Source organism: Aplidium turbinatum, chromosome 6 (genome assembly GCF_918807975.1).
Source record: "Aplidium turbinatum chromosome 6, kaAplTurb1.1, whole genome shotgun sequence".
NCBI classification, from domain to species: Eukaryota; Metazoa; Chordata; class Ascidiacea; order Aplousobranchia; family Polyclinidae; genus Aplidium; species Aplidium turbinatum.
Window position 1 is genome coordinate 28,188,688 of NC_137477.1, and position 72,089 is coordinate 28,260,776.

Consider the following 72,089-nt stretch of genomic DNA (forward strand, 5'->3'; position numbering starts at 1 on the left):
CTTAATGCAGTGTCAAGAAAGGTTCAAGTTCACCAATCATCTTGAAGCAAGCACTTTATTTAATTTGAAAAATGCTTCACAATATGCAAGACAGTTTCCAGAAAAAGCTTTAGAAAAATGTTGTGAAGCATACCCTATGTTAATCAAAGACAAGCTCAAACCGGAGCTGTCTGTTCTCTATTCTAGAAATGACATGCATTCAGTGAGTGGACTTGTGCAGCTGCTTTCGTTGCTAAACCTGGAAGGAATGCAATCAACTTTTTCTGAAGTAATAAAGCTAGCTAAAATTCTACTTACCACTCCAATGTCAACAGCAGAACCAGAACGTTGCTTTTCATCACTGAAAAGGATTAAAACCTTTTCCCGCAGCACCATGTGTACTGAAAGACTTTCTGCATTAGCCATGGTGTCAATAGAAAATCGCTTAATAACTGAAACCAAAGATTTCAACGAGAGGGTAATTGACCATTTTGCCATGGCAAAAAGTCGCCGAATGGAATTCATCTGTAAATAAAGGTCCGCTGTCCTTTATATGTGATGCTCAGTAATGTGTAGCAAAGAGTAAATGTGGCACCTATGGCTTGAGCGAGATCAATGGTTATAATTACAATATGTGTGTGTGTATTTGTTTGTTTTTGTAATGTTAGGTTCAGTCGTGTTCTCATTGCTTTAAGAATTGGCGCTCCAATTGTTTCTGGAATGAGGAGGCGACTGATTCTTAACTAATTCATCTACTTGTTTTAAAGTGTCAGGTTTGGTGGCCGTGCTTAACTATATTTATCGATGCATATACCGCAATATTAGATCCTTTCATGCACGTCTTAAACCATTAAGGTTTTGCCACCTTTTCCTTTTGTTGGTTTTGTTACTGTATTTCTTTTTTACAATATCATTTCTTTTGCATTCTGTCAAAGAAAAATAATTTGAATTGAACTGAATTATACTTGCCATCCAGTGGGCATTTATACTTGTGATAGAATTGAGATTTTGTCTTTGTCCTTCTGTATTGTGATACATGCAGGGTTGCTAGCTGGCTTCAGCTGGCAAAAGATAATTTTTGTAGGAAAGAATAAAAAATGTTAACTTCCAAGCATTTTTAGTTCTGGAGCAGTGGGTGCATACATGCAGGGTGCTCCAAAAAAGATGTAGCTACGGTTATACTACATGTATACTGCAATATACTGTGTGTGTGCGAAGATTATGTACTTTGTAATGAGATCGTTTTTAACTGCAAAAAGTCGTTTGCTATGTATTTTCTAACTAATCACTTAAAGTTAAATTTAAATCCAATTTCACGGCTCAACGGAAGTCAAATCAAATCTGTAGATAGCGTCAGATACTTGGGTGTATTTCTTGACACGGCAATGTGTGATGACAAGGATATAAACCGACAAGTACGATCATTATACTGTTTTACCAATAAATTAAAATTTTACAAGAGCTCCAGTGAAGTTAAAAATGTTCTCTTCCGTTCATATTGTACCCCAATGTATGCATGTCACCATGGGAAAATTATCACCAACGTGAATTAATCGCTTGCGTGTTGCATTCAATAATGCATTTAGAATTATTCACCATTTGCCCAAACATTATAGCGTAGGCTACGTGAACATCAAGTCTTGTGTAACATTGTATGTCATATAACATTTGATGCATTACAACGGAAAAGGGCCTTTTTTTTGTTGGGTAATGTGAATCATCGTCAAACTCTATTGTTGATTCCCTGATAAGGTATGACTGCTATCGTAACTCAAACTACCTCCTTCATTATAATACCACTATGTAGGCTATGCCGTTACCTAGCCTTGATGGCTGCTATGGCACAGCAGTGATATCAACATTCATCGATTGATAAAGTTTAAATTTCTTTTTATAGTTGGGTGTTTGAACAGATTAAGTATGATATTTCATTTTGAATATTGATTTTTGTTTCGCATGTTTAATTTGTGTGATATGGATCGCATGATCTGAAATGGACGATTGATTAATAAATTTATTGCTTACTTCAGCGTCATTCCTGTGAATGTACTTCTGTTTGTCTTTTGTTTCTGTGTATTTTTTTGTGTGGATCGTATGTGGACAATCGTGTCCGATGCCGGCGATCGACAATAAATATTTGCAGACAACAAACTGAGCGAACTATTGAGAAAACGACGAAGTGCATAGAACATAGTTTGATTTGTATTTAGCACTGATTTTGAATATAAAAATTTGAAATATTAGTATTTTTCAAGCTCTACAGCAGCATTTTTGACTGTTATTCCACTCCCAAATTTCTTTTGAAAATGCTCTCAAAATGCACCAAATTAAATGTAATTGTAAAAAATTTTCTGGGGGAGGCCCCCCAGACCCCCCGCCGTGGGTGTCGCCTTCGGCGACACGCCCGCAAGGTTCGCCTGATATCGCCCTCCAACAATTCTTGGATATGCTGCCTTGCAGCCCCCCCAATTCAGGAGGCCACCAGCCGCCACTGCACCAGACTATCCTAAACCTCTAACCTTGCATCAATTGCATACTGCCAAGCTAATTTCAAGTGTAAAAGAAAGCAAGTTTCATATTTCAAATCAACCTACTCTAGAAGAAGTCGATCAGATGAAGCATACACTTTTGAATGAATTTCAAGATGTATTTGCTAGCGATGGCGAACTCCGTCAAATGAATGTCAAGCCGATGAAAATCTCTTTGAAGAAAGAAGCACAACCATATGCTGTATCTACGCCTCGTCAAATTCCTTTGGCGTACAGACACCTTCTTAAAGAAGAACTTGAAAAACAAGTTGCAGCTGGTGTTATAGAACCAGTTACAGAAGCAACTGATTGGGTTCATCCTATCGTCGTGGTGCCAAAGCCAAAAGGAGGTATTCGATTATGTGTTGATCTTCAAAAATTAAACCAATACGTTCGACGCTCTTACTATCCATCAAAGACGCCGCATGAAGCCATCACAAATATCCCATCTGAGACAAAATATTTTACTACATTGGATGCGGCAAAAGGATATTGGCAAGTCCCTTTAGCTCCTGAAAGCCAGGACCTCACTACTTTTATTACTCCATACGGAAGATTTAAGTTTCTAAGAGCGCCTATGGGATTAACTTCCTCCCAAGATGAGTACTGTGCCAGAGGTGATGAAGCAATCTACGGCATTGACTTTGTCGAAAAAGTTGTTGATGATATTCTAGTTTACAGCAAAACAGCGCAACAAAGTCTCGACACCGTTGTCGAAGTGCTCAATCGATGCAGAAAGTATGGAATCACACTCAATCCTTGTAAGTTTAACTTCATGTGCACCACCGTTGACTACGTTGGTTATGTGGTGAGTGAGGATGGAATAACAGCAGATCCTAAACAAATACGAGCTATTTCCGATTTTCCCACCCCCAGTAACCTTAAAGGTCTTCGCTCCTTCATGGGTATGGCAAATCAGCTAGGAGGATTCACGTGCAGACTGAGTGAAGTCGCTTCTCCTCTTAGAGATTTGTTGAAACCCAAAAACGCTTTTGTTTGGACCCCAATTCACGATGAAGCATTCAAGGAGACAAAAGCAATCCTTTGCAGTCCTCTCATCCTAGCTTCCTTTGATCCGACGCTACCTACTATGCTTCAAACTGATGCGTCCCGACTCAAGGGATTAGGGTATGCTCTTTTACAGAAGCATAATGACACATGGAAACTCACAAAGGCAGGATCTCGTTTTACGACTGAAACAGAATCCAGGTATGCCATGGTTGAACTAGAATTACTTGCAGTGGTATGGGCAATACATAAATGTCAAATTTACCTGAAAGGTTTGCCTACATTCGACATAGTCGTGGACCATAAGCCATTAGAGTCAATCCTGGACAATCAAACTTTGGATATGGTGGACAATCCCAGAATTCAACGGCTGAAAGAAAAGCTAGGGGGTTACATATTCAAAACTGTCTGGAGAAAAGGCAAAAACCATGAAATCCCTGATGCCCTCTCCCGAGCTCCATGCAGAGACCCAGAAAAAGACGATTTACTTACTGACGAAGTCGTCAGTACGACAATACACAAGGTGTTTGCAATCCTCAGAAATGAAGAAGATGCTATCCGTGCTGATCCTATGTTGGAAGAACTCAAAGAAGCCACTTGCACAGATCAACAAAGTCAAGAGCTTATAGCATCAATCCAAAACAATTTTCAAGACAAGCAGCCGAATTCTGCTTCTCAAGTTTTTAATAAACTAAACGATCAGTTGTCGATCGAAGATGGATTGATTCTCTTGGACAGTCATCGCATCGTTGTGCCTCAGGCTAAAAGAAAAGAAATCCTGACCAAGCTGCATTCTTCTCATCAAGGCATTGACAGAACCAAACGTCGTGCCCGACAAACTGTTTATTGGCCAGCTATCAACAATGACATAAAGACTACAATTGAATCTTGTAGCAAGTGTCAAGAGCACTCATCCAGCCAACAGCAAGAGCCAATGAAGTTTGATCCTCCTCCAGCTCGCCCTTTTGAAGAAGTATCAATGGATCTTTTCAGTTACGCGGGAAAGTGTTATCTCGTGTATGTTGATCGTTTGTCTGGATGGATAAAGATCACAGAGTTTAACCACGATCCAACTTCTCAACAGGTGATCAGTGTTATCAGGAAATACTTTGTAGATACAGGTGTACCAGTCCGCGTAAGAACAGACGGAGGACCTCAGTTCACTTCCAGTAGATTTCGACAGTTTCTAAAAAGATGGGGTGCTACCTCTGTGCGCAGCACACCTCATTATCCTCAGTCGAACGGACACGCTGAAGCCGCTGTTAAGGCTATGAAGAACCTCCTTGCTAAAACGTCTGAAAGAGGCAGCATTGACAGCGAAGAATTTTGTGAAGGCTTTCTAGAATGGCTAAATACTCCAAAAGCTCATGGTTTATCACCCGCTGAAATTTTATATGGATCTCCCATACGATCGATCGTACCGGCCCGGATCCAGTCGTTTAGTGAAGCGTGGAAAAATAAATTTGACAATTGGGATAAAGCTGCAGCAAGCATGAAGAAATATGCAGAACAAAATTATAACAAGCATTCTAAAGTTCTCAATCCCCTTCTCATCGGTCAAAGTGTACGGATACAAAACCCAGTTTCACATAAATGGGATCGTATCGGTCAAGTTGTTGGCATAGGTAAAAACCGTGATTACAACATCAAACTACCCAGTGGTCGAATCTGCTGGCGTAATCGACGATTTTTGCGACCAGAGATAGATGATGCCACCGCGACTCACAAGACAACCAAAGGAGAGGATGAGATACCTTCGCCGAATCGGAAAGTTCGTTTTAATGACAATGTTAGTGTACGACAGATACCTCCACGACGGAGCAGGCGACGTGCCAAAGGACCGTCAAAGTTGAATGACTATGTTTGTACATAAAGCTCCGGACGTTGAGAAACAAACTGTTGCTCACAACTTCCTTGTAGAAAAAGGGGGGTTGTGGTATTCGTGTGTGACGTAACAATGACCCACTGTTGCCGTCTTGTTATCGTATGCGCTATGATCAGTTTAGTATTGTAGTTCTCGCTTAGTGGTTGCTAATTGTAAACTGTTGCTCGATTGTACATAGTATTGCTAAGCTGTAGTTCTTTCACAATTCAGATATACAACATTGGTTAAACGTCCAACTTTACAAACAAAGAAACTGCAAGATCAAGTATTTCGGTTCGACTTAAGGGGCGTGCGTTTGAGAACGCACTTTCAAGAACAATTTCCGTTCATAGCACCTAGCTAGTTGACGAAATAATTCACAGAGGGGTAGGCTACAGACAACGACACTTCAGCAGAAATCGGAAACTTTGCATGAAACATAGCCTTTTTAACCAGCCTACTAACTTTATATTTTTATATTCAACCCTGTTTATACCTCAACGCGTGTGCGTTGACATTTGAGCGAAATGTCACAGCACATAGGCTACTACTGACATGCTAGTGGAATTGCAAGTGTTTATTATACAGTCATTTATGTTTTAATGTCAGTGGCTAAACCCTTTTGATTTACTGAACTAGTGTGCCTGCCTCTGCACACTTGTGTGTATGAATGTGTTAGATTTATTGTTATGAGGTAGTGGCTGATTAGGTAACCAATTAGTATCTTTTGTTTCCCTCTTGATTGCGCCATGACTTTTCGTTGTGATGGTCAAAAAAAAACAAAAAAAACTGAGCCATAGTACACCAACAACTGTAACTTAGCTTACTATGCATTGTTTTACTTTTCTATTAGCCTACTCAGAGTAGCGGCGCCACGGGGGGGACTGGGGTGGACATGTCCACCCCACTTCTATTTATGGTCAATTTTGTAATTCGTCGAGATCCGATGAGAAAGCTTGGGGGGTGTATGCAGGGGGTTAGGGGGGCCTAGTGACTGCGTCATAAATTAATTTCAACTTCTTACTTATGAATTACTGTTGCAGCATTGACATACGAAGAAATAAAGAATCTTCATGGTTATCGCTCTATTGTATTGATTGATTGTAGTCTAATTTTATCATTTTGAGGTGATAGCTTTTATCACAGCTGAGACACAAGCTTTGTAAGACCTAATAGGCAAAGGATTTGATGGGGCCACCAACATGTCAGGCAAGGATGAAGGTGCACAGCAACACCTAATTGCAGCGGGTGCCAAACCGTCGGTATATTTTCATTGTTTTGCACACCGACTAAATCTTGCGCTTGGGCACAGTGTTGAAAACGTAGCGACAGTAAAAACAATTGATAACATCTACAACTTTATGGACTGTTCTCCCAAGATACATTTTTTTGTATAAAGAGCATTTTAAAAAGGATGGAATCACGTCTGGAAAAATTGCATTGCACTCGTTATCTGATAGGCTACTAGATGGTCTCATTGGTCTGCACGTTCAGATGATCTGGATGTTGTTATTAATGTAGCCTATATCCAGCACTGCTGTCAATGTTCCAACAAATGTCAAACGAAGGTAATGGTGTATCTACTGGATGTTTGTTCCGCATCAAGCAAACTGAATTTGTTACTGCTAGTCTAATTCTTCATAAATGCTTTTCGTTAAGTAAACAGGCTTCAGATTATTTAAAAAGTGAAGAAATGGATCTCACCACTGGGGTTGCTGCTATCAACGACTTGACAAGAGCATTTGACTCACTTCGTTCAGAGGAAGATTTTACCAAATTGGTTTTCAACACATCGCTGTTTGCGGATAGAAATCAAATTACCAGTGAAACCACTACGCCGGCTAAGCGATGCCGCTACCCACCAAGCCATTTCCGAGATGGTCAGATATTATTGATAGGTTGCAACAGTCTTCCGTGGAGTGAATCTGAATCCATTACAGAATAGTTAAGACGAGATTTTTCTTTATCCTTTGACAGAATGCTGAATGAACTTTGTTTGTTTGTTTGTTTGTTTGTTTTTCATATCTTTACCCTGCATTGCGGGAAAGCGGACTTGAGCGCTATGCATCGGTGTACGCCTTCCGACGTACATCTGACCCACGCTGCAGCCGACGGCAATGTCTGTTTCCGGTTGTCTACTCTACTTATTACTGAAATTTGGCACTACCCATTACTCGAAATCGATCACTGGGTAGAGGCAATTATCGTAAAGTTTCTTGCCCAGAGAAACAACAGCAAGTGCAGGTGGCTGGAGTCGAACATGCAGGCTCTCGACTGCGAGCCCAACGCGCTAACCACTCGGCAAAGCGTTAGGCTACCGTACTCGGATCAAACATGTGAATTAATGTCAAATGCAGCTGCATTTTATTACACGCACATGTCTCCATCAAATTTGCCTAAAGTTGAATATTTAGTCAAATTCTATAATTTTCATGAAAATCAGGTTGGGCAGCAATAGGATCTTCTTTTATGGGGTCAGCTAATTGTCACAAGTGGAAACTAGAAATTGAAAAGCACCAAAGTGGACCGTGTGGTTGTGTCTGTCTTCACTTTTGAAATTGTGTGGACAAAACAATCTTAAATCATTTGTACAGCGATTTGTTTCAAATTATTGCTACTGTTGCTACTTTGCCCATGACTGTGGCATCTTGTGAACGTATCCACAGCAAAATAAGACAATAAACTATTATCTGCGACCTGCCATCATTACAAAGACTTGAACATCTGGTGCAGATCAGCAGTAAGCGAGACATTGCCGACAACACTGGTCCTCAAAAATGGTGAAAGCTTTTCAACTGACCTGCGAGCGCAAAATAAAACTTTAGTGCAGTGATTCTTAATCAGGGGGAGACTGGGGTAAAGTGTGCAATGGGGTAAGATGAGCAACCTCTGTTTATGGAAAAACGAGTCGGCGGAATTTTTTTATTTTTATTCTGGGTGTATCACTCATAATGCCACTTCATTCAATGTATTTGTTATGTCCACTGAGAATTGCATTTTACAATGGCACGCAATTATATCAGATTATATTGCTTATGTCGAAAATTCAAAATTTGTATTTTTTTGCCAAAAACTGAATAACTTTATTGTTACACTATGTAAATCAAATCTGTTTTTTTTTGTATGGGTAAGCATAAAGTGTGACGATATTCAATAAAACGTTCAGGTTGGTTAGTCTTGTAGTTTTTTAAATATTTGTAATTTTGTCACAAAAATCAGGATGGGGTAAAGTGTGCAATGCTAGTTGAAGTACTGTATGTTGGAGCAGTTGCTCAACTTACCACAAAAGAAATAGCCTTAGCTTATTTAATGTTTGAACTGTTGAATTTGTGTCTTTTTAGGTTCGTATTGGATAAAAAAACAGTGTTGTATTATGAAGCATAATGCCTCGCAATTATACACACAAACTGACAGGGGAATGCTTCAACTTAATCGAATTGCTCAACTTACCCCAGGTCATTGCTCAATTTACCCCAAACAATTTATGCCGGGGTAAGTTGAGCAACACGCGAATAAGTATCAATATAAAAATATATAAAAATTGCAAGGTGATAAAACTCAATCTAAAATGTAGCTGATTCACTAGTGCTTTAAGTTCACCCTATTAAAATTTTCCAAAACAAACCGTTCTTTTGTAAAAGCGACTTAAGCAAAAAGGTGCTCATCTTACCCCACCCTCCCCTAATGTACGCGCATACAAAAAATATTGACGCCGTCAGCGTTAACGCAAACGTTTGAAAAACCATGCGCCGTATGCGTCAACGTAACTTGTAAAAAAAGTTGGCGGCGTCAGCGCATACATTAGCGTAAACTAATTTTGTTTGCTAGGTGCCAAACATTTACACGGTATAAACCACTCGAAACAAACAAATTTTATTTTGAATTTCCACGAAGAAACACAAGCATCTGAAAGTGTTCATCAGACATTTTGCTGTGTTTTGGTTCCAATATGTCTTTGCCCATTGAAAACGTTCTTTCAACTGCAGCGCTGGAAGGTATTGGCGTGTTGTAGCGAAAAAAATACATTAAAAAGTAGCCTATGCGTTGACGCAATGCGCTAAAAAACCGCAAAAACTTTACGGCGTAGCCTCAAGCGCAAACTATCCAAAAAAATGTGGCCGCAAGCGTTAGCGTAAACAAAAAGTCTACGCCGCATACTTGCGGCGTATACGTAGGCTACATCTCTGTTCTTAACCTATGGCAATGGGTATTATTAGGTACCGGTAATAGCCAGGTTTTTTAAAATTCTGTTTAAGGGGCCACCCAATAAATTTTTATGAGGCCGCCTATTATTGCAGCAGCTCCATGACATAAAATAACGACAAGCTTGCTAACATAAAGATCGTAGTTGGCAATTCTATGGACCGCAGAGGAAATGTATGGGAGCGTTTGGCCCCATTCTATTCTTTTGTTCATATTACCTCAAAATATTTTTGTCCACCCCACTCATTTTTGGCTGGCGCCGCCCCTGCCTACTCTGCTTGTTTGTTTATATGTCCGCCCCGATAGTTTAGTTGGTTAGCGCGTCACTTCGTGAGCGAAGAAGCTTCAAGATCAAGCGGCGCTGGTTTAACTCACGTGGTGTGAGCTTGAGCAAAGCATTCTAAGGACTCCTCTCCATTCAGCGGCACCTAATAATTCCCTGGCAACAAAACTTCAACAATCGGAAATTTCACTCTGTCAATCTTGGTAATCGGCCCTGCGTCAAGAGCCTCTACAAATATGCGAAACTACCAGGAATAACCCATCAAGGCTTTGTCAGTCCGAGGATAAAGATTCAACACCAAACCAATATGTGGCGCTATTGAAACAAAATAAATTGACTTGACTTTGCTTCTGGCAACACTATCAAACCGATTGTTTTGCCAAAAGTTTTTCTCCACTCCATTACTCCAAGTTGTTGAATGTTATGTTACGTGCTCGCGTTTTGTGACTTAAATTAAAATTTTTGTTTGCGTTTCGTCATCGAATTACCAAATTGGAAAATTGTGTTTAGCGCAGGAAAATGATAAAGTAATACAATTCTTGAAACCCTCAAATTATTTGAAACATACAACTCGCAGTTTCATTTTTGCTCCATTGATGTTTGACAGTTCTAAATTACAGTCAACATGGCGTTGGAAGCAAAGCTTTGGTTCAGAAGGTACAAAGCCGACAACCGTTGCTACTTTTCCGATGAAGCTTTAATGACGTGAAGTGTTCATCGAGAATAAAGAAGACATTCGTTGAGTTGCAAACTGAGGCTATAGCTGTCTACGTTTAATTATGCTAAAGAGTGTAGGCTCCATTTAGGAGTGACAAAATATGTACATTAGGCATGCAACTGACATGAAATGAAGTTGGTAGGCCTATTAATCAAACTTTTTCTTGAAAATTTAGGGTTAACTAAGGAAGCACTCAATTATTTAAGCTGCAATGTTAACCATGCCATACCTGATTTGAATGAATCCAAGAAGCAACCTTTATTATGAAGCAGCTAGGCTAGTATTTACTAATTTAGATTAAACCAAAGTCAAGATAGAAGCTGAGTAAAATAATATTAATATTTCATAATTTTTTTGTCATTGCTTTCTTTTCAGTAAATGAACGTGATATGTGGTGTTATAATATTTGTTATTAAGCATTCTACCTCAAACACTGATCTTATGCTATAGATGCTTCTTTTTTGCTTAAGCTTTTTATTTGTGTTGACATCAAAACATAGGATATTTGAATATGATGCATCTATAATGAAAGCAATGTTGGGCCCTCATAAGCTGTTATAAAATTATCCAATTAAAATTTTTGTGTTTTATTTACATTGTCTAGGCTACTTAGGAACTACCGGTACGGTACCGAGTATCTTATGATAGAGCTCGACCTATATATCGGTCAGCCAATATTTATCGACCGATATATTGTATCTGCTATTATACACCGATAAACATCAACCAGCAAAAGCACACTCAAAACCAATCATACCGTACAATTTACATGCTTTCAGAAGAAACACAAGTTGCTCAAACGTGCTTGTAAAGAGCGCATTTAAACTCTCTAGTTCGCAGTGTAACTTACACTCTCTTGTTTCAATTGCGTGCACGTGGCTGCACACAATCCATTTTTGCACGCAGCACATATTATGCATGCTTTCGAATGTTTTGTTTTGTGCACGTGGAAGGGCGCTCTTTTAGCTGCCTATTTGATTGGTGCTGCCTGGTTAGAGTTAGCACTCTGATTGCTGTATTTGTGCAAATTTGCTTCTGTTTGGTTTGGCTAGTGGTGGTGACACCGGTTTTTGTTCGAATCCTAGCAGAAACTCATGTCGTTGGTAACAGGAAACATAATAAATGTGTTTCCGGTATCAGAAGTAGGCACAGCACATGGCTATGATTTAGACTGGCTTTGCTGTGAACACCTACTACTTCTGTCCCCAGCAAACACGTGTTCAGCACTGTTGGATTGATTTGCGATGACAAAAGGTTCTCTTTTTGACATGAATCTGAGAAACTATGTTTTATTAACTATATAGCCTACAATTTGAAACCGCTGAACTTTGATTATTGAATTGAACACGAAACAGTATTGTGTTTGGTTGTTTCTTTTTTGTTTGGTGTTTATTTTTGTGATTAGTGTTAAGAATGATTTATCCATACAGCAACCAATCCATAAACTTTCTTGGGCTGGTTTGTTGCTTAATAACTTTGTTGGTAACAAATTTTTTGTAGTTGATATATATAGCCTACATCAGTTGATATATTGGTATCAGCCTGAAAAAGTGATATCCGTCGAGCTCTATCTCATGACGCTGCTTTGTTTAGTTTAATTGATGAATTATTTCATTAATTTTTAAGGCATGTTAAGCATAATATTTTACAAGAAACTTTATTATTTTCACTTACTTTTATACAGAGTTAAAGTTTTGAGTTTAAGAATATCTTTAAAGGCTTAGTTTTCAAGATGACCGATGTTATGGATGAGTCGGTTTCTTGGGAACAAAGACGAGAAATGAGACGAAAGAAGCGGCAGGAATTACTAGCTGAAGCCGATCGGTTAGTTAAAAATGTTTTAGCTTTTGTCTACATATTGCTCAAAACAACATTGGCTCGACTCAGCTTAATAGCACATTGCTGTGCCATGACAAGACATTAAATGGCATGACTAAAGGAGAGCAGCTGATTTAATGACTGTACAGTTTTCTGTTGCTTTCACTTTCAGTTGTCCCTTGTGTTTCATGTATCGTTACATCATATTGTGTGCAATTGTAATCTATGTTCTCGTTGGATATAAAATGCAATGCTTGTTACTTGCTATTATTATTGATGTGATGGGTTGTTTTTTGTGAAATTTAAAGTACCGTAGTTAAATGGTTGTCTCAGACCAGGTGCTGTAATTTTCCATGATGTTGTTTATACTTTTTTTTTCTTTTTTGGTAGCTTAGCTCAAACATCTGATACCTCAGTGACAAGATCCAGCCATGAACAATTGGACGGTGGAGAAGATGATGATTTTGAAAATGAAAGACAAAAACGCAGACGAGACAGAGAGGAACGAAGAAAGAAAGAACAAGAAGAACTAGAGTAAGTCTTCTGTGTTAGCAATACTATTTATGTTTACTTGAAGTTTAGTGTTAGCTTCAAGAAAACTATTTCCAGTTTTTTCTGCTGTGCAGGACTTTGTAATGCTGGTGCCAAGCTCATTACATATACTTTTTCTTCTCAATATATATATACATTTTTGTGTAATACTGAAAAAAGTAGACACATAGTTGAAAACTTCCTTTTTATGGTCACTTTTAAAAAGTGATACCATATGAACACCATGAAAAAATTCTCAAAACTTTCAAATAAATTTGCTTTAAATTTTGCATATGTGATTGATTTGTAGTTGACGTGGTAATGTTAAAGTAGCTGCCGGCTATACACTTTTACTAGTTGTGTGTTACTACTTGCATCATTCTGTGTCATTGCTGAACTATGTGGTGCTAATAACAAGCTTTAACACTTCATGGAATTTAAATTTTAGTTTAGAATCCCATACTTTAACGTTTGTCAACATGGTGTCATTTGTAATGACCTGTTAAAATATAAAAAAAGGTTTATGGCTGAAGTTGTGTTATTATCCAGTCAATCTTCTCTATTGAAAAGATTCTGCTTGCAGCACTTCAGTTTGGTGCTATATTATCTGGAAATAGTAGGACATACTGCAGAGTGAAATTAAGGTTTCCCTTTTCTTGCCTATGACGTTAAATGATTTGTTGTAGTTAATTTAATGTTGTTAAAGCCAGAAAAAATGTTAAAGTGGTAAGTTTGTTGTTTTCAGTGCTACAGTTTAATAAGCAGTTTTTACCTTGACTTTGTGCAATTATATTTGTTTTTTATTGTATGTGAAGGTGAGATGGGGCAGTTTTACTTTCGTATGGATACTTTGTCTTGTACACTTCACTTTTGAATTAAATGTCCAAAAACACAATTATGTAGAAACTAGGACTCTCACTTTACAAATTAACTCCTTTTATGATGTTCTAATGTGTCAAGCTGTTGAAAAAATGTAATTTTAACAACTGTGATTAGACAATTCATGCGTTTTCAGGAAGCAATTAAAAGACGAAGAGGAGCAACGAGCTGAGAGGGATAGGCGAAGAGAAGAACGAAGGTACTACCGTAGTTGTATTCACAACACGAGAATGCTATGAGTTGAAAGTGTAAAACTTTTACACTGTTACACATAGAAATACATTGAACTACTGTACTCCTATTACTTGTTATCCTTTCTCCAGAACACATAAAAAATAGCTGATGACAATATTGTTTTCTGATGCCTAATTGCCTAAGTCTTATCACGGAATGGCCCGTTTCGGTGAGTCCGATTCAGTGAGTCCGATTCGGTGAGTCCGATCCCTTAACGGCGGATTTTTTCAATTTTTTTTTTAAATTATCGGGTACCGTAGCCTAATTATCATTGCCGTTTAGGGTTAGGAGTTAGAGGTTAGGAACTCACCGAATCAGACTCACCGAATCGGACTCACCGAATCGGACTCACCGAATAGTAGCAGACCCGTCTTATCAAACGCCAAGCATGGCTGTAAATTATCTCACAGTGAAAGAGTTGAAATAGTGTAATATTATATCGTCCACACCACCTAACTATGAACGGATGTTCGTATCAATTACTGTTTTACTTTGTGTTTTGGATATTGCAATTTACACACTATCCGGCGTATCCGCGCTGCTGTTTTGGTGGCTGCCGACTTAGATGCTCTTTTAGTCTTTTGCTGTCATCTTTGTTTCGCAAATTAAAATTTGTATTATCAGCGTATGTGCTGATTATCTTTTTCCTGCCAAATCAAATAAACTGGACTACTGCAAGCAGTCAGTGTGCGGTCGGTATGACGGTCATGCTTTTTCTAAGTAAGTCGTAATTACCGTGCCAAACATAAACATGGTTACCGTTTGAAAATGCTCAAACATTTTGAATCCCAACTTCAACCAACTAATCCGATGTTGTATTGATGTCAATTCAACATCGCTGCGAGTCAAATTGATGTAGAAAAATTTCAATCTTGACCGAATGATGTTTAGACGCCAACGTGAAGAATTGGATTGCGGTGACACGCCTGTTGAGTCTTACACGTCCAGCACCACCATCACAAAAACAGTGAAAACTCACGATGACCGCAACAACCACGAAGAAGTCACGCAGGTCGTTGTCGAAACGAAGGAAGTGATCGAGGAAGAATACCCTGTTGAAGTATGCATGTTTTCTTGTTTGATTGGTTGTTTTGTCAAACTGGTGGGATAACAACTTTGTTATATTTATGTATGTTAATTTGATGTAACATGATGTACAGTAATAAAAACTTGAATTAGACTCTTTAGTCTTTGCCAGACATTTGATGTGAAGTATGATTGTGAGCGTTCTTCTGATTCACAGTATGCAAAACTGCCACAATATGTTGCTTGTCATAGCTCCCTAAAGTCAATCGAATCTGGTTGGCAAAACGTCGGAATAAATGCAGGTTATTGATTCAACGTCTGCAGACATTGAATCAATGCAAAAATGACTAATTTCTTGTCTGGGTTGCCATACTTATGATAATTTACCTTTTTGTTAAAATGATGTAAAACACTGCTATATCATTCTCCATATTTCAAAATATCAGCGCTCGTTTCTTTGCGTTAAAACAACGCAAGCAATCTTTGATTAACTTTTCTATCAGAACGGCCATGTCAATGTCGAAGAAGAAGAAAAAGAAGATGAAGAAGATGTTGATATGGACCAGGAAGAAGAGGAAGAAGATGTCGATATGGATCAGGAAAGAGAAAAAGTGGATGAAGATGAGGAAGAATCAGAGCCTCAGTTGGAAACAGAGGAAACTTACTCAAAATTTGTCACAACAGTCACAGTGACAAAACAGAAGTGAGTTGATTTTCTGAAGCGCCATTTTCCATTTGTGTCAAGTCCCGTGGTTCACGATTTAGAGAATGTGCTGTAAATGAAAAGGCAAGAATACCAATCCTCGCCTCTCTTCCTTCAAGCATGTCGTTTGGTGTCTTGCCAAGACAAAGCCTTGCGCTCCTGGTAGGCGTCGATGTTCATGCTATTTAGCCTCGCAATATCTTCCAATAAAATTACAAACAACATTGCTTTGTATATAATAACGACAACTTTTAACATTTTGTTGCTGCTAACTTATTTGATTTTAGTTTGATAAAGTGATACGAAAACCAATGCTCTCAGTTGGTTTAAGACTTTGTTTGATTTCGATTTCGCATTTATAAATGCGCTGCATTTTATTCGACTTGTCTTGAACAGTTGCTTCTTGTTGACGAATTTGAACAAGGCATGATGACATACATTTTTATAAGTTTGTAAAAATCCAAGGGACGACGTTTTGCTAGGTTTTCTATTCAAACTTGGTCTTATTTTCATATATACGAGGTACTTCCAGCCTTTATGACGACGGTAAGAGAGTTCTGTTAAGCGCAAAATCTATCAATTTTAAAGTCTTGTGTATGATCCGATCTGGGTTTCAACCCCGGTGCACGTTACAAGCAACACTGACTCGATTGATTCAGTTATTGTTGTCCTGAGTTCTGACACAGCAACCCAGCACTTACTCAGTTCACAAAAGTTTGTCCTGGTTTGCAGAGTACCAGCCCTGGAATCTGAAGAAGCTGACACTGATGAAGTGAAGAAGAAGCTCAGTGTGAGTAAGCATTGCACAGAAAATGAGCAGTGCAACCGTGTTTGCCAAACAAACCCGAACGTTTGAATGTTGGGCCAAGGTGTTTACTGACACGGTTTTACTGCTTGTATGCTCTAGGAGCGAATTCTGTAGCAATTAATTGAAGTGCGCAGTTGATTTTACGTTATCATAAAGTTGAATCAAAAGAAAAGCTCAGGGATTAACTGAATTTGTTCTCTTTAAGTCTCTTTTGTGGTATTTTCTTAATAATTGAAACAAGACCACTGTCTTACACTGCTTTTAATACGTCTAAAACTTTGTTTTCGGTTATCTTTTGTAACACAATTACGTCTGAGCTGCTGTTACTTTAGTAGTGTAGATTTTATGGATTTTTACATTCATTTAAAATGTTCTAGAGATTCATGAAAGAATATCTGGTGTATGTATTTATCTGTGACACATTGCTTTGGAATTTCAAAATTGCAGAAAAAGTATAAAGCATCGTCATTTTACAGCAAGCTCTATACGAAGTATTAAACGTTCAACTTTTGTAGGTGTATGCTTTGATATTTCATCTGTACTTGCCAACCTTTTCTGACTTCTTCCTACTTTACTTCCATTTGACGAAGATCTTTTTTTCTGGTAATAAATCTTTTTCTCCTGTTTTAAAACTTTCTCAATTGAACTCAGTGTGGTCATAAAAACATCACGATCATTGACTTTATGATCATGAAGTAGGTAGTTGTTTAATATGAAAGTTGCATTACTTACTATGCTTGTATTGTGTTGGTGATGTCACAGCTGATGATTTAGAAAGCTTGTTTGAATTGAAATGGTTTATAAATTGTCCACTAATTATGTTTTGAGTTGATGACGGGATTCAACTGGTGATTTATTGTTACGTAATGTTTGAATAACCTGCCTACCTACGGCTCTTCGATTTACAATATTGTTTCAAAAAGGCACATCTTTCACCCACTGTTAAGTTTCAACACCATCTATCATCATTAGTAACACTTCGTTTCCAGGTGCAAAAACGTCTTCGAGTCTTATAATTGAGTCAAGTTCACGTTAGCTTTGCATTGTCTGACGTTGTATTGATGTACGAAAAGGACGATTGTTTGAGTTTTTTTTTTTATTTAACTTTCTCACTCTTAGGAAATTAAACTTAAGCGCGAACAAAGTGGTCGAAAAAAATATGCTGTTGCTGACGATGATTACGATGAAGAGGAGCACAAAGCAAGGTTGAAGAAACTGGAAGAGAAAAGGGTAAGATTTCACATTCTTAAATAACATGCTGGTGCAAATTAAGCTGAACTATCACAAGATGTATAAAGTGACAATCTGCTTTTATTCCGACGTTTCGAAACGGAATTCAGAATAAAATCAGATTGTCACTTTATACATCTTGTGATAGTTCAACTTAATTTGCACCAGCAGAACGCATCGTGTTATTTGACTGAATGCCTGAACAGCCTCAGTCAATTTTCAGCATTTAACTTTTTTTTCAAGTTGGGTCTTGCATCATTGATTTTGTCTAAATCTTTTGAGCGTTAAGTCAAATATTTTTATTTTATCAATCGCTTGTGGAGATCGCAGCTGAGGTATGTAGCGGCATAAATTGTTTTTTAATCTAACGCCTTCTCTGAGAAATACATGGTCTATCTCAGTCCCGTGTACACTACCGACTCATCTTTAGAAGTAACTACTTCAAGCCGTTGATTTGCTGGGTTTTTGCATCGTTTATTGAAACAGTTAAACTGATCAAATATTTTCAAAGGATTAAATTTTGCGAGTTACGCTCAAGTTATTTATAATATTTTGTCCCCTTCGATCACTCTACGCATTTTCTCCGTAGAAACTTCGAGAGCAAAAGCAAAAAGAAGAAGAAGAAAGAGAGAATGAAGAGGCAGCAAAGCGTGAAGCAGATCATCAGGTGTGTGTGCTGATAACCTTTCTAAAATTTTACAATTATTTTTTATTTGTCTCTTACAAAGTTGGACAAACTCTTAAAAACTTTTCTTTCAAATATCCGCATTAAGCTTTCCAAGTCCACATTGTGCAATGGAAAATGTAACTAGTGATTTGGTGGTTGGGTTGTTACCACTTCAGGTCTTGCCAGAGTCGAATCAAACTGTCAGAATCAAAACTCAACTCCAAAGATAAACATTTTATTGATAAGTATTTCCGAGAAAAACAGTTTTCACTTGTTTTGAACTTCACAGCTTCATAAGAATCTGTGCTTCTGCTTTCTCAAAACTTTCTCCGATTATACGCTGTGTTTGAGATTTCAACGATACTGCATTTTTGATTTGTATTGCTATTGTTTTGCTCTGCACATTTATCTGTATTCTTGATGTGGCTTTCAGATATGTTGTCTAAATATGAAACGCCGAAGCTTTAATCCGAAATTAATTTGATCCCAAACGAAGTACATCATTAGGACTCAACTTTGATTACCGACAAAAACTTTCTTCAAAGAACGCCATTCACGTTTTCAAAACGCAAACCCAACTTTTGTTGACTTGGTGCTTCCAAGTAATTCATTCATTCATTGCTTTTAACATAAAAATCATAGAATATATTCTAAAAATATAAAGCTCCACTATTAAAGCATGCGGGCATCGGTTCTGCTGTGTTCAGTGAGCAATATTATACAATCTAAACCCACCAACAAGAGTTGAGACTTGAGAGAGTGTGATCAAATGCTTCTAAACAGTACTGTTACGCAATGAATTCTGTCTTGCGAGGCGTTACAGTAAGTAAACCAGCGTTGAAAAGGTGGCTTGCTCTAGCTCTTGAATTCTAAATTTAAAACCGTTTCCATTTCAGTGAAATATACAGTAGAATTTTCCACCGCAAGGCACAGTTTCTACCAACACGCACTTTCTTTTACTTATCAAATGTGATGACTGAAACTTCTGACAAAAATATATGACCAGCCGTGGCCTACGATACCAGCTTAATGTTTAAAATCGAGTTTATATGGTCACAACATTGAAGCCGATATAATTGTTGTCACTCCAGCTTCGCCTCGTGAGAAAACAAATATTCGGTTCAACACCTCGGGGCTGTTTGTAGCTGCAATGCCGCTGAAAAATCTGATCTGTAGATCAGTAAGTGACGTACAGTTAAACAGAACTTTAATTTGTGGATGCAAAATCAATCCACTATCCTATTTTTTTTTCAGGATTACACCTCAGAAAAAGCCCTTTCAATTCCATTGTGAACTTTATTGATGAGTTTGTCACCTCATGCTTTTAATTTTTCAGGAACAACTGCGTATCGAACGCGAAGAAAGAGAGAGGCGCCGTGCTGAGGCAGAAGCGAAGAGGCAGGAGTACAGAAAGCAACTCACTGAAGATCACGATGCTGGATCTAGTCCTCTTCATCCGAAGAATCTGACTTCTCCTCTGGTTTCAAAGGTTTGATGACTTTACTTGAATGACCAAATTGAGCATAACAAAAGCTGGTTGTTTCACGTTAAAAGGATGTAAAAGTGGAGAGTTTTCTAGTGTTTAAATTAGTTTCTAATGACCCCCTCAACGGCATGACAACAGCGCTATTGGAATTTCTTTTACATTGATTCAACGTTTCAAAGCGTTTATTTGTTGTTGGAAGTTATCAGCGGCGGTAGATTTCGTGAATCTAGAAAGGTTTTTGACCACGGTTTGACATTTTTAGAAAGTGTAAACTTTTAAGAATTTTATTTCTAAACTGTAACGAAAGTGAAACACTAGACTTCTGATTGTGTGGTGTTAAGTTTTCTCTCTCAAGTAAACAAGTAACTTTTGACAAGTTTGAAGTAATCAAAAATAGTGATGTCTTTGAAAGCTTGAGGCCGCTATTCAGAGCTTTGCACCTAGTGATTTGAGGAATGGCAATGATTTTTGAGTTTTCTTTCGTTCTGTGGCTAATCTATGCATGTTAAATCAATCATAGCAGCACTTATAAAAATCTTAACATCGGCTGCAAAAATTTGTTGCATCTCATAAGTCAACTTGTGGCTAACTTCGTTTGTGACCGTAGCATTTGTGCAGCGAGGCGAACTCATCATAGATAAATAAGTATAAATAGATAAATCATGTTACATTGATTTAGACGAGATAGAATTAATGTAAACAGAAGACAATTAATGTAGACTGATGTAACCAAATAAAAAACAAAGAACTGTTTTTTTGGTGATTTCATGTGAATTTTTCACCGCTGCATGGCACGAAATGTTAGAAGAACCGATAATGTAGGCTTTATTTAAAATTTCACAACAACATCACTAAATGTATTAATTTACAAATGAGTTACAAGAGACATTAATACTATGGCAAGATTAAAAACAAGCAAAATTTATTGGTACACTTTCCTTAGTCTTTTCATTTTAATGAATTTGCACTGGTTCACATTAATTTTGAACATGACGAATGTTGCCGACCACACAAATTTTGCATGTTTAATGCACACTGGCATGAACTTAGATCATCCTATCTCGTCTTTTCGTTGAACTCGAAGCGTTACCTTTTAAACTCGATGCAACTGTCGCATTGATAATGACAGCACTTGCTCAATATGAAGTCTACAATGTGATCTGTATGCACTACTGGACTCAACCATTTAAAGGGTAGCATTTTTGACCTTTTACGTTTGGCTGTTCGTTTTTGTTTTTTTCAATAACGCCAAAATGCCAACTTGATACTTTTTGGCTCACTGCAAAATGTTTTATCACGAAATTTAGCTGACATTTTTTCAAATGATAATCGGTTAATTTACCTACCTGTGTTTACAATGTAACATATGTAGGTCAGCTGAAGCACAATTTTTACCAGATAATGATCATGGTCACTGGGTTCTTTACTGAAAGTGACGTCTCACAGTAAATTACTTCATAAAATTTGTGTTATATGGTCTGACGTTGGATAGTCTGACGGAGATGTATCCCAGACAGCAAAATCAGACGCAGACGTTGGATCAATGTAAAAATGACGGATGTTGCTGTCTGTGACTTTCAATATCATGCAAATTGCAAGCCTTCCAAGGCGGCTATTACCAAACACCCGAAATTTTCGCTTTCGTGTTGGATTCACGCTCCACCCCTGCGTATCAAAAGCGGTCATTTGCACAATACTTGCAATAACAACTAAATTTGGCTTTGAACAATACATTTTGCTGTACGCTCAGCTTCCTTGTTTTTCTAACACACAATCCACTGCGGTCGGTGTTTAAACATGCAATTTAATGCTGCAGCCTGCTGTTTGTGTCTGCATAACGCGCGTACCACCGCTTGTTTTGTGGCATTAATATTTCATGTTTTAACGTGTTTTTGCATTTCAAGCCACCTACAAATTCATGATATGCCAACTTGGCCAACTTTTTGGCGCACCGCCGCTACAAAGTGCAGCTATTGGCATGTTTGAGAGATCAGTTGAAGCTAATTCAAGTATTTGATCAGAGAGCGAAAGAGAAAATGTAAAATCATGACTCTGGGCAAAAAGATATCTACCCCCAAACAGCAAAATTAGTCAGACGAATGTATAAATTATTAGTTTTGCCGCCTAGGTAGTCGGATTCAAACTTTCAAATCCAGGGCAAAGCAGCGATCATGTGAAAGGATTTTTCTCTTTTGCTTACGTTGAACTGTGTTTGTCCTAGTTAACAAAAGTTGCCATTTTTATATCGCACCAACATCAGGCGACATAGAGGCGATGTGAAAACGACAAACTTTGCTGGTAGAGGAAAGTCAACCGTTAGAAGAATTATTTGAAAGCTATGAATTTTAGTTAGTGTGGATGTGTTATTTTGGTATGATAGTGAAACGTACAGTAGGGCGCTGATACAGCAAATCAGCCGTTTTATACATTGATTTAACGTCTGCAAACGTCAAATCAATGAACCGTGATTCTGAAGCCATACTACATCAACACCATGATGAATTTCAGTTAGATTTGTCTGTTGATACCACATCAGTGACATCAGAGTAATCATTGAATTGCAAATGATGAGACGAACTAGTTGCTGTGTGGTATTCTAGGAACATACTAGGAATAACTAAAGTGATCTCGTCGTTTGATTTACCTCACTACCTGCCAATAAATACCATCCCAGTCGGACAAACTACAATGCAAAAAATTACTGAATCCATAGTGTAGACATGTAAATAATGACTGACTTGCCGCTTCGGATTAAACCGCTGTATTAATTTGCCTGAATTTACACTTGCAACACACTAACAGCGACTTAAACAGTGAGGAGAACGAGCGAAAAATAAGCTGGTATAGCTAACGTGTGTACGTACATTGATTCAACATCTAAAAACATTAATCTCAAAAAGTTAGCTTTACAAGCTGGAAACTGCCTGTAAATGCGGTGTGCTGATTGGGCCCAGCCAGCAAAATTGTTCTTTTTGTCATTGATTAAACGTCTGCAGGCGCTGGGTCAATGTAAAAAGGCTTAGTCTTGTTGGCTGGATAGTAGGTTTTATTTTCTGTATTGCGAAAGAAACTAGTGGCTTTCTTTCTTATCTGTGTTTCCGCCATAGCATATTTATTATCAAACCTCAGGAGTGATATTTTATCTTCGCATATTTCCATTGGGACAGACTTTTATTATTGACATATTAAACACCGAGTATTTCCTTCCAATGTTGGCTATCATGTTTTGAAAGGAAGCCCACTGTGCTTTTATTTAGTTAGTTTCTGTCTGACGCCGAGGACGTTTCAGGAAAGTCAGTTACAAGTTTCGATGTCTAGTTGGTTCTTGCCTTTTGCTGCAAATAAAACTTTGCTTACTAAAGCTGCAGCTACTGTACTTTATAATTTCTTTTAACACTTGGTGAGGTAAAACCAGGCTCTTGTAACACTATTTTTACGTTGATTTTGCGTCTGCTAACGTTGAATCAATGTATGAAGACTTTCCTGCTCGGTGAAGTAAAATATGAATTTCTGTTTTTCAAACGTGCACAAAATTAGCATGCGGAATGTTTACAGTTGGTTAACTATGTCTTGCTATATAAATTTAGTTGTACCTACTTCACGCAGATGCAATAGCTGCTTGGCGTCAGGGTGCCATATTTAAAAGTGTTACTAATTTGTTTTTTGAAATTTAGCTTGCCAGAGAAATTTATACTTTCTTTGCTCAAAAATTTCAGAAAGCTGACAAGTCAAATTCTGCGAAAGGCGAGTGCTTGAGAAAAGAGATTTTTGAAAAAACGGTTTCCAATACAACTGACAATAAACCAGGCAGCATGAATGTGCAGACGACTGGTGAAAGGCCGCCAGCCGTGCCAAGGCGGACCCAGAGCATGCGCGCCGTCAGTGCGTACATGTCTGCTGGTAGAGGCTTACGTGTTACAAATGAATCCGAAGACAAACTCGACCTGTATCATCCAACTCGTCCTCTCACTAGAAAGAAACAGTCTCGCCGGTCCCTGGATGCTATGGAAAAGCAAGCTGATGATCTTTTCGATTTTCTGTCCGATTTAGAACACAAGAAAGCTTCATGCAGCAGCAATGACTTGATGTCTTTTCTTTCTGATACAACATCCACTAACCCCACGAACAAAGCAACTGTCGTCGAAAACTCTTCTAAAACGAAGCTTGGTCTCTCACGTAATAAGCGCGTCAGCGTCAGAGACAGGGCTAAAGAATTTTTGAAGCCAGATATTAAAGAAGAAGCACAAGAAGTAGATATTTCTCCGAAGCCATGCAGTACTGACACCAAACTACAATCAATAAATGTGCACAACGAAAACAGTAACAACAACAATAGTAGTCACATCAGTGATAAATCGTCACCTCCGGTGCCTGCAAATGGCAGAAAATCAGAACACATTGTTTACAGCCATATTCATGCCGAAAAAACTCTTGCCTTAAGTGACGATGACCTCGTTGTTGTAACAAAGATCGAGGTTGATAGTGAAGTTGAAAAGAAATCATCCCGACCTATCGCAAGATCCCGACGAGGCCGACAAAGAGCTCGGCCAGTTGTCGTTGATAAACCCCAGCATCTGAAGACAGAAGGTGTTAAAGAATCGTCAGAAAAAAGTGAAAGAGAGGAAGCAGAAGCAAAATCAAGACTTTCTCCATCACAACCTAAGCCAGTTATTGCAAGAAAACCCGTCCATATGAAAAGCGATGACGCGGATGTGGTTTCCTCAAACAACAATGAAGTTGAAGCTACTAGAGGCATACATGATAACAAGCTCCCACTGAAAACTAAACCGGTTATTATTGAACCATTCGAGACTTTGAAAGAGAACAAAGCAGACGAAGTATCCGGACAAGAGCCTATAAAAGGTGATGACACCGCAACTTCTAGAGACACATCAGATGAAAGGCTTGTTTCAAAAACTAAACCAGGTATTGCTAACAAACCCAGGCAAGTGAAGAACGATAATGCTGTTGAATCGTCTCCTAAAGAAGCTTTAGAAAGCCATAAAGCTAGAACTAATATTAACCCAGCAAATGAAAATTCATCTCGCTTAAAAAGCAAGCCAGTCATGGCCGAGAAACCTATACGTTTTAAAAGTGACTCAGAAAATAATCAGACCAGGAACAGTGATGGCGAATCTAAGAAAATGTCAAAAGTCAAAAGACCTACGAGGCAAGAACTGAGAGAATCTCGGAAGTCTCAACCCAAGCCTGTTCTTGCAAACAAACCTGACCATTTGATCAAAGACGAAGAAGATGCATCTCTGAAAAAAGGTTCAAAAGATTGTGATACTGAAGTTGAGACTGCTTCAAAAAGCACAGACTCTTCAGACCAGTGTTTGGGTGATAATCCACGCAGTGACAAGTTAAATGAGGACTTTTCTCTTTGCACTGAAACGGCTGAGCATGCCTTAAAAGACAATTTCTCCATGTCTGAAGCAGAAGTACGTTCTTCCTCTTTTACAAATTCTTCTGAAGAATCAAATTCAAATACAGGCACTCAAAGTAAACAAACTTCTTTGGGAGAGATATCATCAGTATCCTCAAGCTCCTCTTCGAATAAGAGTGAATCCACAGAGTCGCTCAATCCATCCCGTGACCGCGCGTCAAGTCGGTCTACTTTTGCAAGTTCCACTGTGAATGCAACTAAGAATTCTTTTTGCCCTTCTACCGAGGCACATCCACTTGACGAGAAAAAGAAAACAAGGGTTGGTGCACTGTGAAGAAAATAATTGTGTTTCCATTGCTTTTATTTTTGCTAGAAAATTTTCACTAAGTTTGTCATTTTACAACGGTTTTACTTTAATATGTACTTCGTTGTAAAATCATGAACATTGTCTTTCCACAAGCTGTTGAATAGAGTGTTCGTTCTGTGGTAATCATTTTAGCCGAACATGTGAAATTCTTGTTGTATGAAGGCATGCAGATAATTCACGCACGTGTATGCATTGTTGCTTGCAAAGTAAGAACTTGCGGAGGTTTAAAACCAGCTACACATTGTTAATAAGTCTGTTATTGTGTTAAAAAGTTACAATTTTCAAGCATTTTAAGAGAGAGGAGAGGGTGTAGTATGTTTCTTGTGTGCGGTTGTTGGCCTGTCTGACTGTACCTTCGGTTACGTAAATTTGCATGACACAGTATCAAGTTGAAAGTCAGTTTTTACGTCGTTTTGAGCTTCTTCTGAAGTTGATGCAACGTAATGTAACTGAGTATTATCATCTAAAAACTAACATGGTATTGTCGTACTGTATGTAAGTCACAGCATGGAAGAATTATTTAATTTGACCTTCAATTGCAACGTTAAACCGATCTAGACAAGCAGTTTTTCATGTTTCAGTGCACTGTACATATTTTAGCGAAACTCTGCAAGGGTAAACCTTTTCATCGACAACAATTGACGTAAAAAACTAGTTCGAAATCTAGCTTAGACATGCTGACCCGCACTATGGTGGTTTCGCATATAGTGAACTTTCTATCCGGTAAAAGTGGAGTTGGTGATAAACGATGGAATTGCATAAAGCTCTGCGAGCTACAAATGCTGTCTCGATTTGTTGTCATTCGCTTGTTTGCAAAAGTCAATTTTAAACCACAAAAAAAACTTTCGTTTTAATACAGGCTGGGTTTGCGTTTTTGACTTGAAAACTTTTGATAAAATTGTTAGATCGCCTCTTTCTGTTTTTGTCTAGCAATTCATACACTTTAAGTTTTTACACTGGGAAACTTAACCCATCGTGAATTATGAACAGTTAGTTCATGATTTGTGATTTTCATTGCAACTGAATGGACTCGGTACAACGCCACCATTTACCGCTAAGAATTTTTTGAAAACACTGAGACTTAATTGAGACTATAATTGACAGTTGTCTAATTTAAAGCAGGGTAGACCCTTGTGGCGAGTTTTGTAATTGTGCTGCTGGTATACTCAAACACGCATGCACCTGAAGAATGCACCCTCCTTTTAATTGTTAGAAACAGAAGGTTTCACAAACTTTTTTCCTAAATTTGATATTTTATATTACCAAAGTAAGTTTCAAAATCAGCAATCAGCAACTGCAAGCATCTTAACAGAGCATCTCCTTTAGCATTTTTTGCATTTTTATATGTTGTAATCTTGAATTTTTAAGTACAACTTTAAGAGTACTTGTGGATTCTTGCAGTGCAGTAATCCTTTGATGATGCTCTTAATGAAGAAATTGCTCTTGAGCAGTCAAAATAGTTTTGATTTTCACAAAATTTTTTTCTTATTTAAGTGTACTGTTTCGTCTGTGCTGGTGACCAGAAACACTTGGCATTCGCTCTTGCCACCTTAGTATCCTACAAGCAAAAGTTGGTCTTTAGACGTTGTTTCAACGTCTTGTTTAACTAAGATTGTAAGACCTGTTGAGTGTTAGGTCTATTTAGGAGTGGGCGTAAATATTCTTTTTTATAATTTCGCTCAGTAATTGGTGTTTTGGCTACTAAACTAAAGCAATTCAATTTGATTTGGAAAGGAATAAACTTCTTGCAGTAGCATGGGTTATTGAATTTATAAATACGGTTTTCAAGGCCAAAAGTTTCAGACACAACCGCATTGAATCAGCTTTCAAAGTTAAACCCACATCGCTGAGCAGCGAAGTTGTCACCGTCATCACCAAACAAGGCAATCGCTGTCATGTCTGAAAGGCAAACCCATACCGACTCGTAAAACGATTTTTACGTAATTTCATCATTCAGCGACGTCAAAATTGTTGGTCAAGACTTAGTCTTGGCGTTGTCCGCATTTGCTTTTTTCACTGCGTTCTCTTTTCTCGTCTTGTATTTTGTGTAAATTTATATTGGCTTTTTCGTTTCAATTGCCTTATTTATATGTGCATGCTATCACCGGTTTGTATTTCAAGTTATTGGTGTCTTGATTTGTCTGAGTGTTCTACGGAAGTGATACGGCGCGACGAATCGCTTGTCGTTTATCCAATGTTGTCTTGCGTTCAAATAACGTTAGGCGACGGGTTCTTTTTTTTCACGTAGAAGGTTGTTTGCTTTCTTGTTTTTGCTTTGACTTGAAAATTCCGTGAAAACTATTCGGCTCAATCGGTTGAAAATCTACTTTGCCAAGCGTTGAATCACTTTATCTCACATCAAGTGTAACGCCGGATTTTGTCACTGACAAAGGTGCCAAAGCCTTGTAGGCTTTTAGTTTAAAGCATGCATGGGCTGTTGTTTAAGCAGTAAGGTACATTTCTAACTGGCACGCCCGCAAAACCTACCAGATTCAATGTGAATAACTGAGTATCCAATCGATTTTACAATTCTCTGCCTCGGTGAGGTGCCATTAAACCAATTCAACCTTTTCCCGAAGCAGAAGGTGAAATGAACCTTGCCTTGAATTTTGTATGGTCTACTTTCTGTGAATTTGCTATTGATGGTTCTGTAAAACTCCTCCACGATGTCCATATAGTTTTGGAATGTATGAACAGAACTCCCTCATCCACTATACGTTTTAGCGCCTACGTTTGCAGTTAACACTGTACGTGTACATAGTTGTCATAACTGCTTTTGTGGGCCATTCAAAATTATGTAAGTCAGAACAATGTCAGAAGCAGGTAGACATCGTCTAAAGTTACTTTGTCTTTCCAAAAACTTTAAATGCTTCTGATTTAGTTCTCCGTTTTAGCGTTGTTTAAACGTTAGAACAAATATATTTTCATGCAGTTTTTCTCCATCTTCCATCATTTACACTGAAGGAAATTGCTATTGTGGCAAAATGCTCAGATCTAAATACCTATGTTCACAAACCTTCGTGGTATAATTCGTCACTTATGATTGCGCCTGTGAAGGGTTAACTCGACTTAATATTGTGTGACGTTATTTACTGCAAGATGTTTTCAGTTCTCGGTGATAGTGTAATTGAACAAAAATATGGTAAATTACTAAATTTTGAGCTGAATGTTTATAAGTTTGTGTTATAAATATAAAATACACAATTACACATCCTTCTTTGCCTCTGCACTGGCGACTTGACGAATAAGTGTAGTCGCTTAAAATCTTAGTTCTCTCAATGCAACAGTTATGTAGTTGACTCCCACCTAGATTTCCGATGGTTTTTTAACGTTTAAGTGATCGTCCTTGGTGTGAAGGAACGCTGCAATACGCTTTGCATGAAAGTGGTTGGCTTGCTTACATCAGCCAGCAAATCAGTCTTTTTTATATTGAGCTAATATAAAAGGAGTGATTTGCTGTTTGGGATCACGTTTGCAGCTCTTTTGCTTCTTGCATGCGTCTCACTCTCTTTTCCTGTCGTCAAGTCTTTGACACAATGTTCATCGTGATCCCTCTCCGCGTTGGTTCTATTGTGGGCACCTGGTGTAGAGCACTGTTGTCTGTAGCAAAGTAAAATAAAGGATTGGCCGAGATTTTTACTTGTTTGAGATTTTCATGGGTCTTTTTGAGGAAGCGTTCTAACAATCATCGTTAATACTTTCAGGTAGAACAACTCAACAAGCATATCACTGAATCGTAAGTAACATTTTTTTGCTCACTGTCTTAAGATATTTGCTGCACTAAACATAAAATTGATTAGAAGGATGCATTGAAAGCTAGGTATCTTCAAAAATATTTTATTCTTGTCTGATCCGATAGCTCAGTTGGATAGCCTGTCGACTTTATGAACAAGAAACGCTAAGATCAAGCAACACTGGTTTAACTCTCGAGGTGAAGCACAAGAGCACATACGTATAAAAGTGACACGCAATTGTTTCCTCTTCAATAGCCTTGCCTGAACCAGGCATTGACGTCTTCGGATAAATCCTCGATTAGACCAAGTATTCATTTTATATGTTGTATGGATTGTTTCTGCCTTGTCATCAAATTGTTTCAGATGAGTTTGTCTTTATTTGCCACATAACTTGTTTGTTAAACCGAACTATGTCAAAAAGCGGTTCGCTCGACTCGAAGCTTTTTCTTATGTTTCAGACCAAAATCGACCAAGGCTTCTCCTGTGCAACACGTCGGGAAATTGGACAGTCGCTTGGAAAAGTACACCAAACAGGCTAGCAAACAGGTATAGTCAATCAGTCATTGTGTGGTGAGAAACTTATTTATTTTTGAGTAAAATTCAATATCTAGACACTGGTAAGTTGTTCGTCTGATCTTATCAAAATGTACAATTCGAAGGACAGAGTTTGCCTACTTTGGAGTTGTTTCGGACGACTTATATTTGAAATCAGGTTATTACAGTACTGCTGGGTTGCTCTTTATATTCTTTATGTAACGTTGGTGATTACATAAAAAGCTAAAGCTCTTTTTTACTCAGTGATTGAGAGTTTGAGTTTAATTTTATTTATAATTATTAAGTATCGTGTTTTGTATTTTCTTTCAAAAACTTTCGCAACTCTTCGCAGGAAGTCAAGAAAACCTCAGGCACACCCGGAAGAGTTGCTCGTGACGTCACAGACCGGCGTAACAAGTGGGAGAGAGGTGAAGTCGTGTCGAGCGACAAATCTTCAACGAAGAAGGTGGGCTTTAACTTTTCCATGATTTTAATATTGCTAAATTTGTAACTTTGTGTTTTGTTTAATTTATTTGATAACGACCTTGCTGTTGTTTTATCAATGGACGAATCTCACAAGTCAAAGTTTTTTTTTTCTTTTTTATATGTTATTAGACATTAGTGTTTCTACAATTTCTCGCTAACGAAAACAAATAAACTGGACTTAGCTAAACCTGTATGGTAGAACTTTGGTCTGATGACTTTGAGCACTTTGATTTTAGCCAAGATGCTATCTATTTTACGTTGAATTGTCGTTTATTGTTTTTACGTCTAACTTGTAGTTACAGGAATTAACTAAACGCATTTAATAAACCCTTTATACTACATGAGTGATCGTTGCCAATTGTAAATAAGACGAATACGAAGATGTAATTATTCCCCAGGGTGCTGTGGCAACATCAGGTGATGTTTCGTCCAGGAAAAACCTCTGGGAGAGTGGCAAGGTGGGGTCACCTTCGGTCAAATCGAACAAGAAAGCGGATGAGGTCAAAGGTGCTGGACTCTCCACTCGAAAAGATCAATGGTTGAAAGTGACACAGCAACAAGATGGCGGAACAAAGAAATCGGTAACTTTCATGAATTTCTACGTCACTTATCTGCCCTCAACTAAGCTGGTGGATGCGGGTTTAGTTTCCTTTTATAATGTTTCTTCTCCAAAAAGTTATCAAAGTATGCAATGGCCTAGTGCTCTTATACGATTGCGCTGAAATTATTCCACAGCGCTGACTTTGCAAAAAGCAGCACTGCGTAATTGGAAGGAAAAATCTACAACTTTACTAGCTTTATATTTCTTGCAATTTAAATTGAAAAGTAACAAAACTTTTAATGATTACATGTTTAGCTATGTATACATTTTGATATAATTGAATTAACTGTTTGGTGCTTTTTTGGTAAGGAAACCCCGGTGACGATGAAGACTGGAGTCCTGAACCGCCTCAATAAATGGGAGAAGGGTGAAGTGGCATTGGCAAGCACTGGCTCTCCGGACAAAGCAAAAGCCAAAGTGAGTTTCACTATTATGCTTGCATATAATCATCACTTTCCGGTCAATACAACGATAACACATGTTGATTTATCAAATCATGAAAGTATTGACTTTGAATCGTGGATGTATTGTCTCAGACCAACCTTCCAGCATCAGGGGTGGGCGACAGAAGGGCTAAGTGGGAGAACATTGGTGCAGACTCCCCGAAGACCTCTGCCAGTCAAAAGAAAACTCATGTTGTAATGGTAAGAGCAATTGACTGCATGTGTGATTTATAAAATGGCCCTGCTCTTATGATTGCCTATCATTTTTTATAATCAGTTGCTTCGCAGGCAGCAAATCACCAGACGTTGAATCAATGTAAAAACGACTGATTTGCTGCCTGGGTTATATCAAGCAAGAAATTCAGTCGCATACGTCCCTACGTGAGAGACGACGTCTTGAGAGATGCTGGACAGTGGACACGTTTCTAAACATTGTGTTCACATCTCTCAAGCATTAGGCTACTCAACATTCTATTTCTCGAATATGATGCAGCTTTTAATATTTTATTGCTACTTCAGACGACTGACGTATCGGACAGAAAGCATCGTTTTGAAAGCAAGACAGACACTCCAAAGGTATGAAGTAACAAGTTCATTTGTTCTATTTGCATTTTCAACTGCAATACTTAGATCACATCCGGTTGGCAGGGGATTATGAATATTGAAAAATTGCATTAGACAAACGAAAAAAAAATCCATTTGTGTACAGAATTGATTGAACAGATTTTAACTAATCAGATTAAACTTGGTTGTTTTAACAACTCGTTACCACCGGTGGCTTTAAAAACTTGTTACTTATTGATATCACCATGGCAACCTTCACTTCATTGTATCCAAATGTGACGCGGACTAACTAACTGCTAACCACGCAGTTCATGCGTGCCAACATGTCAGTCACCAAGTATAATGTGCAACGTGCATGTTATAGCAGCACGAGCAGACAATGAGATGAAGATCATTTAACTTACTTTACCATCGCTTGCCCTGAAGTGTGACTTGGATGAATCGTCGTTTCTTTTGACTTGGATTCACCGGTGTCCGGTGTAGCCGAAGACTGTTCGATTTAGAACATTCAAAACATTTAGAACATTAGATACATTCAAAATCACAGCGTTGCTCGACATCAACAACTCAACATGTTGCCATTGATCCTGGTTTCTTCTTTGGTCGTAGTTGTAAATTTTAGCATAACCGACAAGTCCGACATGCAACTTTATACCTCCTTGGCTGTGATCTCATCATCTAAATATGTGAGTATAGCTTTTATTTGCCAATAACATTTTCACCTTTGAAACATCTCACTTGGCTGAAAAAGAAATTTGTTTCCATTCCTCCAGAAACAAGAAACAGAGGAAGAGTTCCCAGTGGAGGAGAAGATGGTCATGGAGGAGGAAGAAGAACCTGCTTCCAAATCTCCAGATCGTCAATCTGAAGAAGAGGATGATGAAGAAGGCATCAGTCTTCACTCCTCCGATGAACAAAGTTAGTATTTTATGCATCACTGGAGTCGTTCACAAAAATTAGCTTAAACCAAATCTCATAAATAAAGAAATTTTCTTTGGAGTTTTTTGTATGCATTCTCTGAAATGGTTGGATTGAAATTAATAGAAGTAGATACGGCATCAGAAAATGTACCCGTGATTTTTAAATTATAAAAAAAAATAAAGGTGGTGCTATGCATGACCATACTGATTCCTAGCGTATGGGAATAAGAAAATAAAGTTCTTTCACTTTACTAACTCACTAAGCCACTTCGGCACTAAGGAGAGAAGGGTGACCAGATCTTTTCTTTCGGCCGCCTTCAGCAACTACGCCCACCTAATTTATTACACCCTGGGTAGAAATCTGTGTTGTTTTTCAAAAACCAGTTTAAGCCTAGTATCGAACCAGAGGTGCATGATTGGAAAGCGAGCACCTTCCAGTTGCTGGCAGTATATTATTATGTTTAAGCAAGTTTACTGAAAGAACTGTGGTCGCATAAGTTGTTCCTTTAATTTTTTAAAGGTGATGACTTCGGAAAAGACGAATCTTACTCAGACGACGATGAATGAGTGGAGCCTGTTCCAAAATTTGCCTGTATCGTTTTTGACGTCCATCTGGCTACCCAGTGACTTTTTATTGATTCAACGTTTACAGACGTTGAATCTACATAAAATGTTTGGTTTGCTGGCTGTCCGGTTGTTGATCCGAAGCATGTCGGTGTCAAACGCTGCATCGGTTATTTTTTCATTTTGATTTTGTTGTATAGTTGACCAGCTTTCATACTCTCTCGCCTACACACAACCGTCTTCCGTTGCTGGGTGTATGTGCGTCTTTGGTGGCTAACATGCTTACCCAAATAACAAGTCTTTGTTTCTGCATTGACTCAACGTCAGACTAACTTGATTCAATGTGAAAACGTCGCTCTTATTTTGTGTTCGTTTCCGATCAATGAATCAGTACTTTTTACATTAACTCCAACGTTTATAGATGTTGAATCAATGTTAAAAAGATCTGATTCGCTTGTTCATTGTGGAGATGTTTTATAAGTTTTGTTTTATGTGTCTGCCTTCAAGCGATGCGAGGCAGGGATGAACCAAGCTCCAGAGAAAAGGACGAGAACCCCGTTCATCCTCCGCAAACACGTAGACTCTTCAGGAGCTGATAAATATCATTTGTAGTGAAACTCATTTCGTCATTTCAAAATTCTTTCCCAAGCATAGAAAGTTGCGGCCGAAACAGCCTTTAAAATCTCTTCTATGCCACTGCTCCATAGAGTTAGTAAAATAATTTGACTAATACGTGTTTTGTGTGCTGAAAGGCTACTTGGTAAGGAAGTATTTTCTATCAAGCACAGTTGAGGCAAAATTCATCTATATTCGTCCTGACCTCCACGCATCGAGCGCACACCTGTTTCGTCATCCAAGTCAATTCTTTTCTGCACATTTCTGGCTTGTTGCACTAACCTCATCACAGTTCGTCATTTTGTGTTGATTTAGCATCCAGTGATGGAATTTTAATGTAAAATTAGCCGTGTTTCTGCTTTCACTGCTTGCAATCGTCGTACGTCTGAACCAAGTATTCAGTTTTATGAAAACAATAAAAAGTGTTTTTTTTTTATTCTTTGTATATTTTTTTGATTATGGATTTAAGCAATCACCATTCAAAAAAAAGCTTGCCATCAATTAACTTCATAAGGTCTAAGAATTTACAAAGTCCTGGGAACGAATTGTAGTTTTGGAAGAGTAGTGTCATTGCGTTGATATGTAATTTTTAGATATGAAAATAGCGGAAATGCACGTCACATTTCAATTTTATCCTGCTTTACCTGCCTGCTCAGACTTTCCAACATTTCGTCTACTTTGTACCCCTTCAATTGGCACTTTGGGATAGAACTTATTAACTTTGATTTTGCTTTACATTTTAAATCGTTTGAAAATCTGTTAAGTTTGTAATAGTGTTAGTTTAAATATTTTTACATCAGTACATCGATTTAAAATTTGAACTTTCAAAATCACATTTTGTATTTTTGTCAAGAATTTTTATCGACATTTTTACAATTAGTTTGCTCAAATCAAAATTTAAAAGCTTCCCACATAGCAACAAAATTCCTGTTTATTTTATATAAGACGTCTTTCTTTTACGAACAGCTGTTTTGAAATATTTGTGTAAGCTTACTTAGAAATGCATTTTATGATTACTTTTATTGATTCAACGTCTGCAGACGTTGAATCAGTGCACGAAAAGACTTTGCTAGCTAGGTTGCTATGTGCATCATTTGATTAATTATTTTTCACGTTAAGTTTCTAGTTACTTGTCAAACTCTATCTGTTGTTTCAAACTCTTTTTCTGTGACACTGAAATGCATAAAAACCATGCAAAGTATATGAGCCTCACTGGAAGAAATTGAATTGTCAAGTTGATTATAATTTGTCAAGACTAGGGCCCAGTTTGTCACATCTACTTGGCAATGCTGAGACCAACTTTTTCTTACACATTCCCATGTAATGTTTTTTATTTTGATAATTTCAAAGCTTTGCGCTATTACATTTTTAAAAAATAAGAAAAAGCTATTTTTTATGAAATATATCTCTTGCATTGCTGATGCTCGCTAAACCAAAATATACTTGTTTTATGAAATGTAACCGTATGCTCACATTTTGCATGCGGGAATATAATGCTATTTCTGCCGACTTGTATTTTGTTTTTTAATCGCTTTTGTTTGTTAAGGTTCTGACAGTTGCAAAAATTGGCATTTTTTCTGTTTTAAACATGTACTGACGTTGAAACAACGTAATTTAAAAGTTCCTTTCATATCAAATACAACATGCAAGTTATTTTACGTGGACAAAATTTATTGTTATGCCACTCCTCCAGTGTACACTTGGCAGGTTGCTGTCTGAAATTGTTTATTCAGCAGGACAATGGAGCTGCTTCAATGTGACTTTAATTCACAGCCCTGCGCACTGCGCAGTCTGTGAGGTCTATTCGAAAACCCCCCCGTCCAATTTTGAATTGTCATCTATCAGAACTAATTCCGAACAATTTAAAATTCTAGCCACAACATAGTCTTGTTCTTTGCATGGATTTATTGTTAAACGACGTTGAATCAATGCAAAACAACTGGCTCGCACTTGAATATATGTGTTTTCGGAGCCAGCTTAATCAAGCAGCCTGTAGGAATTCGTTAAAAAGCCAAATCTACATTTTACCCTTTGTATATTCAAAGACCAACGCGCTTTGCTTGATTGTCATATTGATGTTGCGTTACAGAATAAACCCAGACAACAAAATTCAAAATTTTTACATTACGTCTGCAGACGTTGAATCAATGTAAAAATGACGGATTTTGCTGTCTGAAAACTGACAAATATGTTTAAGAATGTTTTCATGGATCGATGTTTTCTGTCTGCCTACCAGTGTAATCATGCGATGATTTTTAATCAATATCAATAAAACGATTCCTGCATTGAATCTTTAATTGTTTCTCGTTTGACCGGAGTAAGACAAGTTGTTTGGTTTGACTGGCGTGATGTTGCAAGAGGGCTGTGGGTTGATTGATTGAATCTTTATCCTCGGACTGGAGAGCAGTCCTTAACATGCGTTGTTCAAGCGCACACCCCGAGAGTCAAACCAGCGCCCCTTGATCTTGAAGCTTCGCTCGAAGTCACGCGCTAACCAACGAAGCTATCGGGCAAAATACATATCATTAAGGCCGGCGCTTCCGGAACTGGAGGTCGCGTAACGTACTTCAGGGGTGGCAGAGAGTATTACCAGTTTTATACAAAATACTGCATACATTCTGTGCAAGAAGATGCAAAAGTTATTTACTTTATTAGGAATCGCGCACTCGATAGCCTACCTGTATTTATGCAAATTTATACTGTAAAAAGGGAATCGGAGTATTAAAGCCTTTCTGCTGTGTTTGAAGTGAGGTGGCTTTCAAAAGTCAAAGGCAAGCATATTAATGTTGAAAAACGAAGTCGTAATTTTTCTAACGGAAATAAATCCAAACTTGGTCCATTTTGCAGTGACATCTGGCTTTTGAACTTATACTAGGCCTAACTTATTTATCACATTTGCTTGAAAAACTGAACGAACTTAATGTTGCCCTCCAAGGAGAAAACGTCAATGTTTTACATTGAAACCTAAAAGTGAAGATTTTATCAAAAATAAAAGATCTGAAAATGACTCATTTAGCCTACTGATGAGTTTTTGCTTAAAGATGTGAAATCAAATATTATTAAGATTATGGTTTACCGACCATTTGTCAAATTTGTTGAAACAGTTTCAAAAGTAGGCTAGGACTCCAGAATTGGACTACATCAAATTAGATTAGGTCCAAAGCTATTTCCAATGCAAAAACAAAGTAGCCTACCGAACACCTCCGTCTTAAATCTCAGGAAGAACTTGCTGATCTATCTTCTAACTTGAATTTTGTGGACATTTCTGAATTTTGCAATTTTCTCGCTTAATCACACGGCATTAAGTCAACCAGCGGCATATGGGGCGTCACAAGCGTGTTTCAATCTAGCAGCGGATTTAGTCAGGGAGTGGAATAGAAGACAGATTTTGAGATGGAAAATAGAAAGATGAGCTGGAAGACAGTCTTCCATCTCAATTCCATCACTCAAACAATACAAAAGTTGTAAAACTGATTAAGTCAAAATTTCTGTTTAATTAGGCTACATTTCCTCAACTGAAATAATTCGATTTTTGTTCTTATTGAACCTGATCAACTGTTGCCCGAACGGTTGTTCGAGGAGAAATCGACAACCTGTAGTTACTTTCGCATAAAGAAAAACCAGTTGTTATTCATACACATTGCGTTCACTGGTGAAGCCGTACTTCTGCATAGATTGTTAGAACAACCAGAACTAGTAGCGTTGGCAGGGGGTACTTTTGGACCCGGTATGATTTTAGCGTTGACAGGGGTGTCCAGGGGGTACTTTTGGACCCAGCATGATTTTAGGGGCCTGGAACCTTTCCAAGGGGCTCAGAAACTTACTGCGCATTTTTCGGATATAATGCGTATTCTCAATAGTGTCTTGGTTTGGGGCCGGAGGATCTCATTGGTACCGGGCCCAAAATGCCCTCTGAACGCCCCTGGCTGGAACCCCTTCTCTGTAAGGAAATATTAATCTTACCTGTTAATCGTGACTACTTTTTGTGCTTCTTGTTATTGCTATAAAGAGATTGTGTATTGTTTAATAAAAACGTGGTTACCTATGAAAGTTGTTGTAATCACACCATCGCATTTGTGGAGTCATGATCATTAGAGCAACCTCACGATATCATACAACTCATTGTTATTTTTGGGACAAAATGATCTTTACACATAAAACTTTAAAATGTGAGACGAGAAAACATCATGAATAAAAATGCTTCGGCACTGTAAAGAGAACTCGACGTTTGCCATGAAAGTTGCACAGAAGCGAGTAAAAACATTAGATTAAGTCGGTCTAACTCCAACAAATGTTCGGCAAACCTGCCCACATTCTTTTACAGATATTCGTAAAATGTTAATAATAAATGACTGGAATTAATTACAATCTGCACTGAGCTACGTACAAACACAAAAGGTGTTAACATTAACACTTTTTGTGCTTGTTTTTCAGTTGTGTTTGTACGTAGCTCAGTGCAGATTGTAATTAATTTCAGTAATTTATTATTAACATTATACGAATATTTGTTGTTTTGTTTAGATGAATTAGTTATTTTCCTGACGAGGGCAGAAAGTTTTGCCGAAAACGTTGGAATTTATATATTTATTTTTTTATTTTATGTATTGTTTTTGGATTATGAAATTCAACCCTATCAAGTTGCTATCAATTATCTGTCTATATGGTATTCAAGAATTATCTCTCTACCAAAGCTATACTATTCTTTAATGTGTAAAGAACAAATTTGATGATTGTTTTTGCACTGCATAAACAGCTACTGTATAAAATACAATTGCATTTTGATAGAAACGTTCAAGCAAACACGTGTTTTGCAACTACGTACAGGAAAAGAAACTTCTGATCTGACCAAAATGCCGCCATTGGCTAAAATACTCTGCTCACTCAGTCGATGACGCCACGAGAGGGGCAAGAAACAGGTGGTGATGAGGAAACAAAATCACTTGGATCTCGGAACATGGAGACTTCATCTGTCATTTGTATTGTTCACCACAGATATTGTAGACTTAATTTTGAAATGATTGTCCGAGTCACTCGACTCCTCATTCTCTTCTGATGACGACGAGGAGGATGAAGAAGCCATTTTCTTTTTTCTCTTTTTTGACTCTTTTCTTTTTACAACCTTTTTCTTCTTTTTGGAATTCTTTTTCTTTTTTCTCCGCTTTTCTTCAGCAGATGAACTTTCTTCTGAATCTGATAAACAAACAAATAAAATATAGAAGAAGCAGAACACAAACGAAAATTTACTTTGCAGTTGAAAGCTCGGCGTGGGCTAAAAGCGCTTTTAATTGATTCATTTCCTAGCAGATTATCAGGTAGACATTTCCTTCATTTCCATTTCCTAGCAGATTATGTCGTACAACTGGTGATGTTTACTTATTTTGATATCGACAACTTGGTCAATAGTCACGACTCTTCTATTTTTAAACTGAATGTAAACAGCTCCTTGTTTGCTTCATTCAGTCATTGCACAAACATTTAATATGCATCTTTATATAAACATAATCCATTACAATTCTTGAATCTTTTTTCAAAAGTTAATTGATTGTTGAGAATGTACTGTACCTGAGGAATCTTCATTGGAGGAAGAATCGCTGGAAGAAGAAGAACCATCAAGAGCAGCCAGTTGCTGCTCCTGCAGCTTCAAGGACATCATCCGAGCAGTCGTTTTCAAGTGTTCCCGGAGATCGTCGCTAAAAGAGAGGCGAGAAAATTACCACCAGAAAGCATCTCTTATCTCTATAATAATCTAAAATCACCCACTGGATGACAAGAAGACGCACAAGGAATGCATTGTTTCCAGTTAACACTTGCTTTCAGATATGCTGAAATATTCCATGTCATTAATGAAATGAGTTTTTGACAAAATTGAAGAAAACGTTTATGACGTACGTTATGCCTCCCAAGCCGATCGAAGTAAAAAAGTTGATCGCAAATCTTGTGTTTTGAGGATTGTCGCGCGGAAAAATGCCTTCGAAGAACGGAGCCAATGTTCTGAAACAAAAAAATAGCAGAAGGACGTTACGTTTTCTGCAGAAGACGTTTAGTAAAAAAAGATTTCATTTGTCAATGGTTTCTTCTGCCAATGAAAAATATTTGAGCAAAAAATGCTGCACTTGTCAAAATAGAACCTCGCCAGGCTACAATACGTCACGCTGACAAATCAGAAGCTGCAAAATAAAATCTTATTTTGTTGCAAGCCTGCGTGGCACACTTGGACAAAGCATTTTGTTCAGAGAAGACTTTTACCTCCACTAGGTTGTTTATATCAAATTATTTTAATATTTAAAACCAAAAAGGAAAACCCATTGAAACTTCTTACGGGTCCTTCAGCCTTTCATTTAACTTCGTGATTCCAATGTACTCCGTGATTTCCTGGAAGAGAATCTTTATGAAGATCCGAGAGGAAGAGGTCGTGCTGTCTTCGTTGAGAACGATGTTGGATAACACGCTCCAAGGTAATGCATCCGAGTGGAGAAGATGGGCGAAGAACTGAGGAGAAAAGATATCATAGCAAGACATTCTATGACTGCATGTGCCGTTAGAAGTAATCATAATTATTCTCAGTTGTGTTCGAAATATGCAACTTTCCCTCTACTTTCTCCTCCATCTATATCTGAATTACTTCTACATTTTAAAACGATCACACCAGCGTAAAAAGGTTGGTGTTCGGCTATTCGCTATTTCATCTTGCAGGCTGATCACAGGGTCACAGTAAGGGCTTGAAGATACATGCATGAGTTTTGAGATATGTTTCGTAATTCGCAAAGAGAACAGCTTTAAAATGCAAGAGGAAAACAGCATTGAGGCATAATGGGAGTACACTTTGCTTAGCTTCATGCCATTGTTACAATCTGTCGTCGAGTGGTGCTGGAAACAAGAAGAAAACGCTTGCTTCAACCATCACATACCGATTTGATTCGGAATTCACGTACCAGTCTCCCATATAACTTCATATTATCAGGAAACCGAAAAATTCTTTCCCATACGTGGTTGTGATTGGACTTATGGCAACTAAATTTCCTCTGCATTCCATACTTCGTTTTTTGTGGGAAATGGATTTTAAAAGACGGGCATGTTGTTTAGGATGTGATTAGATGCACTGCACAAAAGCCTTTTTACCTTTAATCAGAAAGTAAGTGCAATTCTATCTTGCATAAGCTCTGTAAAGTTTCAATTCTGCTTTGACAATGTCCACTGCAATTTATTATAGCTTAGTCGTAGGCGTCATTGCTAAAAAATTATTTTTCTTGCATTATCACATTTTCAAATGTTGTAATTATGTTAGAACCAGTGACAAGTACCTTTGCAACGTTCCGAAGCTTGTTGGTCTCCAACCTGTGGATGGTTTCGTATTGTTGACCGAAAAGTTTCTCAAATTCCTCCATAAATTCTTTTCTCAACAAACAGAACCTCTGCACAAATAATGATCGATTGGTTAATGCTGAAGATTACATTGTGTCCAATCTGCATTTTAAAAAACATCATAAAATATCAATTTTTAAAATGTTCTGCAAATTTTGATTGGTCATTTGTGCAAAAAGACCGCCCCCCGGAAAGATATTTCTGTTCTTTAACAGGGTTCTCTATGTTGAGCGCATTTTGTAAACATGAACCTTTACGTGAACTTCTGTTCATGGTATTTCTGAATTGCATATAAAAAGATAAAAACATAGAAAGACTTAATTCCAATAGTACAACGGCATAAAGATTACAAAGTACAACCAGAAGCAAAAACTACTTCATCGAATGAACAATCGCTGTCACTTATACAATCGCACGTTGAATGTTACTGCTTTTGAAATTGGATTTGGGCAGAGTCGGCTGTACTTTTGAAGAGCTTTGGTCTACCTTTAGTTTAGAATAGTCTAAAAACATATGGCATGCTTTTCCATACCTAAAATTTCTTTATAAAAAACAAACAAAAATTTTGTATGTAGTTCATTTTAAAACACCACTCTAGTAGCCTATGCTTCATAAAAGTGTTTAAGGGCAAGGTAAATTGAAGGCAAGGTATAGGCAACTTACCCCTCCGAGTAATCCAAAGAATTTCTCGTAAGTTCGAAGCTGAGAACAGCAATCCACCACCATGGCGCATATCTCACCCTGTCAACAATAAATTCGTGAAACATTTAAACATAAGACAAAGCGAGGTTGAACGCCGTTTTCGCAGGATCTCACTTGTAACAATATGCCATTATTAGCGCCTAACAACTTGGGGACCACAGATTTTCATGAGGTATGCCAATGGGTTTAAATTTTCGTCCCCACTTGCGCATTTTTAATGAGACAGGCGGCCATACATGAATGGGTACCTTCAGCTCAAAGATTAACATTTAGGCAAACTGATGTACCAAATGTCTGAGCGTTGATGAGAGACGATGTGGATTTCAAAGACTGCATTCAGTTAACGCAAGGGAATTTTTCCTTACATTTTTTTGCTTGGATTTGTAAAAATGGGGTAGAATCATATAATGACAATAGAATGGTTTTGTAATTGATTGTAAAAATAAAGAGACTGCAAAACTTCTATGAATAAATGAGGATATAGAGCAGTGGTTCTTAACCTTTTTTCTATCAAGCCCACCTTCAGTAATGGTCATGTGATTCGCGCCCCCCTAGATTTTAAATAAGTATCATACCAAAAAATTGCATTCGACTAAATTTTTAATGCGAGGTTTAACTCCAGAGAGTGAACAACGTAAGTCTCCTTCAACTCTCAGCCTGTTTCTGTACTTGGTCTTGATAGCAACGAGAGCAGAAAATGCAGCTTCACAAAGATACGTGGATCCAAACATTGTTAGAATTCGAAGAGCCCGAGTTGTGATAAGAGGGTAAACAGGAAGGTAATTGGCCCAGAACATTGAATCGCTGCAGCCTACGATGCTCTGCAGCAAACAAAAAAAAATGAAAAAAGAATAGTAGGCTACCACGTGACCACAACTAGGCTGGGGATAGGCCACTGAGCTAAGCACTCACCTGATAAGGTGATCGAGCATTAAATAAAAGTGTAAAAAAGCAATCAAGCATTAAGTAAATAAAACAGGCCATTAGTACTAGTAATATTATTAAGTAAATAAAACTGTAAAAAAGCAATTTGAACAAAAAAGTAAAAGTGAAGCAGCGTCGAGAAAATTTGATAAATCTGAAGGAGTTCAGCGCAAAATAGTTTTGTAAAGTTCTGGTCTAACTAATAAAGCAAGAATTACTGAATACAATATAAAGTAAGATAAAATACAAAATATGACGAACAGCATAGGTCATAGGACATTAAAGTAATTTAAAAAAATTGAAATTGTTGTTGAGCTCGCGCCCCCCTTGAGAGATGCTTCACGCCCCCCCGGTTAAGAACCACTGATATAGAGGTAAGAATTACAGGAGGAGAATCAAGAACATTAAGCATTTTGGGACATAAGAACTCAAACCGATCACTCCACAAAGCAGCAGTGTTAGACTTACGTAATCTTGTTCTCCAAATTCCATCTTTAAAATTTTGTGAGCGCATTCTTCAAACGAGAGACTGGACTGGATAGCGAGATAGATTGTTCTTCGGAGAGCAGTGAGATTCGTTTCTGTTTTGTCTTGTATTTCCAACTTTGCTGCAGTATCGTCTGCAGTATGCACGCAACAAAACATTTAAAACTTTCCTTATTTAAAATTCTACTCTTTGTTCGCAAGATATCAAACACAACAAATATTGAACTTGCAGGTGATTCGAGTCGTGCAATATATAAACAACGTAGAAAAACGTGTTGTAATCAATATTATTAGAAGTTATTGCACGTTTTATCCTGCACCAAAAGCAACGCTTTTCATCCCTTATTGTTGTCGGACGTCTTTTAGGTGCAGACAGTTAGGTGCCTGCCAAATAGGTGCGCCCACTGTGGTGTCAGGATATTTAGGTGCTATTCCCAGTAAAATCTATTGCATTAGGTGCTTGATATTAACACTGCAGACAGTGGCGTACGCAGGATTTTCTCAGGTGTGGGGGGGGGGGCATTTAAAATGCTTTTCAAATCAAAACGAAAGAAAAAGAATAAAAAAACGTAGACGACGTAATAGGCTTACTCAACCGAGTGAATCACGCATATTGAGGACCGTACGTTCAGTGGCGTACGCAGGATTTTGTTACTGAGGGAGGGAGCATTCGAAATAATTTGACATTTTTGATCAAGAGTAGCCTAATGCTACTTTATAACCATTTTTGATAAATGATTATGAGTGTAATTTGACACACCGAATAGCACCTAAATGTCCTGACGCCACCAGTGCGCGCACCTATTTGGCAGGCACCTAAAAGTCTGCACCTAAAAGACGTGGATTCCTCGTTGTTTAGCCCTTGCTGGCTTTCAAAGATACACTTACTCTATTAGCTGTTTTGCGATGGAAACGTATGCATAACACAGTCTATCTACGTTTACCACCATATGGATGCAATTTATACTAAGGCGTGAATTCACTCGATCTTGTGACCGAAAGTTGAAGGACAATGAAACAATTTATCCTTAAATTTATAAAATCGTATAAAACGTGATCGTCTAATAAATGGCAAATCACATCTTTTTCAATTGTGCTTATGACATCATCATGATCAGATTCGTGCTGGAGCAACTATACGCAATACGGGATTTGAAAATATAATGTTGTATATTTTAGAAGAAGCGCAGCACCAAAAGCAGAGGCCCAGTGTTTGTTCTCTGTGCGCCAGAAAGACACCGATTGCTTATTGTCAAGTCTGGTGAGTTTTCAGCCGTGTGACGCCACATACCTTCTTCTTCTGATTCATCTGATGAAGAGTCCCCACTGGAGTTCGAGTCATCACTACTCTCATCCAAAATATCTGTGGATGAAGAAAAGATGATTAAAAACACACTTTTCTCGACGGTGAGGCACAATAACACACGCGGTTTAGCTAAATGTCTTATGCAAAAGAAAATTATGTTCATTCGGCTTGGTGTTTAGTTGCTGTACTTGACAATCACACATCATGACCCCAACCAATCCAACCATATGTTAGCACCTTTTTTAATTTGTTTGTAGTTTTCTTCACTCTTTTGATAGTCAGGATCAAAGCGAAAAACGTTGAGATTCATCTCCAGAGCTTTGAGGTTGTCGTCGTCAAGAGTGAGCATGTGAGTGAACTGTTCGCTTTCGTCGACTAGATCCAAATCATCAAGCACTGACGGGTGCTCCTTGAAGCCATCTTTTCTTATTGCAAACATCACCTGCAAGTTAGAACGAAGCAAGCAATGAAACAGGTTTCTCAGTAAGTAAAGTTGTAGCCGAGACGTGCACATCTTCAAAGTGTCTTTTTTGGCTGTTTCAGTCAAAATTTGAAATCACCACCACAGTGTAGACCGATTCCTAGCCGACATTGATTTGATGTTGGTTATCACTAGGCATTTGTAGAATAAGTAAGGTGATGAATTATTAAAATGGAGGCCGAAATTATTTCCCCCTCATCTTAAAAGGGTAAAAAAGATCGACAAAACAAAGTAGGCCGGTTTAACGAGGTCGGACAGCACCAAATACTCATTTCATATTATATGTGTACAAGCAAAGCAACATGGTAGAATAACATGTCGTGTAGAAATAGTCTTACTTCTATCATGTACTGCACGCGCTTTTCCAACTGCTGTTCATGTAGAATGTGTCGCAATCTTTCGAAGACGGCAGCCAAACCACGAGGCGACACCTCGCCGAGTTTCATCCCACACTCTTTCAGAAAACCGATTGCCACCTAAAATTATGTCGCATAATTTGAACAGCCTAAAATGAAGGAACGGAAACAAAACTAAAAGATGGTTGAACGTTGGCCAATCATCTGATGTGTGTGCGAGTTCCCAAATATGTTCGATTCAGATCTCGGCTCCAAATGACAAACCACTCTGGCCTCTGCCTCTGCTAACGAGCAAGTAAAGATGCTGCTTGCCGTAACTTTAGTTACAAATGAGATATATATACAGTATAACTGCAAGAAAAATCTGAAACTATTTTTTGTCGTATTCCGGCCATGCCTGGCGTTTGAAGAACTACAAACTAAGTGCGTCAAAAAGAAAGAAATCAAGTTTTCTCGTCCATAAAGTCAAGCTACACAAAGCCGAACTAAAGCGACTGCACTTCCTATTACACTCACCTCATGATGAACATATTGTGCAATTCAAAAAACTAATCAACACAACACTCACAAAAATGTTGAAATGCTGATTATCCTACCCTATGGCTAAGTTTGAAGCAAATCCTTGTCCTACCTCCTACTCACCTAGCTGAACCTCAATTGTGGTTTACCTTGTTTGTATCAACATAGCCGAACTGTTTCATTTAGGAAAGTTTAAAATTTGACAAAAACAATTGCGTAAGTGCACTTACATGCATTTCTTTAACTGGCAAACGCAGCAACATAAATATTATCGCAGGATTTACATTCTCAAGTGAAGCTATAATTTTGCTTGCAAGGTTACAAAATCACAAAATCATAAACAAACTCAAACGTTCAAAGCAAGTCTGAAACTTATTTCTCGCGGAACAACAAATATGTACTAGCCTACCTCCACGGAGTCATCTGTTGGTCTTTCAAGAAGCAAGGTGAGGATTTGAAGACCGATAATTTCATGTGCAACTTGTTGGTTGATGAGATGAGCAATGAATTGAGCGGAATGCAGACATGTCGCCTGAAAGATATCTCAACGTCATGTTCTTCACAACGTTTTTGTGTTTAGATATAAATGTATTAGCCGAGCGAGCATGGTACGAACCTTTAAATCGTACATAAGTGATATGGTAATACAAAAAAAATTTAAGTTAAAGACATAATCTGCATACTTTTTTTAATAGGCTACCACAGTATAAGGAAAATATCATAATTTATTTAAAACCCACTTATTACAAATTTGATAATATTTATTAAATTAGTAAAGTATAATTTTAACAATTTGTTTTTATTGTAACAAGATACAATACAACCACAGATACAGTACAACAAAAACACAGTCCTGAAATAAACAAATTGTACACTACAATCATCAAATCAGCTGCTTGGGATGGGATTAGGAAGTTTCTTGCCCAGTAACAGCTGTATGTTCTCAATGAGGGTCAGCGATGAGAGCCCTTCTCCCTTTGCTATGTGACTGACACTAGTACGCTACAAAGTTTTATTTTGCCACTTATTAAGAAACAGCTTATAATTCCACTTCAAGTACCTTCAGGTTGCGACGAAAGGATCGGCGAAACTGAGCCACAACACGGCGAAGAATCAATTCTCCATTTTGTGGAAATCTTGAGTTAATGATCGCAGTGAAACATGCATAAACATGGGTGAATGTTGGAGATGCATTTTGAGCCATCATCACAGATCTTGCCAATACCCCTCTGATACATGGAAAAGCAGTTAACACCATGCAAAATAGTTGCGTGTACAAAAAAGTAAACTATAAATGAAAAAAAAAAGGCCAGTAAATCAGCTTTTTACAGTGACCGGGAAGATTGAACATGAACAGATAAAACAAGCTTGCAATAGTGATATATATACTGTAAAGGATTGTTTTCACATTATATTCGAGGTATGACCAAGCATGTTATATATTGGAGCAGTGTGCATATCATCAACCCTAAATGTTGAAGCGAATAGATCAGCATTTATTAAAACTAGGTATTGAATACTAAATTTAATGTTCACAGGACTAACCATAATGCTAAATGGTGTATATATAAACAAAAAAAAGCCAAACACATTTCCACAGGCATCATGATTAAGAATGGTCAACTTCAGTGCCGCCGCTTTGAAGATAACTGTTTGAGTTGCTTCTGTTTATTTAGAGACATTGTAGAGATCAGTTAGGTTGGAGTAGCAAATGATTAACTGTTGTCTTAGGAGTAGCTCTGTCAGCTTGATTATAGATTAGGTACTTCATGGTTATTCATGTATTTGGAATAACACACCAGAAACTGTGTTTTCCAGCATTTTTCAGCACACTGCCCACTTTTATTGAAAACTTTGTTTGGGACCCACCGAGATTGGCAAAGTCTTTCGACAACAAAAATTTTAAAAACTGAAATAAACCAAAAACAATATAGTCAACAAAGTTTTGTTAATTGGACCGTAAATCTTCTTTTTTGGATAATATGCAAACAATTTATAATCATATCCAGCAAACGTTTGATGAGAGACACACTGAAAGCCATTTTAGGCAAAATACAAGTCGGTCCAGAAAGTCAGTTAACACGCACAAGGCATAATCATTAATACCAATAAGAAGATTTATAGTTATCATTTGGCAGACCAATTTACAGATAACTGCACAATATCAGTTTATTTTTAAAAACAATTTAGTTGATTGCTAAAAATCTTAATATTTTTTTGTATGGTTTGCTGACCCAAAAAGCTCCCCGAACCTTCTCAATGGACCATGGCCCACTGGTTGGGAAACGCTGCCAAAAATGGTGTTGACTCATTTGTAATAAGCAACCAACTTGAAGTACCACACAGGCATTAATTCAAAGGAAAAAGACATATTGTTGTAAAATAAACAACGAAAAACACAATTTACAAAAAGAACAGTTGAAAGCCTTGTTTCAAAATCATGGCTGACTTTACGAAAAAGTCTCACAGACCCACATGGATAGAGGTGGAAGCTGTTTTTTTTTTTTCGCTGGGACTTTTCGGTCATTTGTCCGAAATGGCTTGAAAAAATTCGGTCATTTTTCATTTATTTCGGTCATTTTTTCTGATGAAAATATTTCCTTTCAATTAGCTGATACAAACCAAAATTTGCACTTGCTGACTAGTTACAACATTAAGTTTCGCTGAGAAACGTTGTCGTGTTTTACCTGAGAAAAGTTAGAACAGACAAACGTTTCTTCAACGTTCATCAGCGAAACTCAACCTGGCCGAATTGACTATATTTTTTCGGACATTTTGCTAAAAAATCGGTCAGTGACAGATAAATGACCGAAAAAAAAACCCAGGGTGGAGGTGGAGCAGTGCCAAACATTAATTACTGTAATCAAAAGCTTTGTTAGATTTACTAACAAAATAACAGTTATACTAATGTACAATGTACATTTATCTCACAGTAATAGAGTTTGAACATATATATATATTAGAACTGCACACACATCTAAGAGATCTCTACAATCTCTCTTAATGAATAAACAGAAGCAGCAACAAAACCACAAAGTCCGAATTGAAACAGTTGTCTCCAAAATGGTGATTGTGAGTCACTGTAGCTTAGATAACATCATCATCACTGGGTAAAAAGCAAGCCTTAAAGCAGCCGGCGGCCATCGCGGTCATGGCCGCTAAGTAGTGCTTGAATGACCGCCAGTGCTACCTCCTCAGTAGTCCAATTTGGCCGCCGATTTCTTCTAGCTAATTATTTAACTTTGCAATAGAATAATCGTGGATTAACTGTCGAAAATATCTAGTATCAAAGAGTGACGCAGAATTAGGTCAGCGCGTCATAATCACCACTGTTGTATTGTGCGGTAACATTTGCTATTGTATGGAAAATATCCAGCTGCGATCACCAGCTATAAGTCTTGTTTGTAATTCCCGATGTTTATTTTAACAAAGTGTTAATCCAAAGTGCTAATTTACATCGGCTGGCAATATTGTCGTTTTTATGTAGATTCAATGTTGTCGGACATTGAATCGTTGTTAAAAAGGAGAACTACCTATAGGCGCCGACTCCGGGGGGGCGAAGGGGCGGCGCTCCCCCGTGAATTTAGCTCGGGGTGGCTGCCCCCCCGCAAATTATTTTAAAAAAAATCCTAAAGCAAATGTTTCTAAGTTCAAATTTGCGTTAGTTTGACCTTCATTGCGGATCGATCTCAATTAAAAGATCTACTTGTTGCAACAAGAGCGCTGCTCCTAAGATAACAAAAGAAACAGAAGTACGGTAGCTGATAAACGCCAGCATGGTGCCGCTGAAGCATAGTAACAATGATTGAAAAACGTTTTTCTTGATTTCTTCCGCTTTGTTTTTTCTTGGGAGTGTCAATAACGAGGTGCAGTTTGCTCAGTTTAGTATCTACGCGTATTAAGAGCCAAAGTTCAAAGTGACCAGCATATAATTCGAAGTAGCCTACAGGCCTCGAAATTCGCTTTTGTTGACGGCGGACAAACGTGTCCGGTCTGAGCAGCTATCTCGGCGGACAAATCACGTCTCACGGCGGACACACCAGTTTTAGCCGTCGATCGTCATGCTTAATCACTTTATCTTGATAATAATTCTTCGCCATTTCAGAACTCTAACTACGGTTTTAGAAGGCTTTTTAAAAAATCAGTAAAGTCACTCTGAAAGGCTTTCATCAGACCAACGACTTGCGCTTGAAGAGTCAAAGCGCCGTGTAGCTGGTCAATACGTCACATAACTGATTAACTTCCCCCGAACGAGGTCGTGTGGCTTATTGCGTCACAATACTCTGGGCAGGAGTCGGAAAATTTGTACAATGACGCTACTATTTTCTAACTCTGAAACTCTGTGTGCAAACTCTGAAACTGTGAAACTCTGCTGTGCAAAGTTTCACAGGCTTTTTTCTTTAAGTTTATTTTTGCGTGTCATGTGAGCGAAAGTGAATTTTCCTTGGGTCTTTTCTTTCTTACTGTAATACCAAAACTTAACAAATTTTGTTGCATCTTGCTGTAATAGCGTACTCGTATAATCTAATTTAGTAACCAACCTTGCCGTATCATCATTACTCGGAGATCAAAGCCAGATATTGTGACGTAAAACTTGAACTAAATTGCGCGTGATTAGTGTAGAAGTACCTGTACTCCTATCGATTCTTAGCGAAGAATTCACCTTTGTTACGCTGATTCAATGTCATCAATCGTTGAAGCAACGTAAAAATCGAAAGTTTTCCTCCTTAAATGGAAGCTAAGGGATACAGTATTCACATTTTCTAGATGCGCGCTAGAATGCGCTGGAAAATATATTATTGCAATGCAATGACGATTTGTATCGCTAGTTCCTGTGTTGTTTCTCGGCGGACAAATATGACCGATCTAGATGGTACATCCCGCGGACATCACATGCTGTGACGGCGGACATGTCCGCCGGGACTTTCGAGGCCTGAGCCTACATTATAAAGCTTGGCGATATACAATGGCAGATAGACGCAAACAAACATCAAGGCTGACAAACAAACATCAGCATTTTGAACGTAAGCAATCAGTCGGCTAAAAAGTTTGCCCCCCCGGAAATTTTCAAAACCCGGCGCCTATGGAACTACCCACTACCCAGACAACAAAATTCGTCATTTTTACCCTGATTTAACGGTACCCGGACATTTGGTCGACAGGACGTTTGGTCGACAAGACATTTGGTCGACAGGACATTTGGTCGACAGGACGTTAGGTCGACAGAACGATTCATTTTAGGGTTAGGGTTAGTTAACTAACCTTAACCCTAACCTAACCCTAACATGAATCGTTCTGTCGACCTAACGTGACCCTGTCGACCAAATGTCTTGTCGACCAAACGTCCTGTCGACCAAACGACCGTACACCGATTTAACGACTGCAAACGTAGAATCAATGTAAAAATGACAAATTTTGTTGTCTGGGTAGTTTAGTTGACATCCGAGGGGAAAACACGTGTCTTCAGAGTTGAGAAATGTTTCCGCTGTGTGTTAGTGACTTCACACCCTAAATGGTGACATCATAACGGTATAAATGCCATGGTCAGGTTTTATGAAAGGCGGTATGCAGTTGAAACAATTTAGTGTCGTTACATGGTCCCACAATACCGGATTACAATCCCGATAAAGCAGTTATTGCGTGGTACAACGATTCTATAGCAGGACGTCGCCCAGACTTCAACAACACTAAGTGATCATTTTGGCATTGTTGCAAGTTTAATTCTAGTTGCTTGTGCTATCGTTATTTGTATTTTGGCCTCCAAGCACGCAGATTTGGCCGCCGAGAAGAAGTTCTCGGTAGGCCAAGATGGCTGCCGGAAACGGAATGGCCGTTTCGGTGAGGCCGATTCGGTGAGTCCGATTCGGTGAGTCCGATTCGGTGAGTCCGATTCGGTGAGTCCGATTCGGTGAGTCCGATCCCTTAACGGGGGAATTTTTCAATTTTTTTTTAATTATCGGGTACCGTAGCCTAATTATCATTGCCGTTTTAGGGTTAGGGGTTAGAGCAGGGGCGGGCAACTTCTCCAGTCGGCGGGCCTGATATGGGAAAATGAAGTGCTTGGCGGGCCGGATTCATGAATCGCTACATTAATCGCGTATTCATCCACCTAGACAAGGAATAAATTGTATTCCATGTAATGTAAACTTTAAGTTTAAAGCATAGAGACCAAAAACAGTATTAAAGAATTTATTAACAATTAACGTAATGTAGGCCTACTTCAATAGCTGCTGAAGTCAATGAGACATTTGTGGTCGATCAAAGTTGTCAACAAGTTCTTTGAATTCTGGCTGCATGTCGGATGTAGAAACCTCAGTAAAGACTGCACATCATGAACATCAGTGAAATTGGGTCGCGGCTTTGTCTTGTTAATGTTCATGATCGAAAATGTTTGCTCGCAAATGTATGTAGACCCGAACAGAACAATAGTTTCATGGCCATCTTTCTCAGGTTGGTAAACTTGGACTCATTCAGTGACGCATAAAATTTGTCAATGCTTTTAGATTGGAATATCTCTTTCAGGGGTGAGTCACATTGCAAATCAATCAATTCCAGCTGTAGAGCATCCGGCACCTTTTCAAAGTCAGTTGTAATGGGTGATGACAAGAGATCAAACTCAGCAGAAAGTTTCTGGAAGTCCTCAAAACGACGACCAAATTTATTGTCTGGTGCAGATATCATATGGGTGTACTTCTCAATTGTTATCATCTGGGGTACCATAGTTTCGAGTGTTGGAAAGGGTGTTGTGATATTCTGATTAAGCAGGCGAGAAAACAGTTTTAGCTTCACCCTGAATGCCTTCACTGTTGAGTACATTTCGTGAGTAAAAGTGCCCTTCCCTTGAAGTCTGGCGTTCAATTCATTCATAATTATGTTCAAAGAGATCAACTAAAAACGCCAGATCTGATAGCCATTCTGATCTTCTGAGTTGAGGATGTTCTGTATCTTTCTCTGTTATCTCCAAAAACCATAATATATCCGTTGTCAGGTCGAAACACAACATGCTTGTCACTTGACTAAAAACCGAAAACAAAGAATCAAAGAACCAAAGAATAACTAACAGTCACTATTATTTGACGTAGGAAGCAAGTAGTGGGGGATTGCGGCAGAGTGTGGCCGCGGGCCACATTATCATGTTAAGACCGGAAACTGTCTGCGGGCCGCTTAAAATCCCGTCGCGGGCCGAGTCCGGCCCGCGGGCCGTATGTTGCCCGCCTCTGGGTTAGAGGTTAGGAACTCACCGAATCGGTCTTACCGAATAGTAGCAGACCCGCCGGAAAAAAACATGAGTTTTAAGGCCTGAAAAAGTCATGATAAAATTGAGGGATGCAGTAATTGCAAAATTTGAGTGAGGCATCTTGAGTTGTTTAAGAAAGTATATACAACAGGCAAAAGCCACGTGTGGAATGCACCAGAATGAATCATGTTTGAAATTTCATTTTGTTTTCTGAGATGATGTGAAAGCTAACCCAAGAATGAACAATTATTTTTACCTTCCTCGTACAAGATTTTCTTGAAATAATTCCTTTGCTATTTCTTTAATATTAGAGACGTTGACTTTGTTGATCAAACCATTGATGCTTTTTTTCAAAGCTTCCCAGCTTAAACGTTGAAACTCTTCACTGCAATAAAAAAAGAAACATGTTATACTGTATTGTATAGTTACATTATGTTGATAATAATAACACCACACCTAACAAACTTAATTTGTGAAAAAAATCAGAACTCTTTAAAACAGAGATCACCAAACTACGGCCCGCCACGTGCTGCGGAAATAACAGCTGCACTACAACTTTTAAGGTAAAAAGTTACTAAACTTTTTGTACATTTTTCTACCAGGCAGCCTACATGTTGGTGTTCTGTTTTTATCATTAGGCCACCACAAATGGGGACAGCCTAGGCCAAATTTGGAAAGATAAATGTTTTTTCAAGAGCACGATGCCATGTAGTGTATCACAGCAGGGGGATAACTTTTCCAGCAACCTTTTGATTTTCATTACAACTTTGCTATTCCACCGCTGACTTTGTTATTTATTGTGCTCAATTCAAGTCAATGGGGATTCTAAATAGTTGTATATCTTTTCGCAATTTGCATCCGGCCCGCAGCTGTTAATCTCGCAGCAATCCGGCCCTCAGAGAAAAAAGTTTGGTGACACCTGCTTTAAAAGGACTTGATTCCAAGAAATGTTTTTGAAACATTTGAAACAGTCTAAAACACACATTTCAAAGAAAACAAGTACAGTAGAATTCGCCTATAACAGCACCTCTAGGGGATTGCAAAAACTGACGTTATAGACGAACTACCGCAAACTATTCCAAAACTGTCTTTTGATTAAAGAAAGAGGTGTATAATCCAGTTAGGTTTACTGTGTACCACCAAACTGACAAAAGTCACGCAGAAAATACAGTAAACAAAGAAATTGTTTAAAAAAATAACCTACAGCGAAAGGTAGGCTACAGGAAATTTGCGCAATACAGCTCATTACATACAGTGGTACTGTGTAACACTGCGGCTTCTATTTTATACAGTACGGTACTGCACGTACAACTGTTGCTTTGAGTTGTTCAGCTGTAGAGCTGCTTTTTACATGTTATAGCCTAGTTTTTCACGCGAGAAAAAAGTTAATTCAGTTAATTAAAGTCCCTGCTGCAAACGACGTAGCAAAATAAAGGGAAGACATTTTGCAAGCAGCAGCGCTAACTGGATTAAAAGACTGACCGTTTGTGGTGAAGGTGATGGCTTAAAGTGACGTTATAAACGAACAAAAGACGTCTGGGGACCAATAAAGGGTGCTGTTACATGCAAATTGACGTTATAGGCAATGCTGTTGTAGCCGAACTACAATGTACCGGTACGTAAAAGATAGGAATTCTGCCGGGACCGAGCGAAATGTGACGTAATAGGCGAATTGACGTTATAAACAAAGCCGTTATAGGCGAATTCTACTGTACAACCATATCTGATGATGTGATTTTACAACTGACATGTTTACATTTTAAACATACCATACCTATTTTTATCAGTGATTTGCTGTTGCATCAACCTTAGCTTGGCTGGAGGAATATATGCACCTCCTGTTTTTGTAGCAATGGCTGTTGGTTCATTTGTCTTCTGTTTCTTAGAAGGAGGTTGTTCATCACCCATTATATATGTATTGGTGACTTACAAAGCAAACAGAAAAAAAGTGGGATTTCAAGTAAAATTCACAAGTTGTATTATATATACCTAGAAGATAACAATATACCGTACCTCAAATGACAATTAATTCTAAAGATTAGGCAACAAGTGGGATAACTTGTTCTTTCCGTTTTTACATACGATACTTTACATACGTTAGGTTAAAGCTTTGTAGTAGATTATTACATTTCAATGATTGAGTTCAAACAAATTACTACGAGATTACAATGTAGGCTATTGCAATCAGTTAGTGAAAACTAAAACGAGTCAGTAACATATGAAAAGAAACTGTAAACACATTGACTGTAGAAACCTAAACTTTCAAGCTAACTCGCAATGCCAATAAATAATTACATATGCACTGAAACAAGAGTCGGTAACCTTTTTTGCTCTATGGAGCAGTTTAAAACTGAAATTCTATCACGGACCAGCCTTCTAACACCAATAAATGTTCAGCAATGAAAATTGATAACAGCTCATATAAGTTATTACAACTTTGATTCAATGAGAACCTTGAGCTTGTTTTGCCTGCAACGAGATGTTCCCACGTAGTAATTATGGAACACCCCAGAAAACCATTTTATCTGGTCAGATCCATACCCGATCTGATGAAGATATGGACCTGATAAAGTGGTTGTTCTAGGATAAATGTCATGTCCTCATCCATCTCTGACGAATATAATCAAATGCTGTTTTATGCTGACTTCGAAAAAACTCTTTTTGGTCACGGTGTTTTCCCCTCTCAATCTGGCACGCTTGCCAGATGCTTTGTCCCTGAGATCTTTCGGCGGTATTTTGCCAATTTCTCACTCTCGCCCTTTCCACAAAAGTAGCCAATGTCTTGTAGGGCTGAAACGTCGGGATGAAACATCTGGCACCCTTGCCATGCAATGCGACCTCTTTTGTCCAAGCAGTCAAACCAAACAGTTCGCCAATCATGGTTGCAGCCCTATTCATGCACACCTGGACATAAAAAGAACAGTACAGTTTTACTGTGAAACAATCAATCAGAGCCTTAAATAGTTGGGAGGCTGTGATGTTTTTAGCATATTATAATAGGCATAGGCGCCGGGTTTTGAAAATTACCGGGGGGGCAAACTTTCTAGCCGCCCGATTGCTTACATTCAAAATGCTGATGTTTGTTTGTCAGCCTTGATGTTTGTTTGCGTCTATCTGCCATTGTATATCGCCAAGCTTTATAATGTAGGCTCAGGCCTCGAATTTCACGGCGGACATGTCCGCCGTCACAGCATGTGATGTCCGCGGGAAGTACCATCTAGATCGGTCATATCTGTCCGCCGAGAAATAACACAGGAACTAGCGATACAAATCATCATTGCATAGCACGAACAATTGTTGCAATAATATATTTTCCAGCGCATTCTAGCGCGCATCTAGAAAATGTGAATACTGTATCCCTTATCTTCCATTCAAGGAGGAAAATTTTCGATTTTTACATTGCTTCAACGATTGATGACATTGAATCAGCGTAACAAAGGTGAATTCTTCGCTAAGAATCGATAGGAGTACAGGTACTTCTACACTAATCACGCGCAATTTAGTTCAAGTTTTACGTCACAATATCTGGCTTTGATCTCCGAGTAATGATGATACGGCAAGGTTGGTTACTAAATTAGATTATACGAGTACGCTATTACAGCAAGATGCAACAAAATTTGTTAAGTTTTGGTATTACAGTAAGAAAGAAAAGACCCAAGGAAAATTCACTTTCGCTCACATGACACGCAAAAATAAACTTAAAGAAAAAAGCCTGTGAAACTTTGCACAGCAGAGTTTCACAGTTTCAGAGTTTGCACACAGAGTTTCAGAGTTAGAAAATAGTAGCGTCATTGTACAAATTTTCCGACTCTTGCCCAGAGTATTGTGACGCAATAAGCCACACGACCTCGTTCGGGGGAAGTTAATCAGTTATGTGACGTATTGACCAGCTACACGGCGCTTTGACTCTTCAAGCGCAAGTCGTTGGTCTGATGAAAGCCTTTCAGAGTGACTTTACTGATTTTTTAAAAAGCCTTCTAAAACCGTAGTTAGAGTTCTGAAATGGCGAAGAATTATTATCAAGATAAAGTGATTAAGCATGACGATCGACGGCTAAAACTGGTGTGTCCGCCGTGAGACGTGATTTGTCCGCCGAGATAGCTGCTCAGACCGGACACGTTTGTCCGCCGTCAACAAAAGCGAATTTCGAGGCCTGTAGGCTACTTCGAAATATATGCTGGTCACTTTGAACTTTGGCTCTTAATACGCGTAGATACTAAACTGAGCAAACTGCACCTCGTTATTGACACTCCCAAGAAAAAACAAAGCGGAAGAAATCAAGAAAAACGTTTTTCAATCATTGTTACTATGCTTCAACGGCACCATGCTGGCGTTTATCAGCTACCGTACTTCTGTTTCTTTTGTTATCTTAGGACTTAGGAGCAGCGCTCTTGTTGCAACAAGTGATCTTTTAATTGAGATCGATCCGCAATGAAGGTCAAACTAACGCAAATTTGAAATTAGAAACATTTGCTTTAGGATTTTTTTTTAAATAATTTGCGGGGGGGCAGCCACCCCGAGCTAAATTCACGGGGGGGCGCTGCCCCTCCGGAGTCGGCGCCTATGATAATAGGCTGTGGCTATATTTACACTATATAGTGTAATAATAGCCTGAATAGTGTTGCCAGATAAGGAATTCTGCCCTAATTTGAGAAAAGTTTAAAGCTGTTGAAAACAAAAGCTTGCATCTTGGAAATATTTTTTAGTCCTGGGAAGATCAAAACCGTAATCTTATTCCTAACTCTAACCCTTACCTTAACCCTTCCTAACTTTAATCCTAACTCTGGCAACACCAGATTGTGGAAAAATAGCCACTTCCATTATAATAACAATGAGCAGAATGTTCAAAAAAAAATATATGTGTGATCAAATATTCCAACCACAGCAGAAGGCTTTGCAAAGTTATGTCTGATGTGATCCAATTGCAACAAGTTAAATGCATATGCAGCAAGAAAGGGAAGAATTCTCATAAGGTTTTACATTCTCAAAAGGTCAATACCATGAGTCTTGAACACTGAATATAGAAGCGCTACAAATATCGGTGTTATTAAAGAAAATAGATCATCAGTAATTCTCACACATTTAACTTAAAAAAGTTTACACTCCGGTAAAAACTTCTCACGGAGCTGAGGCTGCCACATGAGAGCCTTGCAGTTGGCAATCTGATCTAAAAGTTCTCGAAGTTACATCAAGGTGGAGCAACACAGTCTAATTAACAATCAGCTATTTGCCTAGTTAATTAACCATGTCTGTAAATTGGTAAGAATTGCTGGCTGGCCTATGAGATGAGTATTTGTTACTGTGAATAAATACAATGGAATGCAGGCTTGCCAGGTCTACTTATGGAAAAAATGGCAAACAACAGATCAAAAAATGCCAAATGACCTAAAAAAAATGCCAAATAGGCAAACCGCTGCAAAATCGACGGTTTCTTCATTAATGAATAATGGATTTGATGAAATATATGGAAAAAACTAAAAAAAGCTCAGCCCAGACTTACTGCTAATTGCACAACCTAGAGAGTATCATACCGTATTCTTCAAAAAAAAGAAACAACCAAATTCATATACATCATTATTATCCCAGCTATTACCATTAAGCAGTATCACTTCATAGAATGCCTGAAACAATTGAAAGCCAGATATGAAAAATTATGGAATATGAAGATGTTTTCGTTAGGGGTGTTCAATTTCGATTTTCGATTCGATTATGGTGATATTCGAAATCGTTTTTTGTATCGGACATATTCGAAATTATAGCCACCTTTTCGGCTGAACGCGGTTGAAAGTAACGCGAGTGGCGCGAAATCTGTCTTGTCGCATTTTGCAAGCGAAAAAAGACTTCGACGCATGCGCATCGTCGATCACGTGACTATCACACGCTCTCGCGGGTCCAACGGCCAGTCCGTCCTGCACCAGGGATGCCAGGTTGGCATTTTTAATGCCAAATTTCACAAATTTCTCTCAAGAATGAAGATAGCTAGGTTGTGCAATAGCAGAAAGTGTAGGCTGAGCTTTGTCGCAGTTTTATCTATTTTTACCGAATCCATAGGCGCCTAAGCCGTGGGAGCAGGGCCGTAGCCAGACCGCAGAGCAAGGGGTAGCCATACCGCAGAGCAAGGGGGGGGGCAACTTTTTTAGGGGGGCCGAAAAAATTTATATGGGCAAAATCATTATTATTGTAGCTGTTGCCAGAGAATGTTGAGATTTTGCCAAGGAGGGACGAAATTTTTTTCAGGGGGGCGAGGCCCCCTCTGGCTACTGTGAAGGGGCAACTTTTTATGCTGTATTGATACATAAAACAATAGATGAACTAGCGATCGGCAGCAGGAAAACACTTTTTGAATGCAAACCGCAACAGCTTCGCGAGAAATAATCACTAGAACGAGTTGCAAATTGCGATGCTAGAATCCAACACCAGACAACAAAATCTGTCATTTTTACATTGATATAATGTCTGCAGACGTTGAATCAATGTAATAATGACTGATTTTGCTGCCTGAGACGTAGCAAAATTCTACCATTTTGTGTCGGTTCAATGTAATCAGATGTTGAATGCACCCAAAAACAACACAATTTGCTACGTAGACGGAGCGTGCGTTTAGCTTTATGCGCTTGCAAACATACTCAACGTCGCTTTAGAGTCGAAACCTCTGCACTCTGCAGTGAAATGTCGCGGCAGTGAATCGCTTGAAGGCAGTGTAAATGAACTTGAAGTGTTTGGGATCCCAGCGACCTCGGCTCCAGCGGAGCAATCGTTTTCAAAAGCTGGCCTGACCGTCACGAAGCTGAGATCCCGACTGACGGGTGACGATGTCGATCAGCTTGTGTTCATAAACACCAACATGGGCATGGAGCTGTAGACGTTATTTTGTGTTATTTTTTCGCAAATTTTCATGTCGTTTCTTTGAATAAAATCACATTTTGTAGTTTGGTGAATATTTGTGATATTCGAAATCGAAATCGAAAATAAATTGAATTTCGATTTTCGAATATTCAAATAATCGAAATTGAACACCCCTAGTTTTCGTCCCATTTTGCAAGCATGACAATAGCATCATAATCAGCAACATAAAAAAGGTTCATGAAAGACTTGAAGATGTTACTTCAACTACAGAAATTTATCAGTACTAGAAATAATAACCGTAAACACACAGTACCGGTAATGTTTACAAATATATGTGAAATGTGTTCATTTGCCATGTCCATGGTTTTATTCTGCAGAAGTCTTTCCATCCTCTTTGACCAATCGCCATCTTTCGGTGAAGCGGTGGCCATGTGCTCCGACCAGTTGTTTTATATCAATATCTTGGACTGGATCGTCATGCTATTGTCTGTTTGTTTATCTATTTTTTCTAACGTAATATGTCGAATTTTTTTTTCACTTCTATTATAGTTTAAAGTGTAAAACATATGGCAAGCTAAATTTCTCATATTACTGTGACAATGTGACATGCCACTACTACATCCCAGCTAGCGATGCCTGTCATTTTTGCATTAATTCAACGTTTGCTAACGTTGGATCGGTGTGGAGGTGACGATTTTAGCTGACTGCGGTATAAAATTATCGCTTTATCAACGCAACTTTATAGGCTATCAAAGCACGCTTGATATCTTCAAGACATAACTTCCCTGGGTATAATTGAATTTCCGCAAGATGATGACGTTGTTTTGCTAGTTTGTTTTACTTGTTTTCGTCATTGATTCGTATCGCCAAGTTGTATCTATTTTGTGAGTCGTGCAAGGCCTGGTACATTGCGCTTGAAATGGCTTTGCCTGTGGTAGGATTTCTTTGTGGGGTTTTCTTTGCCTGCCTTGCTCTTCTTTGCTATGAGCTAAACGCATCAAGACGTGTTGCCCTCACGACCATCAGCACTCTTGATAACGCACCAAGGCCGATCTTCATAGCAACTGTCCATACAAACCTTAAATATATCAGCTAAAGCTATTTGGGCTAATAAAGCTATAGCCTAAATATATTTTCCCTTTATATCTTAAATTTTTCTGAAGGTGTTGCGACCGTGCCAAATTTCTCAACTCAATTTATAACTTACTTCGGTCACAACCACGTTTTAACGTTCGCGTTTTGTCGCTTCTACCTTTTTCTCGACCTTTGCTATGTTGACGTGTATTGTTTTTGATATGATGGTCAGAAATAAAAAAACAACTGAACTGAACTCTAGTCATGAGAACAACGTTTAAAAAGCCAATTTAAAAAATGCCAAACAAAATTTTTCAGGCAATAGAACAACAAAAAAGGCCAAAAAACTGCCAAACAGGATTTTTTCATGCCAAACAACATAAAAAAATGAATGCCAACCTGACAACCCTGAGTGGAAGTTGTTGTCTGTGGAACGTCCAGAAGTTAATGCCTCATCGGCAGAAAAGTACCCAAACAAGAGTTGCCAGATTTGATGGTTGTAGCAGCAAAAACAAAAACAAGATAAAAGTTAAAACAAATCTTTGTGATAAAAAATCACTGCTGTATTTGAATAAAAAAGATGTTCGAAACAAGGTATTGCTTAAAATGTTAAATCATGGCAATTTTTATAGAGACCTTAATATTACACCGTGAAATGTGAATTATTTAAATTTGATTCAACGTTCTTTCCACAAAGATAAGAGTTAAACTGATTGGTAAAAGCGGCCATCAAATACCCTTAATCAAATACCCATAAAAAAAAACAAAAAAAAACAAAAAAATCAAATACCTAGCCTAGTGGGAAAATACAGTTTCTATCGCTGTCAATTTTTTGCTACAATCGGCTGCCGAGAGACATAAATTTTAGTAGTCGTGCTGAAGCTGAAACTCATGAGACAAGCTGGCACCACTGCGCAAGTAGTTTTTTTTTTAATTTCATGATAGTTAAAACCAAAGTTACTGGTCTGAGCGTAAAATGCGAAAATATAGGGCCGCCTGGAATAAATTGCGACCTTAACAAATTTGGTATCGTTGGAAAGCTTAATTCCTCTAGTTTAGGATTATCACTCTCCTCCAACCAGGGACCCTTGGCAAAAAAAGTTGTGGCCGTTTTTTAAGCAACACCTTGCGCCGCTAGTGGCGCAGCTAATCTAGCTATGTTTTCAGCAGAAACCAGAGCCACTATATACATAGTCTGGAAAGTCATGTTTTGAGGTTGTTGTTTACAGCGCCACCTAGGAGAGCTATGGTTAAATCACAGAATCTGCTTGGAAGGTATGCAAATACAGGCATATTGTCTACTATCAACAGTGAAACTGTGGATGATATTGTGGTTGCAGACTTGTTTTAAACTATTGTAGAACGTTTAGGATGTTAGTTACAGTTATTATTTAGAAAAATTCGTTTGGTTTACTTTTCTGAGGTTTAGTTAAGCATGACTACAAGTAGTTAAAAGATGATGTGACTTTTCAAATTACTAAGGAATTGATTAGTTTATAGTTTGAAGTAGTGGTCTTTAAAGTTCATAAGTTTCAATGTACAAAGTATATACAGCAGCTTACTAATGGAAGGGTTTAATTAGTAAATATTTGTGGAACCTTTAAGCTGAAGTAGGCTTGAAATTAGTACCGTAATTGGCAGATGCTACTTAGCCAGCATCATTTCCAAAAACATTGATTGATCAACTAATTCAGTTGACAGTTATTTAAAAAAGGTCTATAAAGATACAACAAAAAGTTGATAGGTTTCAATCTGTGACACTCAAAATAGCCACTCCCAAAAATAATTTGTAAACAAAGAGCATTAGCAAGACAATTTTGAGTAGGCTACTGTATCGGTAACTATGCAGGTTCAGTAATTTAAAGCAACAATGTCACAAAGGTTACAAGTCCTGAGATTTAACTTAAAACTAGTTAGGCTGAGGGAAGATACAGCAGAATCCGATACCGTAACGTGTTCCATATTTGAAGAACCTGGTTTGCGACGTATATAGCATCTTAATTGATTACGTACAAACTGGAAATTTGATTGAATGGACCAGTTAAGGCAGTTATGCTGACAAAGGTTATGTTTTGTTTATTTCCTTTGTGTTGTAATTTCCTATTATCTTAAGCATGCCGTTCTTTGAAGATCAATTAGTCTACTTTGAGACTACTAGCAGACACTAATGCATTAACCGGTTAACCACTACCTTTGTTAGCAATTATCTTTTGTTGTTATTAGCATTACAGTTATAATCAAATGCTGTACTCTATGTAGGGTTGTGAATTATCTTAGTTATGATTATTTAGTTTGATAATGTCCCAAGTTACGCGTAAATGGAGTGGAATAAACTGCTGTTTACCACAATGTAACAACACTACAACTATGGGATTTTGTTACTTGTACAAAGTTCCAAGTGATGAAAAGAAAAGGTTTTCAGTTTCAACAGCACAGTGGGAAAAACAGTTTCATCAGGTAAGATCAGCACAATAAAATAGTATAATTTTATGCTGTATGTCATGATGGTTGACATTAGTAAAAATTAAGAGCTTATGCCTAGTGAATCACATATATATATATTATGTTTTTTTTTAAATTTAAGCAATAAGCATATGGTGCTCACTGCTACTTTACTCGTATATTGAGAAGATTCACTAATCTAGCATCCCTGTGTAGTGTGTATAGTTGATTAGTGATGAACACGTGTGCTAATTGTAACATACATTGCTAAATGTTATTTATGATAGGTCATTGATTTTCAGATTTAGTTGGGGATGTCAATAGAGAGAATATGCTACTAAGTAAAGCTTCAGATGCTCTTCTTGTATCGTCCTTACCAGCAATAATTCGAGAAACGTCTGCTACTGGCGCAGATTATGTACGGTACCATACTTGCAAGAATAAAGCAGGATCCTCTTGAACACTACTTCGGTCGACAGCATCAAAGAGTTGCATGTGATACCGCGCCTGCAGTTCGAATGTTTAGCAGTACCGCCAAAACTTTAGATATTGTAAAGCACTCTGCAGTGAAGGGATCTAATGTCTAGAGTGAACATTAGACTAACCACCCCGGCATACTGCGCTTTACTCGAGACTGCATAAAACAGTGATTGAAATTGGCACTTTGAGAATCTGTACCTACATTGAAGGAACTCCGTATCTACAATGCATGCTGTATATTCCGGTACAGTAAACCTCACATAAGTTATAACATACAGTATGGGTATATAAACGAGAATTTTAATCCGCATGGTTTCTTATACTTTTTAGTTCATTCGAATGAATGGGGATTATAAAAGTGGTTTACTGTACTTTCACTGCAACTACATCATTGCCGCATTGGCACCCTTCTGTGTACTTTTTACAGTATTTAAGTTACGGTATTAATAGAAAGCCTATTTTATTCTTTATTAAAGGAATGTGCTGTGAAATCAGCTTGAAAAGCATGCTACGATGTTTATTGTACAAATCAAAAACGGATAACAAAATACAACAGGAATCCCCCTTCAATGTTTGCTTTTAGAATTGTTTATACTTTTCGGAGTGCTAGGCCTACGAAGTGCACTGTTCGGCTTATGCGATTGTTTAGCTGTTTTGTTTCTACCATGTAAGAAGTCTTGTAGTGGTAAGTAAAAATATGACTCCTCATACGCATACAGCACTTTTTTTTATAAGTTTAGTTTTTTTTTTATTTCTGACCATCACAGTGAAAACAATACATGTCAACATAGCAAGGGTCTAGAAAAGTTCTTCAAAAGCGCCATCGTAGAGGTTCCAGTTAATGGATTGCTGTATACCTTCCACAGTCCAAGTCCGGCAATAAGCTTTCTTTACAATACTCATGATATGCATTAGGCAGATTAAGGTTGTTGATTTCATTGAGCAATATGTCAGTGTAATACGCCACTTTTCGAAGAAAATTCCCCTTTCATAGGCGAATTTCCACCATCCAAATCTTCATTCAACTGTAAAATACAAATAAATTCAGTAATGCACCATCTTCATCAAGTGCCATTAATCTCTCCGAACTAAGGTGACCATGTGATGCCATTGTTCTTTAGCATACCAGTAATGTAAAGTAAGTCACGTTCAATTGCTATATATAGTATGCAAAAAAATGGCACCAAAGAAGAACGTTCATTACTGGTACCTCAAAATGTAAATATAGCTCGGAATTATTGAATTAATGCACTTCTAAAGTAGCACCAGTATAATCGTGTATATTGCATATTATGCTTTTGAAAGCTAACTTTTTCGACCTGAAGGCCCTGAAGCAGTTAAGTATTTCATTGGTTAGATTTCCAAATTTCATATTGATAATGTTATTATTACAAATTATTTGCACCACACCAATAAGTCCATATTAATTACCATACATGCAAAAAGACAAAAAAAAAATACAAGAATAATCACAATATAATAGCCCGGTTAACAGACAATGCTGTTGCGGAGAATTGTTAACCAGTAAGCTTTAGGTTTAGATAGTAATAACTATATTTGATTGAATAGTATTTTGCATGTAAACAAGTCAAGCTCAACATACCTCATCGAAAAATATAAGATGTTCTTCACTCATGTCTTGAAGAGCTTCCAAGCATTGTGACAACATTTTAATGACTTTTAAGAATTGTATAATTGTAAACCTTTTTGTACACTTATTGCTGCATTGTAAGAAATATATAATATATATATTATATACTGTATTTATGAACATTCTCTATTTGTATTAAGCATATAATTGTTTTCATAAGCATAAATTGTTTTCAAAATCAGGAATGACAGGCCCACAAGTAACATGCTAAAATGTAACATATCCGAAATATTCAAATTGTCAAAATCAACAACTTGGCAGTTCATTTTAAATATGTGAATTAGTTAAGAAATTGGGATGCAACCTCATGCCAAGTTGTTGATTTTGACACGTTATGATAGCCTATAGGTATTTTGTAACATATGTCAAGCAGATCACAAGCAATTAGTAATGGTAGCCACTTCAACAAGAAAAACTTCAGCCATGCCACTGAAACCTCAAGCAGTCATAAGCTATGTTTTCTGTGATGTGAAAAAGGGCGAAAAGAAGATGATACAAAGCAAAGTAGTGGTTAACCGGTTACTGCATTAAACCAGTGTTTGCTAGTAGTCTCAAAGTAGACTGATGACCTACAAAAAAACGGCATGCTAATAAAAAATAGGAAATTACAACACAAAGGAAATAAACAAAACATAACCTTTGTCAGCATAACTGCCTTAACTGGTCCATTCAATCAAATTTCCAGTCTGTACATAACCAATTAATTTAAGATGCTATATATGTCGCAAACCAGGTTCCCCAAATATGGAACAAGTTACGGTAAGTATCTGATTCTGCTGTATCTTCCTTCAGCCTAACTAGTTTTAAGTTAAATCTCAGGACTTTTAATATTTGTGACATTGTTGCATTAAATTACTGAACCTACATACTTACCGGTACTCAAATTTGTCTTGCTAATGCTCTTTGTTTATAAATTATTTTTGGGAGTGGCTATTTTGAGTATCACAGATTGAAACCTATCACCGTTTTGTTGTATCACTAAATAAAACAACTTTATAGACCTTTTTAAAATAACTGTCAACTGAATTAATCGATCAATCAATATTTTTGGAAATGATGCTGGCTAAGTAGCATCTGCCAATTACGGTACTAATTTCAAGCCTACTTTAGCTTAAAGCTTCCACAAATATTTAGTAATTAATCCCTTCAATTAGTAAGCTGATGTATATACTTTGTACATTGAAACTTATTAACTTTAAAGACCACTACTTCAAACTATAAACTAATCAATTCCTTAGTAATTTGAAAAGTCACATCATCTTTTAACTACTTGTAGTCATGCTAACCTAAGCCTCAGAAAAGTAGACCAAACGAATTTTTCTAGATAATAACTGTAACTAACATCCTAAACATTCTGCAATAGTTAAAACAAGTCTGCAACCACAATATCATGCACAGTTTCACCGTTGATAGTAGACAATATGCCTGTATTTGCATACCTTCCAAGCAGATTCTGTGATTTAACCATAGCTCTCCTAGGTGGCGCTGTAAACAACAACCTCAGGCAGATTTGCCATTGACTTTCCAGACTATGTATATAGTGCTATTTTTTTTTTCTTTTTGCGCAACGCTCAGAGTTCAAGATGGATACCACTACATGGCTAATAAGCTGGTCAGTGGTCACCGGAGCAACTTCGACTGCCAGAATTTTACACGGCTTGCTGTTTCTGCTGAAAACATAGCTAGATTAGCTGCGCCACTAGCGGCGCAAGGTGTTGCTTAAAAAACGGCCACAACTTTTTTTGCCAAGGGTCCCTGGTTGGAGGAGAGTGATAATCCTAAACTAGAGGAATTAAGCTTTCCAACGATACCAAATTTGTTAAGGTCGCAATTTATTCCAGGCGGCCCTATATTTTCGCATTTTACGCTCAGACCAGTAACTTTGGTTTTAACTATCATGAAATTAAAAAAAAAACTACTTGCGCAGTGGTGCCAGCTAATCTCAGGACTTTTAATATTTGTGACATTGTTGCATTAAATTACTGAACCTACATACTTACCGGTACTCAAATTTGTCTTGCTAATGCTCTTTGTTTATAAATTATTTTTGGGAGTGGCTATTTTGAGTATCACAGATTGAAACCTATCACCGTTTTGTTGTATCACTAAATAAAACAACTTTATAGACCTTTTTAAAATAACTGTCAACTGAATTAATCGATCAATCAATATTTTTGGAAATGATGCTGGCTAAGTAGCATCTGCCAATTACGGTACTAATTTCAAGCCTACTTTAGCTTAAAGCTTCCACAAATATTTAGTAATTAATCCCTTCAATTAGTAAGCTGATGTATATACTTTGTACATTGAAACTTATTAACTTTAAAGACCACTACTTCAAACTATAAACTAATCAATTCCTTAGTAATTTGAAAAGTCACATTTTAATCAAATACCCATAAAAAAAAACAAAAAAAAACAAAAAAATCAAATACCTAGCCTAGTGGGAAAATACAGTTTCTATCGCTGTCAATTTTTTGCTACAATCGGCTGCCGAGAGACATAAATTTTAGTAGTCGTGCTGAAGCTGAAACTCATGAGACAAGCTGGCACCACTGCGCAAGTAGTTTTTTTTTTAATTTCATGATAGTTAAAACCAAAGTTACTGGTCTGAGCGTAAAATGCGAAAATATAGGGCCGCCTGGAATAAATTGCGACCTTAACAAATTTGGTATCGTTGGAAAGCTTAATTCCTCTAGTTTAGGATTATCACTCTCCTCCAACCAGGGACCCTTGGCAAAAAAAGTTGTGGCCGTTTTTTAAGCAACACCTTGCGCCGCTAGTGGCGCAGCTAATCTAGCTATGTTTTCAGCAGAAACAGCAAGCCGTGTAAAATTCTGGCAGTCGAAGTTGCTCCGGTGACCACTGACCAGCTTATTAGCCATGTAGTGGTATCCATCTTGAACTCTGAGCGTTGCGCAAAAAGAAAAAAAAAATAGCCATGAGGTTTGTAAGTAACTAGGCAGTACTGAGTAGGTTTGGGACAGCAAAGATTCTTGATCTAATACTCTGCACTGGCTGCAGTACTAGCCTAAATATCACAGAACTGAGTACCGTACCAGGCAAGTCTACCGTAGTTTAATTTGTTTTGGGAACTGTTTGCAAGAACATCATTATCGGTACCGTAAGTTATGTCAGGTTATTCATTTAATTTGGTTTGCAACAGAAGTCAAAACGTTAGATAGGGTACCGGGCAGCAGGCGATACACATTACACAGGTGCACTAGGCCTATAGCCTACCGTAACAGTGTACAGTACGGTATGCTGGGCTATGATGAAAGTTAAAGGAAACAGGTCTAAATGTTTTTTACATGCAGCATGTCTTATCATCTCTAGCTTATGTTAAATTTTTGAATTTACTGTTGTTCTTTTAGTTGAGTTCTCTTTCATTTAACATCTTGGATTTTAAATGGCATTGCATGCAGGTGTAAAGTATTTGTACCAATGAATGCAGTATGGTAGTAGTAGTAGGCCACTGTTACCAGTGCACTGGTGCACAAACTGACAAAGGAAGGGTGTTTATTGAGACCTGGTAGCTTCTAGTGATATCCATGCAACAATACGTTTTCTGGTAATTGCACACACTATCAGTTAAATAAGGAGGCCAGCCTACCAGTAGGAGCTATGGTTCTTGTTACTTCTGAGACCACCTGTAAAGGCTATAACATATTCAGATATAGATTAAGTTTGAAAGAGCAAATGTTCTGTGTGGCTATTTTTTTCCTAGGTCTGATGTTAGTTTTCTCTCTTTACAGCTTTAAAGATTTTTATGAAATACCGGTAATGATTTCTAAGTTGTATAGCTTAGTTTATTAAACAGTTAGAATTGATAGACTAGTTTTCAGATGTTATGGAGATAATTGAATAATGGAAAATCAGAATCAAGCTTTTTATAATGAAAGTTTATGCATCAAATGCCAATCTCATAATTTATCAAAGCTACAAGAAGTGAAACGAGGTGGACTGAAGACATTAATCAGCTATGCACAAAACATTGGTGACAGTCATCTTTATCAATATCTAAAAGAAAAAGAAGAGAGCGAAAGTAGTTGTAAGGTGCATGAGGTGTGTCAAAAATTACTTGCTGTTTGCTCATGCTTGGAGTGGATGTGATACAACTTCTGCAATATATCAACAAGGTACCGATATAATTAAGCAGCTTTGGTAGCAGTACATTTTAATCTTGCTTTCAGTGTTTTATCTATAGTGTTTGTTACAGTGTTTTATATATTTCTGAACTGCTTACCATGCTTGTCTGAAAGTACATTTTTACCATTTTCTGATCAGCTTTTAAAAGATATGCAAGAATTCAGATGGCAGTCATTACCAAATCCACTCAACATTATTCTAATATTGTAATACTTTTATTTGGAATGCCAATGTATGGAGTGTATGCACACATTATTTGGTGACAATGATTAATTATGTCATCTGTCTTGTTGCTTAGGAAAGCTAAAGATGTTCAATTACCTGAAGAAGGAAGAATTTCAACAATCTGCTGATGTATTTGGGAGATTAGATTCTACACGTGAGCAAATAGCTGATGCTGGAAGAGATTTGTTATTGAAAAGGTTAGTTACTGGGACTGTATTGGTGCACAGTTAATTAAATAAGAAGAAATGAAAATGTTGCTGAGTAGCCTACCAGTCTGAATTAGATTCACCGATAGTAATGCTATATTTTGTTGATCCATCAAGCTTTAGTGCAAAACCTGCCGATTCACTTGGCCAACTACGGTACGTCAAGTACATACAGATGGTTGCAACAGCTTCCACTGTTCATCCTGAAAGATTGCCACCCACCGAAGCTGCAATTCGTTTTCATTCCTTCAGAGTACATTTGCAGGTGAAATAATAGTGCGTAGCCTAATGGTATTGTAACACAATACCCGTAATCATTTGGTATAAAAGCGTCTTTGCTCTATAGATTATACCACTTGAAGATATTTTTCAAGAATTGTTTATTGTCGGTAACTTCAAAATATTACAGCAAATTGCGCTATTAAACTGTGGTAAGGAAAAGATGCAAGTTATAGCAAAACAAGTTGCGTTATAATATGACTAGCATAAACATGTGGTGTAGGCTACTACAAATCAAAAATTTTATGGCAGCAAGACTTGATTTATCTAAGTTGATATAAAACTGTTGCTTCAGGTATATCAGTGGAAGCATCTTGACACTGAAATCTTGGATCTCGCACAATGGGGATGGAAAGCAGACGCAGCAGGTGCAGTTATGCCAATAAAGGCCAATTTAGATCCGGCACCAGAATGGCTATTGAACGTTGTACGATGCAAATGCAAAGAAGGAACAAAAAATCAATGTGGTACAATGTCTTGCAGCTGCAGAAAACATGGCTTAAAGTGCGTACAGCATGTGGAGAGTGTCGTGGGGAAACTTGTTGCAATCTCAGTTGTGTACAAGAAGACTGCCCTGAGGATTGCGACGGTTTGATCATGTTTCAATAAATAATCTGTTCTGCCAACAAATTAAAATCAAAATTTTACAAGTGCTCCAGTGATATTAAAAACGTTCTATTCCGTTCATATTGTACTCCAATGTATGCATGTCATCTGTGGGAAAATTATCATCAACGTAACATTGATCGCCTGCGTGTTGCCTTCAATAATGCATTTAGAATTATACACAATTTGCCTAAACATTATAGCGTACGTGAACATCAAGTCTTGTGCAACATTATAACATTTGATGCATTACTTCGGAAATATGTTTTTTCTTTTGTTGGAAGATGCGAAGTATCCGAGTAGTTAGCGCGTTGGGCTCGCATTCGAGAGCCTGCATGTTCGACTCCAGCCACCCGCACTTGCTATTGTTTCTCTTGGCAAGAAACTTTACGATCATTGCCTCTACCCAGTGATCGATTTCGAGTAATGGGTAGTACCAAATTTAAGTCATAAGTAGAGTAGACAACCGGAAACAAACATTGCCGTCGGCTGCAGCGTGGGTCAGGTGTATGTCGGAAGGCGTACACCGATGCATAGCGCTCAAGTCCGCTTTCCCGCAATGCAGGATAAAGATAAACA

At 37.9% G+C, this 72,089-nt stretch overlaps 2 protein-coding genes across 3 annotated transcripts; one reads left to right on the forward strand and one right to left on the reverse strand.

The window, feature by feature from the left end:
* Positions 1-12,265: 12,265 nt before the first annotated feature.
* Positions 12,266-36,469, forward strand: LOC145772075 (uncharacterized). The gene is made up of 18 exons (XM_082583890.1): positions 12,266-12,407; positions 12,792-12,935; positions 13,948-14,010; positions 14,937-15,105; positions 15,575-15,774; positions 16,507-16,564; positions 17,702-17,812; positions 18,402-18,479; positions 19,816-19,968; positions 29,423-29,454; positions 29,911-29,998; positions 30,339-30,452; positions 30,871-31,053; positions 31,383-31,490; positions 31,610-31,717; positions 32,036-32,092; positions 32,854-32,998; positions 33,521-36,469. The coding sequence occupies exons 1-18, from the start codon at positions 12,316-12,318 to the stop codon at positions 33,565-33,567; spliced, it is 1,950 nt and encodes a 649-aa protein (XP_082440016.1). The 5' UTR covers positions 12,266-12,315; the 3' UTR covers positions 33,568-36,469.
* A 2,397-nt stretch (positions 36,470-38,866) lies between these two features.
* LOC145771588 (pre-mRNA-splicing factor CWC22 homolog) lies at positions 38,867-55,537 on the reverse strand. 2 transcript variants are annotated; one of them, XM_082583294.1, is made up of 14 exons: positions 55,327-55,537; positions 53,809-53,937; positions 47,376-47,544; positions 46,725-46,847; positions 45,779-45,916; positions 45,197-45,401; positions 44,945-45,016; positions 43,636-43,787; positions 42,205-42,282; positions 41,481-41,591; positions 40,499-40,668; positions 40,069-40,170; positions 39,742-39,869; positions 38,867-39,363 (listed from the first exon to the last, which is right to left on the reverse strand). In XM_082583294.1, exons 1-14 carry the CDS (start codon positions 55,458-55,460, stop codon positions 39,143-39,145), a joined length of 1,932 nt encoding a protein of 643 aa, XP_082439420.1. In that variant the 5' UTR covers positions 55,461-55,537; the 3' UTR covers positions 38,867-39,142. The 2 variants fall into 2 exon arrangements, with proteins under 2 accessions (XP_082439420.1, XP_082439419.1); XM_082583293.1 differs by having other exon boundaries at positions 38,867-39,369.
* Positions 55,538-72,089: the final 16,552 nt, after the last annotated feature.

Bases quoted from the DNA above. Each gene is read 5' to 3' on its own strand.
- LOC145772075 (XM_082583890.1), top strand. From the start codon at position 12,316: ATGACCGATGTTATGGATGAGTCGGTTTCTTGGGAACAAAGACGAGAA. The intron at 16,565-17,701 runs GTGAGTAAGCAT...TCTCACTCTTAG, and splicing joins AAGTGAAGAAGAAGCTCAGT to GAAATTAAACTTAAGCGCGA. The intron at 19,969-29,422 runs GTTTGATGACTT...TAATACTTTCAG, and splicing joins CTTCTCCTCTGGTTTCAAAG to GTAGAACAACTCAACAAGCA.
- LOC145771588 (XM_082583293.1), bottom strand. From the start codon at position 55,460: ATGGGTGATGAACAACCTCCTTCTAAGAAACAGAAGACAAATGAACCA. The intron at 47,545-53,808 runs GTAAAAATAATT...TCCATGTATCAG, and splicing joins GAAAATCTTGTACGAGGAAG to AGGGGTATTGGCAAGATCTG. The intron at 45,917-46,724 runs GTAGGCTAGTAC...ACATAATTTTAG, and splicing joins CAACAGATGACTCCGTGGAG to GTGGCAATCGGTTTTCTGAA.